Source organism: Hyperolius riggenbachi, chromosome 10 (assembly GCF_040937935.1).
Source record: "Hyperolius riggenbachi isolate aHypRig1 chromosome 10, aHypRig1.pri, whole genome shotgun sequence".
In the NCBI taxonomy this organism is placed as follows: domain Eukaryota; kingdom Metazoa; phylum Chordata; class Amphibia; order Anura; family Hyperoliidae; genus Hyperolius; species Hyperolius riggenbachi.
The window spans coordinates 211,580,529-211,651,286 of record NC_090655.1 but is presented as its reverse complement, the minus strand read 5'-3'; the positions used below and the strand labels follow the sequence as shown (position 1 = coordinate 211,651,286).

The following is a 70,758-nucleotide window of genomic DNA, read 5'->3' as shown; positions in this document are numbered from 1 at the left end:
GCGATCCACATGGTAACATGAAAGTCCATAGACTTTCATGTTACTATTCACCATACAGCTGTGCGTTCCCGGGTGTTGCGATTTAACGCGTCTGGGAACATCTTATCACACAACGAAGGCGTTTTCCCAATGGGTTCTATTGTGTTGCTGCTGCCAATGTCTGTGCTTTAAGACGCATGGAGACGCATGCACAAATCGCATTCGTGCATGCGTTCTGTAGTGTGAATGAGCCCTTAGCAATGATGCTGGGGATATCATGTTTAACAGAGGCTCCTGACCTGAATCTTGGGCCTGTCATCTGGCATACTGTGATCTTTTAGGCTGTCTATAACCTGAGGTCTGTCTATGGGGCGATGCTGAGCGATATTATGGTGCCGTTTGGGAAGGGGAGGTGGGGAGTTTAGCTGGCAGTGTGTAGGGCTGGATCATATTCCACTAGGTGGCTGCTATGGCTTCAATACGCTGAAGCTACGTATACACATGCGAGAATCCCTCAGGCAACAATTCGGGGAACGATGTTGTACAGACACGACCCTAGCCTTGAGGCTGGCAATGTGCTCTGTTGCTATGGAGGAAGGCAGAGGGACGACAATCGGCGAATGACGGAGGGGCTGTAATTGGTGGGCGGGGCTAGTAAAAAGCATTGCGAATGGTTGTGCTCAGGCATAGGGGGTCATTAAAAATCCTACAGGCCGGATCTTTAACGATGCCCAAGCAATAGTGGTCTGCTGCCTCTGTACACACATAAAGATCATCTGTTGAAACTGTCGTTATCCGCTGTTTCAGGTGCATGTGTGTATGTAGCTTTCGGGTGCAAACACACATCCAGTTTTGATTGGACAATAATTGACCAATTTTTCCACCTCTATGTAGTATGAGGGTCAATAAACTGAATACTATGAGCAGATTGTGTTGGTAAAACCACACATTGCATAGAAGTAGTAAAATAGGCCGATCAGAATTGAAGCAGGCAAGTACAGGGAGCAGTCCTTATGTCTACTGTCGTTCGCGCCCCCCCTCATAGTACGGCGCATGCGCGCTTTAATCGCGCATGCGCAGTACTTTTACGCCGGCTGCCGTGATGACGTGAGGCGGCCGGCGTGTGACGTCAGCCGCGTCATACGCGGAAGGAACAGCCCGGCACTCAGCAGAGTGTCGCCCGGGCTGCGGCCGGTCAGCCATTCCGGAGCGGGGACTAGGAGAGGAGCCAGGACGCCGTCGTGGGACCTCCCGACCAGCACTGGGCTGGAATAAGCACCGGGTGAGTACAACTTTCTTTTTTTACTTGAGCTCGGAGTCCCTTTAAAGCGGACCCAAACCAAACTTTTTTTTAATAAAAAATATTTAGTTGCACCACTCTGACACATACAAAGATAAATAAACACTCCTTCAAACCTATGATCATTTCAGTGCATGCTTTTCACCCTTCTCTTTTCATAGCTAGGGTTATACTGGGGGCAGCCATTAGCAATTCCTCCATTGCCGGACACCATCTACTCCACCAGTTTGCCGGAAAAATCCCTGCAATTTGAAAGGAAGGGAGGGGTTCCTCCAATAAATGTAAAATATTTTATATTTGTCATCATGCAGCTGAAAAAAGGCTGCTATTTATTATTATAAGTTAGAAAATAGATTTTATTTCTGAAATCTTGTATTTTTAGTTTGGGTCCACTTTAAAGGAATACTGTAGGGGAGTTGGGGGAAAATAAGTTAAACTTACCCGGGGCTTTGAATAGTCCCCCGCAGACGTCCTGTGCCCACTCAGCCACTCACCGATGCTCCGGCGCCGCCTCTGGTTCACTTCTGGAATTTCAGACTTTAAAGTCTGAAAACCACTGCGCCTGCGTTGCAGTGTCCTCGCTCCCGCTGATGTCACCAGGAGTGAAACGCATCTTAATTGATCAGTTGTTCTGCACTCTCTATTAGTCGCTGTGCATTTTCCTGCGCATTTGTATGTATTGGGCCACAATGCATACAAAGTACATGCAGCAGCGCATTGTGAAAAGCTTTTATTCAAAGGGTCGCTGAGCAGTCGTTAAAAATTAAATTGGTACTTACCTGGAGTTTCCTCCAGCCCACCATAGGCTGTGGGGTCCCTCGGCGTCCTACTGGCTCCTCTCCCGGTCCTGCAGGCGGCTCCGTTAACGGCAACTTTTGGGCTGAAAGTTGTCCATATACTTCCAGGAAGTCCATGCTCCGCGTCATCACGCCGCCCGCTACACATCATCACGCTGGCCGGAGTGACAATCCTGCGTCAGACTGTCACGCTGCCCCGCATGGTGACGCGGAGCATGGACTTCCTGGAAGTATACGGACAACTTTCAGCCCCAAAGTCGCCGTTAACGAAGCTGCCAGCAGGACCAGGACAGGAGCCAGGAGGATGCCGGGGGACCTCGCAGCCTACGCTGGACTGGAGGAAACCCCAGGGAAATACCAACTTAACTTTTAACGACTGTTCAGGGTCCCTTTAAAAACACACAGATGCAGGGCTGGTTTACACTGAATCAGCTGCTTTTAGCTATATCACAATGTACAACTGATGACCAGCGCAGGTGAAATAATTTTCCATGTCTCCCTAAAGCCCGGTACATTTTCAATCTTGATTGGCCAATCGCTGACCAATTTTATCACCTCCATGTAGTATGAGTTTCAACAGATGTTGAATACTATGAACAGATGTGTAGGTAATCTCTCATTACTACACTGATATGGTGAAATTGGTCAGTGATTGGCCAATCATAATTGAAAGTGTGTACCTGGCTTAAGGCTCAGCTTACATCTATGCATTATAACTGCTGCATGCAATGTATTTGTCCATACAAAAATGCACAGCATCTGGAAGAGAGAGCACAGAACAACTGATCAGTTAAAGTTTGTTAGTTGTGATCAGCTGCCAGTGTAAACCCAGCCATAAAGTGACCCCAAGGGCTGGGACCCGCTATGGCATTTTTGGCAGTGTTTTGGGATCACTGACAATCGCCATTGAGTCCCAAAAACTTTACCAATGTATTAAATGGGGCTGAACCCACTAGTGTGATTGTGGTTAGGGTTAATCGCAATCGCAGGGCATGCAGCATTTTAAGTGTGTTTGCGCTCAATGCTAAGTATAGAAACACTGCAAATTCGCTTTGAAAATCAATTTTGCAGCGATTTGTGGACGAGCATTTGTAAATTTAAATAAAAGGCTTTCGTCCGTAGCCCTGCCCCCTAATGAAAGAGGTAATAGGTGTTTCTCTAGGACCAATCAGAGAAGCTTTTGTGACCTCTTCTGGTAGGGGCGGGGCTATGGGCGGAAGCTGGATATCGAGACACCCGGTAAGCATAATCAACTTTATTTAAAATTCAAAACGCTCAGCCCCCAAATCGCTGCAAAATTGCTTTTAGAAAATGGTTTTGCTGGACTTCTATACATGGCATTGAGCGCCCAAAATGCTGCATGTCATGCGATTGTGATTAACTCTGATCGCAATCGCACTAGTGCAGGGGTGCCCACACTTTTTCGGGTCGCGAGCTACTTTTAAAATGACCAAGTCTAGGAGATCTACCAACATACGTGCACGCACGCGCACACACAGACACAGTTAGGCACATGGTTGGTCACAGAATCCTTCCCCCACAGTGTGTCATAATCCCATAATCCCCCCCTCCCCATCACAGCATAGTTGTCAAAAAATGGTCACAGAACCCTTCTCTTCTACACCCGCCCCCCCTTCACAATCCTTCTCCCCCCACAGCACATGGCTCCTATAATCAAATCTATAAACACATCTATAAACGCCCCCACTCCAACCACCACAATGAATTAGGCTCAATCAAGCAATCCCCCCATCTTTATCAAATCAGAAATTCCATATGCCCACTTTGCAAAGCAGTCTCTTTAGCCCCCTTTCTGTGTGCAGGAAATCCTCCATTCAGTTGCCTCTGCTCCTCTCACAAGAGCGGGGATGACCGTTAGCCAATAGCCACTGAAGACCCGCGGGACTTGGGGAGGCGTGGCCACACGGCTTGCATCACAGAGATTGAAGGGGAAGGAGAGGCTCCCCATTTACTCCTCTGAGCCTTCAGCCACGCCTCTCCCCATGAGCCGCGCCTCTCCCCTTCAGCTGTCGCTCCTGGTAGGAGAAAATGACAGCTGCAGCTACAGTTTCACAGCCGCAACCACGCGGCAGCTAAATTTGACAGGACGCGGCCGGACGGCCGCGATCTACTCAGAGGGCGGCCGCGATCTACCGGTAGATCGCGATCTACGTATTGGGCACCTCTGCACTAGTGGGTTTCCCACTATTCAAATACATTGGCAAAGAGGTTTTTTTTTAAATCACCGGCTATCCAAAAACGCTGCCAAAATCGCCCTAGTGGGTCCTAGCCGTAAACATGGCCCAATAGCCTTGTGCACACACCTAATTTTCAATGAATCATTCACCCTCTAATAGGATTAGCATTGTCCAAAGTTCTCATTGAGGGTTGGGAACCCACTAGACGATGCGTGAAAGGTTGCGTTTTGCTGCATATACGTTAATGCTTTTTATTAGCGTTTTGAGTGCGTTTTAATTGCATTAGCGTTTGCATTTTGCACATGAGCTTTTCTTGCATTTTACTTTGCTTACATGGAAAAGCGCGTAACTAACTGCTGGTGGTCCTGTGAAGTATTGTTACCGTGATACTTCACTTGTGGCCGCTACAATGTTCATTTACATAGTTGTTTGCATATGTGTATCAGTGCCAAGGAAACAAAGTGTCCGCTGCTGAGAGAAGAACAATGTCCAGAGTTCACAAACAGGTAAATTATATATGCTCAGCCCAGAGTCCAAAAACAAAAAATGAGTCTTCAACAAATATTAAGAGCAGGTAAATCTCCACCACAATAAGTATGGGGGTCACGGCACAGCTCTGCAATCATGGATACCCAAAAAAAGGAAAGAGGCTTACCAGCTGGTGACAACCCACATTATAAGGTTGTATCAACGCTTTGGTAGGACATCAGGAAGCAACAGTCTGTCCAGGATCCACCAATTCAGCAATGATTCATCTCACGAATGGATATCAGTAAACATCATAAAAAACAAACAAACGGCAACTCTAAGTGTAAACCGTTTAATATAGAGTTTTCATAGTAAAAACAGCTAAAAAATAGCATAAAACAAAACTTACATACGGGACCCATGCAATAGGAACCCCGAGAAAGTTGCACTCGTGTATGGGTCAGCAGTAAAGGACAGTATGAAGGTGCCGCCTGTCTCCTTCCTGCGCATGTGCTGAAGAGACCGACTGGCGTGACTGAGCCAGATTACCGGGACTGATAGCCAAAGAACGGAGGCATTCGGGAGGACGGTGAGGGACTTACAGTGCTTATGGAGCTGGAGGAAGCCCCAGGTAAGTATCAAATCTTTTCCTTTTACAGTCTCAGGTACACTTTAAGACCCCCTTTTACACTAGGGGATTTTGTGCCTGATTTCACATGCACTAATCTAGATCCAGATTCACAGCGTGTTGAAATAATAGGCCGTTTTCCAAATTGAGGATAGGAAAAGAAACTGAAGCACTACATCAGAATTCTGGACAACGCATCCAAATCCTAATAGCTGTGCATGGCATGGCTACAGGGATTCGAATGCTTAACGTCAGGGCCGGCCCGCCCATGAGGCGGGGTGAGGCGGGTTCCTCAGGCGGCAGGAAGTGGAGGGGCGGCACCAGGCATTAAGAGGAAGTGCCTGCGCCTACCGCCGCCGCCCGCCTGGCCGCCCAGGGCCGGCGCTTGCAGTAAGGCAAAGGGGGCAACTGCCCCCCCTAGGCCACTGGCAGCCAAATGTCCGCGCAGCCTACCGCCCTGGCCCTGTGTCCGACTCCCACCAGGGTGAGCTGGTCTGCCTGCCTGGGAAGAACGAAATAGCCCGTGATTTCATGTAAATTGATTCTAAAGCTCCATGTCTGATTCTCAGACACTACAGGGAGAAGCACCGGCTAGAGAGGATGTCTCAGAACTTGGAGAGCGTCTGAAGCAGGTAAATAGCTACAAATTCCGCCCCCTACACCAGAGTTCCCCAACCCTGTCCTCAGGCCCACCAACAGTGTGGCCTAGTGCACACCGGAGCGTTTCCGCTGCGGTTTGCGATCTGCTTGCGGGTGCGGATCTGCTAGGGTAATGTATTTCAATGGGCTGGTGCACACCAGAGCGGGTGGCGTTTTGCAGAAACGCATACTCCCGGGCTGCTGCAGATTTTGGATTGCGGATGCGTTTCTGCCTCAATGTTAAGTATAGGAAAACCGCAAACCGCTCTGAAAAACGGCACTTCAGAGCGGTTTGCCAGGCGTTTTTTGTTACAGTAGCTGTTCAGTAACAGCTTTACTGTAACAATACATGAAATCTACTACACCAAAAACGCTACACAAAACCGCAAAACGCTAGCTGAAACGCTGCAGAAAAATAAGAAAAAGCGTTTCAAAATCTGCTAGCATTTTGCGGATCTGCTAGCGGTTTTTGGTGTGCACCAGGCCTAAATGTTTAGCAGAAAACCACAAACATGCACAGGTGAGGTAATTAGTGTCTCGGCAGAGCTGATTAAAGAGGAGCTGTCAGCCATACTATCTCAGAAAAAAAACCACATATATAAGTAGATAAATACTTGCTCTACTTACATAACATATGTATTGCACTGTCCATGGTTTGATTTTCGTGATTTTTCTACAGTAAAAAAAGAGAAAAATCCTTCTTATCATTTCCCATTTGAGCTATGGCTATTTTGAAGCCAATCCTGATGTCATTTCCTGCCCTACTCTCCTTTGCCTGATTTGCCTGCCTTTCACTATAGAAAGTGCATTGTCTCAGCATGAGAAATATTGGCCAATCAGAGAGGAACAGAGGTGTGGGAGGGGAAAACAGGAGGGAAAGAGGCTTCAGCCAATCAGGCTGCATTAGTTAAGTCTGAGGGAAAACAGAGAAGCAAAAAAGGACATCCCAGCATGCCCTGCAACTTCCTTTTTGTGTACCAAATTTTGTGTGTACCAAATAAGAGTCAGATAAACTGGGGAATGATCATTTATACACAAGAAAAGTAATAGTGATTTTAACTTTTGGATTGCCTGGTTAGCATCCTTATTACTTGTTTACCAGATAAAAATAAAGAATTGATTTTTGATTTTATGCCCGACAGTTACACTTTAACTACCTCTGTGGACTTCCGCAAAACATGCTCTGTTGGTGGGCCTTGAGGACAGGGTTGGGGAACACTGCCCTACCCTACTCTCTGCCGTGCCTTTATTGCCCATCATAGAGTGTGCTTCATTCTTGTCCTCTCTGGGTATGTTGTTTTCTAACATTTCTTCTTAGTGGTTAGGAAGGGATTTTTGACCTATATTCCACAAAGTGTAAAATATTCTGTTAACCCAGCCCCCCGCAGGACCCCATTAAACATTAATCTATCTCTGGAGGTATGGGAACAGCAGAGGGGGAAACACAAGTGATCAGGAGCACAATGGCCAGTATTGTCACCCTTACCCGACAGGCTATTGGGGCCTTACACTCGTGTGACGACACTATTGTCTCTCCAGCGTTATGTTTCAGTCCAGGCACATGTTCAGAAAATGCCAGGTGGTGACATTGTTGCAAAGCATAGTTTGGCATATTAAACTCTACAAGGATTACCAGCTAATTTTGCACAGGAGGTGAGTAGAATGCTGTAAATTATTTAGGATATCCACCTTTACTATAATGTTCCTGGTTTCAGCATCAGAAACTCTTGGGGACACACACAAGGGCAATAAGCATGTGGCTGATACAGCTTCCAGCATGCCCCTGATAGAGGCTCCACAGCTCCTAGCATACCTCCATAGAGGAATGGAGCCTCTGTGGGGACATTCTGGGAGCTGTAGTGCCTCTATGGAGGCATGCTGGGAGCTGTGGTGCCTCTATGGGGGCATACTGGGAACTCTGGAGGCTCTATGGGGGGTGGGCATGCTGGGTGCTGTATCAGGGCCAGTGCACACCAAAAACCTCTAGCAGATCTGCAAAGCGCTAGAGCAGTGTTTCCCAACCGCTGTTCCGCGGCAACTAGTGTGCCGCGGGATGTTGCCTGGTGTGCCGTGCGGGGATCCCCAACCTGTGGTCCGTGGGACTGTCCTCTTCCTCCCCCATCCCCGCGGCCGCTTTTATTACCTTAGCAGCGGCCGCTCTCCCCTCTCCGGCGCATGTATTTATTCAAGCAGCGTATCTCCCGGCTGCTTTGTGTGTGATGCGCAGGAAGCAGGGCTCTGTTACCATAGCAACGGCGATACATATCGCCGTTACAGGAAACCGCTGCTCTGCTTCCTGCCGCATCACACAGAGCAGCCGGGAGATACGCGGCTTGAATAAATACACGTGCCGGAGAGGGGAGAGCGGCCGCTGTTAAGGTAATAACAGCGGCGGGGACGGGCGGGGGGCACCACCTACCCATACTGGCTATCCTGGGGCACTATACTGGCTATACTGGGGCACTATACTAGCTATACTGGGGCACTATACTAAGGCAACTAAACGCCCTATACTGGGGCAACTATGCTAGCTATGCAGCCGCACCCCCCCCCCCCCCCCCCCCCATAGCCTGTCACTGTCCACTAGGTCGCGCAACCCCCCTCCCCCCCGGAAAAGGTTAGGAACCACTGCGCTAGAGGTTTTTGAAGCAGATTTCAGAGCGATTCTAGGCATGTTTAGAGACGTTTTCTAAACATGCCTAGCGTTTTTTGGAGTGTTTTTGTGTAGCAGATTTAAATATTGTTACAGTACAGCTTTTACTGAACAGCTTCTGTAAAAACAAACACCTGGAAAACCACTCTGATCTAGCGTTTTTCAGAGCTGCTTTCCTATACTCTAACATTGAGGTAGAAACGCCTCAGAAATGTAAAAAATGCTGCAGCCCCCAAGTTTGCATTTGTGGAAAAAACGAACCGCTCTGGTGTGCACCATCCCATTCACTTTCATTAGCCAAGCGGTTTTCCCCCTGCAAGCGTTTTAAAAACCGCTCCAGAACCGCTCCGGTGTGCATCAGCCCTCAGCCACGTTCACTGCTGTTGTTTGTGTCCTCTATATCCCTTTTACTGCCTATTTATGTTATATGCTGCATAATTTTTTTTCAGGTATTTTTTTGCATTAATGGAGAGGGGGCTTCATCCAACAATTTGCTTGGCAGGCCTACTTACACCGCTGTTAAGTTCATGTACATGTGGCTCCACCCATGATCACGCCCACATTCTGCTGTGTGACCACGCCCATGTTTCGGCACAGCGCCGCAGGAGTGCCTGGATCATTTGAATTCTAGCAATGCCCCTGCTGACTACAGCTTGCCTGTATAAAAAATCTCATATTCTATTCATGGCCCATCGTTGGGCAACAACGACAAAGAAAAAATAGGAAATCGTGCATATTCCAAACTTTATTTATACAGAAATAATTTTCTATGAAAACAAAACAAAATGCATCAGGATATCCAAAAATAAAATAAATCATCTTTATTACATGCATGTTCTTTGACTTGAACACAGTTTGTGGATGGAAACAGATGGCTGATTTTTTTGTAGATTTCAGTATGTTTTGTTTAACCACTTTGGGACCAAGGACGTAACAGTTATGTCCTCTATGGCTGTATACTGCTGACTGGATGTAACTGTAACGTCCTTTTATTTCCGCCGTGATCACACGCACCCAAATGGGGAGATTCAGCTGTCATTTGACAGCTGGCATCTCCTGTCACTAATCAGGAGCCATGGCGATTGGCTCCTGATCACATGATCACTACGAAGCAGCAGAAGAAAAGAAGAGGACCGACACACTCCCTCTGCTCTGCGTGGCATCCAGCCTCGCTCTGCCTCTAGTGTCGGGTCCCAGCTTGATGACGTGGCATAGCTTCTGATAGGAGGAAGCTAGCAGAGGTGGGGGAGCCATGTAATGGAGAAAGCTGGAAAGGCAATGCGGAGGACAGGGCCGGGCCGAGGCGAGAGAGGCTCCAGCCTCAGGGCGCAGTGTAGGAGGGGGCGCACAGATCACTCAGCTAAGGGGATACATGGCAGTGGCTGCAAGCCAGATAACTAGAAATTAAGGTGTTGGGGGCCCTGGGGCTCCTATTACTCAAATAGCAATCAGTATGTGACGGCTGGGGTGTGAGGGATGGAGGGGCGCACTTTGGTGTCTCAGCCTTGGGTGCTGGAGGACCTTGTCCCGGCTCTGGCGGAGGAGCAGTGATTGACAAGCTGCCAGGCAAACAGAAGGCTATCTGACAATCAGATTGCAGCTAACCTGTTGGTATTTTTCAGGGGGGGGACAGACAGCAGAGCCCAGGGTGGACTGGCAGCGGCACCAGAAGGACACAGAGGCATGTCATTGTGCAGAGAGCATGCCTTTGTGTCCTATTAAGATATTAGAATCCGCCTCGGGTTCTCTTTAAGGGGGGTTTATGTGCCTGGCCTCAAGGAGTAACACAAGATAGTTTATGATATCCTGATGCAAATCATAATATGTGGAGACTGAGGCCATAACTTTACTCCCAGTGTCCACAAAAGAAGTGACTTTTGTATAGGAATGTTTGTGGAGTGTTTCCACTACAAACAGCTGAATAGATGCAACATTCACAAATAAAGAAAGGCTGCCAATGCTATTATTAAAGTGTACCAGAGGGGACATGTCATATGGGGCTTGATTCATTAAGAGCAAGCAATTGCGATTTTTTTCAAAAATCTTGTTATGCATTTGCGATTTTGCATTTAACATTGAGGCACAATCACTTCAAAAATGGCCCCAAAAAGCGATTGTGCTCTAGCGAAAAATCGAATTGCGATAGTGGAAAATACTTTGCGATTCCTATGTTAAATTAACTACCCTAGCTAATTAAAAATCATTAGAGTTGGGGGATTTTAAGTAAATCGCTCTGAGGAAAAGGGCCCTGAAGGTCAGTAAATGTATCGCGTACACATATCACAAGTTAAAGAGAGAAGCTACATTTTAAAAAAAAACAGATACTTACCTAAGGAGAGGGAAGGCTCTGGATCCTATAGAGCCTTCCTGTTCCTCTCCTGCTCCCTGCACTCCACCGCTGGCTCCACTATTAGCAGTCTCTGACCGATGGGTTGGAGACTGCTCTGTTCCACTGCCTGAGGCGTTGGAAGTTGTCAGGAGCCTGAGTGCTCCAGGAGACGATCCGCTCCGTACTGCGGATGCGTGAGCACGCTCCCTCCCGAAGTTTTCTGAAGCCTCCTGTGGCGGAAGATTTGAAGGGAGGAGCCAGCACTAGAATGTGAACTGTGAGAGGAGCGGGAAGGCTCTGCAGCGTTCCCCAACCCTGTCCTCAAGGCCCACCAACAGTGCATGTTTTGTGGAAATCCACAGAAGTAGATAATCAGCTCTGCTGAGACACTAATTATCTCACCTGTGCATGTTTGTGGTTTCCTGCAAAACATGCACTGTTGGTGGGCCTTGAGGACAGGGTTGGGGAACTCTGCTCTATAGGACCCAGAGCCTTCCCCTCTCCGTAGCTATTTGGTTTTTTTAATTTACCTTCAGATTCTCTTTAATATTAGTGCACGCTAAAAGCAATCCTCTCAACGTAGGGTGCGCTCCTAACTTTACCCCAATGCTCCGAATTGCCGCGCGATATGCAACTGCGCTACGGTACGGCAGTTAGGAGTAGTGCACGCTATGCTGAGAGAACCACGCTTAGCGTGTACGCGCTAATATTAACTCGTGTTGTGTGTGCACAGTGAATTAACCGACCTTTCATGAATCAAGCTGATGATGAGATGAGCCTGTGTATGTACAGTGCCAAACCGATTCAGGGCTCTTTTACACTACATGCCATTTCTAATTTTGATGCAATTTTAAAAAGTCCTGCATGTTGCATTTTTTTTCTGCCTTTTTCTTCCTGTGCTGCTAGTATCCAGTGAAAATTGGAATCCAAAAATCGATATTTGCAGTGTAAAAGAAGCCTCAAGCTTCTTTTCAATGTGTGATTCTGATTTGCTATTTTCTGCTGGATGGCAAGCAACACAAGAAAAATATGCAGCATGCCAGACTTTTTAAAATCGCATGTCACTTGACAGGCAGCTTATTGGGCCAATCAAAGTACAGGGATCTCGTACTATGAAGCCACTAGACCCGAAGGGGCTCAGGGCTGGACAAGCAGAGCACCCAGTATGAAGATGTAAGTTACTAGCGCTCCTCTGAGCAAACTTAACCTAATGCGGACCGACGCAGTTTAAATCTACGGCGGGCGGGTGGCGCTGCGGTTCTAACCGGACGTAAGCTCTACGTCCCATTCACAGCGCGTCCCCCGCCCGTTCCCAGCCCGCCGCAATGTGCTGCCCCTGCCGCCTCTATGACGGCAGAGCACTGTGAGCCGGGCAGGAGCCGTTTTCATTGGCTCCTGGCCCTGTCATTTCTGTAAGCCAATCCCATTGGCTTACATTGAGTGACAGGGTCAGGAGCCAATGAAAGCGGCTCCTGACCGCCGCACAGCGCTCTGCCGTCATAGAGACGGCAGAGAGAGCAGCCTGAGGTGGGGACAGAGCGGCGTGACTGGTGGGAGCGACGGATTATTGCGGTGATTCGTCGGGATGCAGCATTTTAGTGTACCAGCAGCCTCTGGTCCTTAAGGGGGCAGAGGCTGCTGGTACCGAAGTGGTTAATAAGCACACTATGCTGCCAATAGCACGCGTAGGGCTTGATTCACAAAGCGGTGCTAACCTACTTAGCACGTCTAAAGTCTTTAGACGTGGCTAACCAGGGTGCTAAGTAGGTTAGCACCGGATTTCTCAATCAGTTCGTGCGCTAAGTCCCATAGGCTTTAATGGGCACTTCGCACGGAGCGCCCTACGCTCTGTATAGTGCGCGAGTTTTACGCGCATAAACTTTTACGCGCATAAACTTTTACGCGCATAAAGTTCTATGCGCAAAAAGCTTGTTTAGACGTGCTAAGGGGGGTTTTCATAGGCGTGCTAACAGTTAGCAACGCTTTGTGAATCAAGCCCGTAGTGTGCATTAAGGCGCGCAGGATTAAATAGCGCAATTAACAGGACGTTAATCACGCTATTATTATTAATGAATCAACCCCAATGCGTTTTAATGCATTGAGTTGCGCCGCGTTGCAGCATGCTTTTTTGCAGATGCCAAAATGTGACATGACGCAACACAACGCATTCAAATTCATTAAGTATAAAAGGGCCCTGAGTCATCTCATCGGTTTATTTCCACCTCGGGTTCACTTTAAATCCACATCTCTGTGGAATATTTTTGCGAAGGCACACGTGTGTTTTACGACTCTGAGGTTCCATTAGCAAGCACTGCACGTAACTACACGTTTTATGACAGAGCCCAATAAGATAATGAAAACAATACTAATCGTTTGTCAGTGATTAACAGGAAAGAGTGGCAGAAGGAGTCCTGCCAGGAGATTTAGAGTCAGCCAGCAACAGTGTGCATAGATGAAAATGGGACTTTGGCTCTAGATCTCCTGGTAATACTCCAACACCACAAGATTTCCCATTCGTTTAGAATATTCAGACACACTGGTGACATGGTGAGCAACCTATTGTGAATATGATCGGGGTTTGTAGACTCTGCCTCTGTGGTGAGCTTTATACTCTAGGCAAGAATGCCTTATTTCCACTTGAACTCTCTAATAACCATTGATGATTGATGGTCACTTGCATGAACTCTCTTATGTCTATGAACCCTTTAATGGTAGATGAAGCCTCTACCACACTGGCCATCACTTAAAGCGGAGTTCCCCAACCCTGTCCTCAAGGCCCACCAACAGTACATGTTTTGCAAAACACCACAAACATGAACAGGTGAGGTAATTAGTGTCTCAGCAGAGCTGATGAACTACCTCTGTGGATTTCCACAAAACGTGCACTGTTGGTGGGCCTTGAGGACAGGGTTGGGAAACACTGACTTAAAGGACAGATGTGAGGGGAAAAAAAAGATCTACTTACCTGGGGATTCCTCCAGCCCCTGGCAGCCTATCTGTCCCTCGCAGCAGCTCCAGTGTCCCCTTCGTTGCAGATGCTGACCTCTTCTGCACATGTGCGATCACGTGGCCTGGAGCGGTTTGCGCAGGTGCAGAACTACTGCGCCTGTGCAAAATGTTTCTGGCCACGTGAGCGAGCAGGCAGCATGCTCATGCAGGCACAGGAGATGCCGATCTGGTACTCTTTCTCAGCAGGCACAGAAGATGCCAACCTGGCGAGGTTGGCATTTGCAACGGATGGGATCCTGGGACACCCGTCTGCGGTGAGGGACATGCCAAGGGCTGGAGGAAGCAACGGGTAAGTAGATTTTTTTTTTCTTGGACCTGTCCTTTAAAGAGGCAATGAACTACTAAAACCAAAATAAAGTACCTAGTCTTAGGAGCATGAACTTTTAAAAGCACTTCCTGTGTGTAAAACATGTTTACTTTCAATGCAGAGAGCAATAAACGTTTATACTGCTCTACTAATTGACAAATGTAATAATTGTCGGTTAGAAGCTCTCTACCCGCTCTCCTCCTCTCCTGACTTGTCACAGCAATGTGTCTTTTAAGCAGAAGAAGAAGATGCTGAGTAAAGAGATTAGGCAGCGAGACAGAGCTTATCCTGGCAGGCAATGATTACATTTGCCGATTAGCAGAGCATTACAAACTTTTACTGTTCTCTGCATTGAAAGTAAACGTTTTTACATACAGGGATTTTGTTTTTCAAATGTTCCTTTACGTACATAAGAGTAGGTACTTACCTTTTAGTTTAGGGAGTTTAATCCCACTTTACATTCATACAACCTGCAGTAACAGCCTTTTTAGTAATGACACTTTCCACATATGAAGCATAGAGTTTATCAGCACCATGTCTATGCCAATATGCCCAAACTCTAAACAGAATGACATTTTCAAGCAGTGAGCTTTCTTTCATGATTAAGAAGCCTCTCCTTGGTTTAGCTTTTCTTCTTCCATGAATGAGATCTTTTATGGGCCGCAAGAGATGATTTCTGAATAAAGCTTATGCCACATTCAGAACAAGTAAAGGGCGAGCCTCCAGTATGAGTCCTCAGATGTTCATCAAGAGTGGCCTTCTTTGCAAAGACCTTGCCACATTCTTTACAATTAAACGACGGCTCGCCAGTGTGTGACCTTTGATGACGAGCAAGATCTACTCTGTATGTGAAGCACTTGGCACATTCTGAACATGAATGTAGCCTGTTTTCCCTGTGATTCCTCTGGTGGAGCTCAAATGACACCTCATGAGAAAAGCTTCTCCCGCACTCTAAACAGGTGTATGGCATATCTGAAATGTGGGATGTACGATGTTTATAGAGATCTGATCTTAGCCTAAAGCTTTTCCCACATTCTAGACAGACGTATGGCTTAAGCCCAGTATGAATTCTTTGATGTTCTACGAGAGAGGACTTCTGTATAAAACATTTCCCACACTCTGTACATGAAAAAGGCTTTTCTCCGGTGTGAATCCTCTGGTGTAAGTCAAGTGTAAATTTCTTGGCAAAGCATTTCCCACATTGTGGGCAAGTGAACGGTCGCTCGCCTGTGTGCACTCTCTCATGTAGCAGGAGACGTGATCTGTATGCATAGGATTTCCCACACTCAGAACACGAATAGAGCTTTTTCTCTGTATGTTTTATCTGCTTGTGTCGGAAAAGGCTTGATTTCAATACAAAACGTTTCTCACATTGGGAACAAGGGAAAATTTCTCCTTCGGAAGGTACATGATAGATGACAGAATATGAGTGGTCTAAAGGCCACCCTTCCTCAGTAGTGGGATCAGATGGCAGATCTGTACTGGGAGATGCTTGATTGATATTTGAGGTAACAGGCTTCTCTTCTAAAGAATCAGACGTGCTGTCACCATCCTCCACTTCCTCATCTTTTGACTTCACAGGATGTTGGTTATCATTGTATGTTATACGTTGCGCATCTTGGAAAAAATAAAGGGCAATAAACACGTTAAGTTAGGAAACTTATTATTATTATGCATCTATGTAGCATTGAGGTTCGGTTCACACAAGGTCGATACGCTTGAAGAAAAAAGAAAAAAAGAAGCAGTCAATGATGGAAACTCGATGCAGAACACTGAAGGAGAACATAATGAAGCTGAGAACGGAGGGGTATTTTCATGGGACCACAAATGCATGCCCAGAACCAGGGGAGAGGTGAGTTACTTACCCTGCATCACTTTCTGTGCTTATCTCTGCATACAAGAGAGGGAGGGAGGACCACTAGGACAAGAGAAAGCTATATGTGGGTGGGAGGGGGTAACCAGTAGACTACCAGAGAAGGCTAGAGGGGGAGGAGGATAACCACTAGACTACCAGGGACAGCTATATAGGGGTGGGAGGGGAGAGCACCTCATGGCATTTCATCCATTTTAGGCAAAACTAAAAAGAAACAAAAAGAAATACCTTAAGGGCCCGTTCAGACTACAAAATGCGGACCGCAACGCGTACGAACGCACGCATGTCCGCGTTCGTATGCGTTGCGTGGCTGATCCCATCACTGAAAAGTGAATGGGACAGCCGCGCGTTTTTGTAAAATCTGCGTGCAGCATGCGTTCCCGGACCGCACAGGTCCGGAACGCATGCTGTGTGAACATCAGACATTGCACTCTATGCAATGTCTGATGTCGTGCGTTTTGGCCACCTGCACGCGTTTCCAAAACGCGGCTGGAAACGCGTGCAGTGTGAACGGGCCCTTAAGGATACCAGAGCCGAAAGAAGGAAGAAAAACGTTCTCCTCTGTCCCTCTCCTTTCTTATCTAAAGAAGCAGCCTCTTCGGGAGTCTGGATTACTGTGCCTACGCTGGCTTGGCTGCGCGTGTCCTACAGCATTCGTCCGTGGCCGCGGCAGAGGGCGCCCAACCGCAGTCGTGTGCTGTAGGATTCACGTGGCCAGGCCAGCACAGGCGCAGTGATCCCGACAACCCAGAAAAGGCTGCGGGGGGTCTTTAGTTAAGAAAGGAGGGGATGAGAGGAGAACAGGGGGAGCATTGGGCATCAGCACAGCTCCCCTTACATGCCCGCTCCCCCCTTTTTTCCTCCTTCTTTCAGCTCCCAAGCCCTCACTCTGTGAAAATGCTATCTTACCTGTCTCTTTCATAGCCCACAGACAGTCTAACTAATTTTTTTTGGTTCAATGTCCCTCTCTCAGTGTCCATCTGTGTGAAGGGCAAGTGAAGCTGTTTTATGACCTCACTCCCACCCCATGTTTTGCCTCACGGGAAGGGTTTTTAAACCCTCTAACTTCACTCGCCACCATAGTGGGTAAAATGAATTGCAGCAAAACATGAGAAAAGATTCAATAATAATATTTATTGAGTTATTGAGCTACAATCCTGTTATAATAATTATCTAGGCTTGCAGAATCATAGTTTAAGGGTAAGTAATTATTAGTAAGCATGCATCAACACTTCTTTACCAAGTGTAGCAATATCACCCAAGGAAGAGGGGACTCCGTCAATCCTCCGTAGGGGAAAACACCTGGTGACACAATCCATCACGTCTGTCGGTCTCAGCAAAGTCCCGGAGTCGAGGCGTTTTCCCAACCCAATTATGCTCCCTAAGCCATAACACACGCAAGCGCATGGGCGCGTGATCCCAGTACAAATCTATGCTATCCATTTTTGCGCAATACAACACAACCAAGCGTAAACTCCTCATGTCCAGGTAATGGCTTTGGCCTTCATGAACCAGATAAAACCAGTTAGGACAAGATAAAGGTGGAACTGCAATGTAACAAAACATGTTATGCTGGCCTGCAGTTAACTCCAGCTCGAGGGTAACTCTAGGGGCTCAAATGTAACTTTATAGATCAGATGGGATGTGAACAGCAATCTAATCCATACATACAATATGAAATAATAGACCTCAGAAAAGAGATAAAAAGAAAACAAAGGGCCGTAATAGTGTAGTATCCTCTTAGCTTTATGCACCTCCACCTTAGCTTCTGCAACGACTATCAGCAGAGTGAACACCAACGCATACAATTCATATATGCAAAGCACTCACCAGATAGAGATGCTGCTCAGAAATCTGGTGAGCGCTTTGCATGTATGAATTGTATGCATTGGTGTTCACTCTGCTGATAGTCGTTGCAGAAGCTAAGGTGGAGGTGCATAAAGCTAAGAGGATACTACACTATTACGGCCCTTTGTTTTCTTTTTATCTCTTTTCTGAGGTCTATTATTTCAGATCACCGTGAACGACCAGATTGGTGCATATAGAGCTGGACTTTTGCTATATACCTCAGGGTACTGTATGGAGCGCAAACACCCTTGCATACAAACTTTATAATAATATCTGGTGGTGGGAAGCGGTACTAGAGACTATTATCTGATAAAGAGGAGCGCAACATCTTTTTGGATTAATTACCATACATACAATATATATAGTCCATACAGTACATATATGTCACATGCGTATCACACCCCCTTGTGTTGCCAGCCACTTTTTTTTTCCTCATGCATCTCTATTAAAGGAACCTGAGGTGAGAGGGATATAGAGGTTGAAATATTTATTTCCTTTTATACAATGCAGATTGCCTGGCTCTCCTGCTGATCCTCTGCCTCTAATACTATTAACCATAGACCCCGTGCAAGCATGCAGATCAGTTATTTCTGACTGAAGTCTGACTGGATAAGCACATGCTTGTTTCAGGTGTGTGATTCAGACACTACTGCAGCCAAAGAGATCAGTAGGACTGTCGGGCAACTAGTATTGTTTAAAATGAAATAAATATGGCAGCCTTCATATCCCTTTCAGTTCACATTCCCTTTAAACGATTCAGCTGTTTTCGGCGTGCGGCTCTGAGAGCCGAGCGCCGAAACTGGGCGCCCCATAGCAGCAATGCTATGCTGGGCAGGGTGCGTAGCGGTAATTTGGAGCTCTGGCGACTGCCAGACCCCGAATCACATCTCCCTCCGAGCTGCGACAAATCGGAGGGGGAATAGTATGTAACGCCTCCTCGGAGTTTAGCTGCTGTGGTGAGAGCCGCTATTCAGCTCTCACCGCGCCAAACTGAGTGGCGCTGAATTAATATGCACCCCCTTTAAAGGCTTCCATAGAACTACAAATCCCACAGTGCAGTTGGCGGCTTCACTTCTGGTTCACCAGCAACAGCAGTGCTCTGCGATGTACAGGATCAGGGATCCCATATGGAAAGAGAGGTATTTGTGTGTGTGAGGAGGGGGGGTAAAGAAGATAGGTAGTTTGCGTTTATTAAGTATTTTACTTATATGTAATTTACCAAACTTTAAATCACTTTAATGTTTCTTACTTACCTGTGCTGATCTCTACAGGAAGTTCTTCCTTTTTTATTTTCACGAGTTCCTCTTTGACTTTCACAGCTACATTTCCCTGAGTCTCACTGGGTGTGTTGGGATCTGTGAATAAAGATAAGAGTGAACCCCACAAACTAAAATGTATGAGAAACACCAGACAGTGTTGGGTAAAATGTTTGTAGTATTGTCTCACACACACTAAAGGATCAAACCCTTTGTCTTTAAAGAGAATCCGAGGCGGAATATTGAAATCTTAATGGGACCCAGAGGCATGTCATGTGCACAATGACATGCCTCTGTGTCTCTCTATTGCTGCCGCTAGTCCCCCCCTGTGCCCTGCTGTCTCCCTTGAAATATCGCCAGGCTAGCGACAATCTGCTTTGTGTTTGCCTTGCAACCTTTCAATAATTTTTCCAGCATCGCCTCCCCCATAGTGTAGCTCCCTCCGCTGCTCTCCGCCTCGCTAGCCTCCTCCAATCAGAAGCTAAGCCACGACCCAGGAAGTACTCTTGAGTCGCGACTTAGATTCTGGTTGGAGGAAGCTAGCTTCCTCCACTCAGAAGCTAAGACCCAGGAAGTACTTCCTGGGTCGTGTCTTAGCTTCTGATTAGAGAAATCAGAAGCTAAGCTCCCATCAGAAGCTAAGCCGCAACCCAGGAAGCACTTCCTGGGTCGCCGCTTAGCTTCTGATTGGAGGATGCTAGCAAGGCGGAGAGCAGCGGGAGGAGCTACGCTATGGGGGAGGCGATGCTGGAAAAATTATTGACAGGCTGAAAGGTAAACATCAGGCTAGCGACAAGCAGATTTTCGCTAGCCCGGCGATATTTTCAGCGGGGACAGCAGAATGCAGGGGGGACTAGCGGCGGCAAAAGAGAGTCACAGAGGCATGTCATTGTGCACATGTCATGCTTCTGGGTCCCATTAAGATTTCAATATCCTGCCTCGGGTTCTCTTTAAGGGGAATGCAACAGCTGGAAAAGAGGGATGACGCCCCCTCTATGCAGTATTCAATAGAAGAGCTTTTGCACATCCAAAGTAAATCTTTATTGGTTTAATGTAAAAGCATAACAGAGCCCTACGTGGCTCCGAAACATTGGCCCTCTGCTTTTACATGGAACCAGTAAAGATTTACTTTGGATGTTCGGCACTCTCTTTTATTGAGTGTTGCGTATAAGTCTCTCTAAGAAATCTCTCTCACAATCTGATGGGGAAGATGCACAACATCAAGGTAATACTGCCATGCACAGACAGCGCATGACACTATCACCCTTATTTCTGGCAGCAAGTATCGGGAGTTACATTATTACTGCAACCCGCGGTACTCAAGAAGCGTGACCGTTGCTATGGTAACCAACATTACTAACGTTAATGCTGGTTAGAAACACACATTACCGTAGCAACAGTTGCACTACTTGAGTGCTGCAGTTTGTGCTAATAGCTCAACTCTTGATATTTGCTGCCAGAAATAGGGGTAATACTGCTGTGCCCAATCCACTATGTTTTGCATAAACCCTAATTTTCCTAGCACAGTTTACAGCCAGTTTTAGGGATGAGGGTGAAATCTCATACAAATATCGGAGAACTAACTAACCCTCTCCTATATTTATGTTAGGGGTTGATAGTTCATGAGTCCCTACTGTGATCATAAATGGTCTCCTTGTTTTAGTATTATTATCTATATTGCACCAAAATCTTCCACAGCGCTGTACAGAGTATATTGTCTGGCCACTTAACTGTCCCTCAGAGAGGCTCACAATCTAATCCATACCATAGTCATATGTCTATGTATGTATCGTGTAGTGTATTTATCATAGTCTAGGGCCAGTTTTAGGGGGAAGCCTGTATGTCTTGGTTATGTGGGAGGAAACCGGAGTGCCCGGAGGAAACTCACACAGACACGGGGAGAACATATAAACTCTGTGCAGATAGTGACCTGGCTGGATTTCAAACCAGGGACCTACCACTGCAAGACGAGAGCGCTAACCACTGCGCTGTCCAACACTTGTTAATCCCTGTAGGGTGTGATTCACGTACTGATGGTAATATTGCTGTGCCCAGGCAGATTACCGGTACCAACGGTATGTTGCGCAATAAGTGCGACCCACAGTATATGGGTAGTGCAAGCGTTTCTACGGTAATGTGTTTTAGTAACAGTCCTATAGAAACTGACGGCTTCTGACTCCATATATATACTGTCTCCATCACGACATACAAACTGACCCCACATTACTTGTAATAGTGGCTGATATCTCCCGACTCCCCCGCTGGCCATACACTGTATTAAAATTAGTTTGTACTAACAGAGGAGCGGGAGAGAAAAGAAAAGAAGGTGGTAGTGACAGAATAAGGAGAATGTGTGTGTCTATGTCCTGCATTTATTCCTCACCTGTGCTGATCTCTGTGGGAATTTCCTCCTCTTTACATGGCTTGTAATCCCCCACATACACTTCTTCTGGTTCTTCTTTCACTTCAACTTTAATACTGCACAGATTCTCATCCTGAATAACACAATAATGCATGATTCTCTTGCATAATGCTCAAACCAGTCGCATCACACATCAATCGAAATCAGCCACAAATCGATCGGCTGATTCGATAGAATCGATTTCTGATCGATCAATTCCATAGAATCGATCGATCACTGAAATAGAGCAATGTATGGGCCCCTTAAAGAGAACCCGAGGTGGGGATCGTACAAAGAAATCTATACACAGAGGCTGGGTCTGGCTATAGTGCTTAGCCTCTATTGCTAGGTGAATCCCCGCTAAGTCCCCCCTGCGCTCCGCTCTCCCCCATAAATTACAGGCGCGCTGGCGACACGCAGCGTGTCGCAGTGGGCTGTATTTATCTCACTAGTGTCACTCACTGCGCTCCCCCGCCTCCTGCAGAGCGCCGGTCCCCGCCCACGTCCCTTCCCTCGCCGCTGATTGGAGGGAAGGGACACGGGCGGGGACCGGCGCTCTGCAGGAGGCAGGGGGAGCGGCGTGAGTGGCATTAGGGAGGTAAACAGCACGGCCGTAATTTATGGGGGAGAGCGAAGCGCAGGGGGCACTTCAGGGGGATTCAACTAGCAACAGAGGCTGGGCACTATAGCCAGACCCAGCCTCTGTGTATAGATTTCTTTGTACGATCCCCACCTCGGGTTCTCTTTAAGTGCCGCGCCATGTGCTGGTAGCACAACCACGGTACGCCACTACTGTGGCCGCTACTAGGGTAATTACCGTTGTAGCAGCACAAGTGAAGTACTGCGGTTGTGCTATGAGTGCATCACACTACAAGAGCACACGCAGCGCAGACAGGACCGTGCGGTTGTGCACGCGCTAATATTAAACCGCACTGTGTGTGTGCAGTAGTTTTACCCCTACATACTGCATCAAGCTCATAGTGAGGCTGCTTTAATCCAAGGTCTTAAGCTTCTTGTACCTGATAGCCTTGTGAGATCTCGTATTCTTCGTTCAAAGTATCCCAGGAATAAAGAGTACCTGTACAGCTCTCTGGTGGATTTCGAATACTGCATCCATCTGTAGTAAACACACACTGACTGAATACATAATTCCTATGTCTTTGTATCAGAGAATGTGTGTATGTAGGTGTACCCTCCACAATGCTCTCTCCTTTACAAGATCACTCTTACCTGGCGGTGTGAGAGGCGGCTGATCGTCTATCACGGCATCCTTGTACAGATCCTTGTGCCTGTCTACATACTGCCACTCCTCCTTAGAGAAATAAACAGTGACGTTGTCATACCTTACAAGAACCTGTCATATACAATAATACATCACAGGCCAGACACATCTCTCGCTGTTATTGGATAATGGGCCTGATGCATTAAGCTAGTAATGCACTTTACCATAGCAACGGGTGCATTACTACGATAACACACGTGGCGCTAAGGACTAATGGCTGGTGCTCCCCCTACGCTAGTAATGGTAAAATTGCTGTGCGCTTCCTGCGCATGGCAACTTTACCTGAGCTTACTGCATTGGGCTCTATATTACATAATTTCCAGCACTGCTCACCTCTCTGGAAAGCAGCTCAATCATCTCGTTGATGACTTCTAGGATCTTCTCATTGTTTCTCTTGGGTAGCTGAGTTGATGGCTCAGTTGTAAGGTTCTGGGTCCTCGTCCAATCTCCTGACACACAAGGAGAGCTTCTACCGCTAAATGTCTTCTTCACCACTGTGTATTCCTGCGAGTAGAAAAAAAAAAACCTGCTGTACAACTGGGATCTATTTAGCTTCCACAAAATATGGAACTTTGTTTTAATAAATTAAGTGTGATATCATGGTGTCATCCTTTACTTTCTCATCTCTCCAACACATGCATTTTATATTGAAATCAATGGCTAGTGTAAAAAAAAATTACTCAAGTGAAAATGCTTTGCAAAACACACTATTGTGTGCCAGAATGCTTGCGGGTATCGTCTGTGATTCCCGCAGTAGCAGGTGTGATCACTCCCTCAAGTCATTATTGTACACAACAAATAAACATTCAAGTCATGCCCAGGGTCGGACTGGGACACTAAAAGGGTCCACCAGGAAAGCTGTAGTCTGGGCCCCCCGCCCGATCCCCTCATCCCCCCCCCCCCCCCACATTTTGGGCTCACATATGCATGTACTCTAGACATTTTGCTCTCTCTCTCTCTCTCTCTCTCTCTCTCTCTCTCTCTCTCTCTCTCTCTCTCTCTCTCTATATATATATATATATATACAGGATCTTCTAAAAAAATTAGCATATTGTGATAAAGTTCATTATTTTCTGCTATGTACTGATAAACATTAGTATTGAGTGCATAACTGAACATAATTATTTGAAGGTTGACTTTTTTTGTTTTAAAAACACTTTTCTCTTATTGGTCGGATGAAATATGCTAATTTTTTGAGATAGGAAATTTGGGTTTTCATGAGCTGTATGCCAAAATCATCAATATTAAAACAATAAAAGGCTTGAACTACTTCAGTTGTGTGTATTTGAATCTAAAATATATGAAAGTCTAATGTTTATCAGTACATTACAGAAAATAATGAACTTTATCACAATATGCTAATTTTTTTAGAAGATCCTGTATATATATATATATATAAATATACTGTATATACAGGGAGTGCAGAATTATTAGGCAAGTTGTATTTTTGAGGAATAATTTTATTATTGAACAACAACCATGTTCTCAATGAACCCAAAAAACTCATTAATATCAAAGCTGAATATTTTTTAAAGTAGTTTTTAGTTTGCTTTTAGTTTTAGCTATTTTAGGGGGATATCTGTGTGTGCAGGTGACTATTACTGTGCATAATTATTAGGCAACTTAACAAAAAACAAATATATACCCATTTCAATTATTTATGTTTACCAGTGAAACCAATATAACATCTCAACATTCACAAATATACATTTCTGACATTCAAAAACAAAACAAAAACAAATCAGTGACCAATATAGCCACCTTTCTTTGCAAGGACACTCAAAAGCCTGCCATCCATGGATTCTGTCAGTGTTGTGATCTGTTCACCATCAACATTGCGTGCAGCAGCAACCACAGCCTCCCAGACACTGTTCAGAGAGGTGTACTGTTTTCTCTCCTTGTAAATCTCACATTTTATGATGGACCACAGGCTCTCAATGGGATTCAGATCAGGTGAACAAGGAGGCCATGTCATTAGTTTTTCTTCTTTTATACCCTTTCTTGCCAGCCACGCTGTGGAGTACTTGGACGTGTGTGATGGAGCATTGTCCTGCATGAAAATCATGTTTTTCTTAACCTCCTTGGCGGTATGAAAAATACCGCCAGGAGGGAGCGCAGCAGTTTTTTTTTTAAATTTTTTTTTTTTAATCATGTAGCGAGCCGAGGGCTCGCTACATGATAGCCGCTGCTGAGCGGCATCCCCCCGCCCGCTTCGATCGCCTTCGGCGATCTCCGATCAGGAAATCCCGTTCATAGAACGGGATTTCCTGGAGGGCTTCCCCCGTCGCCATGGCGACGGGGCGGGATGACGTCACCGACGTCACTGACGTCGGGACGTCATTGGGAGTCCCGGGCCACCCCTCGGCGCTGCCTGGCACTGATTGGCCAGGCAGCGCTGGGGTCTGGGGGGGGGGGGGGGGGCGCGCGCCGCAGCAAATAGCGGCGATCGGGCGGGGGCCGGCGGCGATCAGAGTGCTGGCGCAGCTAGCAAAGTGCTAGCTGCGTCCAGCAAAAAAAAAATTATGAAAATCGGCCCAGCAGGGCCTGAGCGGCACCCTCCGGCGGCTTACCCCGTGTCACACACGGGGTTACCGCCAGGGAGGTTAAGGGATGCAGACTTCTTCCTGTACCACTGCTTGAAGAAGGTGTCTTCCAGAAACTGGCAGTAGGACTGGGAGTTGAGCTTGACTCCATCCTCAACCCGAAAAGGCCACACAAGCTCATCTTTGATGATACCAGCCCAAACCAGTACTCAACCTCCACCTTGCTGGCATCTGAGTCGGACTGGAGCTCTCTGCCCTTTACCAATCCAGCCACGGGCCCATCCATCTGGCCCATCAAGACTCACTCTCATTTCATCAGTCCATAAAACCTTACAAAAATCAGTCTAGAGATATTTCTTGGCCCAGTCTTGACGTTTCAGCTTGTGTGTCTTGTTCAGTGGTGGTCGTCTTTCAGCCTTTCTTACCTTGGCCATGTCTCTGAGTATTGCACACCTTGTGCTTTTGGGCACTCCAGTGATGTTGCAGCTCTGAAATATGGCCAAACTGGTGGCAAGTGGCATCTTGGCAGCTGCACGCTTGACTTTTCTCAGTTCATGGGCAGTTATTTTGCGCCTTGGTTTTTCCACACGCTTCTTGCGACCCTGTTGACTATTTTGAAAGAAACACTTGATTGTTCGATGATCACGCTTCAGAAGCTTTGCAATTTTAGGAGTGCTGCATCCCTCTGCAAGATATATCACTATTTTTACTTTTCTGAGCCTGTCAAGTCCTTCTTTTGACCCATTTTGCCAAAGGAAAGGAAGTTGCCTAATAATTATGCACACCTGATATAGGGTGTTGATGTCATTAGACCACACCCCTTCTCATTACAGAGATGCACATCACCTAATATGCTTAATTGGTAGTAGGCTTTCAAGCCTATACAGCTTGGAGTAAGACAACATGCATAAAGAGGATGATGTGGTCAAAATACTCATTTGCCTAATAATTCTGCACTCCCTGTATAATTTGGTAGGACATTAGATTATGGTAGGGAATAGATTGTGAGCACTTCTGAGGACAGTCCCCAAAAGGGAGATGTCAAAAATAAATGGGTGTCACCACGCACTGGAACATGGGTGTTGTCATGATGGGTCCTAGGCAGACTTAAAAATACACAAAATAACAAAAAATTACACAAAATAAGCAGCAGTGTTATTCACAGAGATTGGGTCCGACCAGATACATTTTAGATAAAATAATCAAGTAGTTACATGCCTCATGATAATAGTAGTAGTCAAATGCTGCAAAATAAAAATATTAAGTAGTCCAGTGCTGTCTAACTTCGCGGGCATGGAGGGTCATTTTATTTCCAGACCACATGGTGGAGGGCCGACCCCCCAAAGAAAAAAAAAATCTAGCAGCAGTTTCCCCGCAAAATGCAATCAGATTGTCATCAGATTCCCCCACAAAATGCAATCAGATTGTCAGCAGATTCCCCACAGAATGCAATCAGATTGTCAGCAGATTCCCCACAAAATGCAATCAGATTGTCAGCAGATTTCCCCACAAAATGCAATCAGATTGTCTGCAGATTTCCCCACAAAATGCAATCAGATTGTCAGCAGATTTCTCACAAAATGCAATCAGATTGTCGGCAGATTTCCCCACAAAATGCAATCAGATTGGCGGCAGATTTCCCTACAAAATGCAATCAGATTGGCAGCAGATTCCCCACAAAATGTAATCATATTGGCAGCAGATTCCCCAAAAAAGAGAGGGCATGGCGGGCAGGTCTATAGGTGTCCCCAGTTTAGGTAGGCAGCTCTATAAGTGTCCCCAGTATAGGTAGCCAGGTCTATAGGTGTCCCCAGTTTAGGTAGGCATGGTTACAGGTGTCCCCGGTCTAGGTAGGCAGGTATATACTGTAGGTGTCCCCAGTTTAGGTATGCAGTTATATAGGTATACTGGGGACCAGTATGGTGCCCCCAGCCTGGAAGGGGGGGCAGTGAGCACAGAGCAGCGGGGAGCCCTCACTCACCCAGGGCCCCCCTTCCACACTCCCCCCTCAAAAATTGCAGCCAGCGTGGCAGTGAGCGGGAATCACTTACCGATAATAAGAAAGCTCTGCATGCCGCTGCTGGTCTGGTCTTCTGCACTGCACTGTCCAATCACGCTTTCACAGGAAGTACAGTAAGATTGGTTAGTGTCAGTGCAGAAGACCAGACCCGCAGCGGCACGCAAAGCTATCACTCTCTCTGTAAGCTGTTCCCCGCTGCTGCTGCTGGCTGGCTGCAATTCTGGAGGGGGGAGTGCGGAAGAGGGGCCCTAGGCTTCCCCCCCTCCCCGCTGCTCTGTGCCCACTGTCCCGCTCTGTCAGACGAGGAGGCTGGGCCCACCGAGGGAAAACACTGTACTAAGGTGGCCCAGTCCGAGCCTGGTCATGCCCCTAAAGGAGGCAGATGAACAAACACACACTCCCATTGTTTTAATATTTTTAGAGTCCACCCCCCTTCCCCCGCTGAAAACAATGTGTTGTCCCTGGTCTATTCTGTGTGATATGTCTAATGCTGCCAGTCTGGTCTGTACTTCATTAAGAAAGATATCATGTGACCCTCCCAGAATCCTCCTCACCTCTAGTCTGGTCTGTGTTTTATTTAACAGATAGAAGAGGGATGTCATGTGACACTCCCAAAATCCTCCTCACCTCTCCAGTAAGCAGGAAGATGATCTCTAGAGTGAGCTGTAAAATCCTTTCAGTCATGTGACTCCCATCCGTCTCCATGTTTTAGTGATTTCTTTAGCTATATACCATGTAAACTCCTTGTGTTATGTTTAGGTACCAGGTGATAATAATCTGAAATAAGAAGGACAAATATGTAGTGGGTGAGAAATAGTTGAAAACTGAAGGGGTGTGGGTGTTGTAGAGAAAAAGAAAGCATGCTGCATACAACAGTACTGGCAGAGACATTAGACAGAACCTTCTACTGGGTTGAGGCTTAGGGCCCTTTTACACTTTAAGGAATACTTAAGTGAAAAGTAAAAATGATTTTAACTTACCTGGGGCTTTTCCAGCCTCCTGGACTCATCCTTTTCGCACGACGTCCTCCTGGTCCCCTCCGACCAGCAGCGGTAACCCTCGCAATGCTGGCTGGTCACTGAGAGTCAGCGGCTACTGCACATGCGCGGCCCGAGTCACATGCTTAGAATGCTCCAGGCCACAGGAACACAATCAGGGTGCATGTGGTTCGGGGTCACGCATGCAGTAGCCGCCAACTCTTGGCAACCGGCCTGCATTGCGGGTGTCGCCACTGCTGGTCGGAGGGATTCAGGAGGACGTTGTAGGCACAGGACGAGTCCAGGGGGCTGGAAGAAGCCCCAGGTAAGTTAAAATAATTTTTCATTTTTGCTTAAGTATTCCTTTAATGCGTTGCATTTTAATGTTTGGGTTTTTTTTTTATCCATAGCATGCATTGTGAAAAAGATGTAGTTTTTCAGCAAACAGTGTAAAAGTGGCCACACAGAAACATGGACACAGGTCATTTCAGTTACAACTGACAGCAACTGATAGTGTGAAAGGACCCTTTTACACTATATCAGTTGCTCCCAGTTATAACTGAAAGGACAGCTGATGCTCACTGTAATGTCCATGTTTACTTTTGGCTCAATTACTACTATACGCATTTTAAAGGACAACTGTAATGAGAGTGATATGGAGGCTGCCATATTTTTTTCCTTTTAAACAATACCAGTTGCCTGGCTATCCTGCTGATGCTCTACCTCTAATACGTCTAGCTACAGCCCATGAACAAGTATGCAGCAGATCAGGTGTTTCTGACATTATTGTCAGATCTGACATGATTTGCTGCATGCTTGTTTCTGGTGTGATTCAGACACTACTTTAGCCAACCAGATCAGCAGGGCTGCCAGGCAACTGGTATTGCTTATAAAGAAATAAATATGGCAGCCTCCATATCCCTTTCATTACAGTTGTCCTTTAACTTAAAGTTTACTGCCGAAAAAACTCTGAGTATTCCCAGCATTACTTCCCTTACCCCCAGATTGTAAGCCTATTTGGCACTTGGCAGGGCTCTCTCAGCATATGCTCTTTTCTACCACCATATGGACAGTGACTGTCTGCTATACTTGTTTACTGTATACATCGTTTACATTACTATTTGTGGACCACTGTTGAATGTATAACATTGTTTGATGCGGTAATGTCTCTCCATTGTACAGTGCTGCGTAATATGTTAGCGCTTTATACATAACATTTTATATGTTTCAAAAAAGCTGCAACTCCAATCTCTATGAATTTGAAGGGTCCTTTTCCTGGTTTCTATATTTACAAATCAACACCACCAACAAAAAAAATTTCTAGACTCAGTGTTGTGCAGATCCTCCCTCATAATCTGTCCATATTTCATTATTTCTGTGCCAAGTATATCATGGTAGCAGAGTCTATACAAATCCACTCTGTTTAGAAGTCCTGTGATCCGTTCTCTCTTAACCCACATCTGCTTGAGTATGTGCATGGTATATAATGTATATAATTAGTATTCTATTATTAGTGGTATATACTGTAGTATTGTAGACACACAAGGAAACCATTATTACCTCCAGTCCTTCCGACCAGACATACTCATCATCACCAAGATTTTATCAATATATGGAAACTCCACCCCTTCTTTCACTTGAGCTCCAACAAAATGGCCACAGCTCCTCTTGCTTAGAGCTTGTTTTACATGTTTATGTAAATGTTTTCTTATAAACTTTATCTACCAGCGAGTGTTCCAGCCAAGACATTTATGAGACAGTTTCTGGTTGCAGAATTATGCTATTGCTTATACACTACAAGGAAATGGCCGCCGCAGCTCTTATATTGAAGACAGATTTATCCCAGGAGGAAGTTCTTGCTCTCAAAAGTTCATAACATTTAAAGGGGAGGAACATTATTTCGCCGTCCAATTATATTGCAGCGCGTCCCACAGTTGCCTGGGTAGTTCCAGCTACTGTAATAAGCAGGGAAGGGAAGCTTGTCCTTATCAATCATGGGCGGAGCAGGCGCTTATCACGTGATGCCCTCCGGTCACAGTATGGCAGCAGGAAGAGAAGATGCTGGGAGCCCACGTGAAGGTAGCAATGTGTATTTCCAATGTACATTGACGTACTGTATTTATGGTAATTAGTAATAAACATATAGCGTGCATTTCAGCTGATCTCCTTGCACGGCCTTGTTTGGTGTGACCTTGCTGCTTCTAGTCCTCTTATTGTATGTGACTGCTAAAGATAAGTATCAGTATTACCTAATATCTGCTATTCCCTGTCCTTGCTTTATTATACCTGACTTCTGAAGGACCTCAAGTCCCAGCTGTAAGACATTCTGTTTTCCATAGCATTTTAGTAAGAGGGCTTTTTGGTGCTTTGTAGCCCCTTACACGGTCCTAGGAGTTCTGGTTCACCATGAGCTTGCTGGATACTCTGTGCCAGCTGTAACAAAGAAATGTTTTTCTTTAAAGGTTATGTTGTTGCTTATCTTTTAGAGCAGAGAGGAAGTTCTGAGTTCAGGTACGCTTTAAAGGAATATTTAGAGTGCACCTAGACTGAGAGGGATATGGATGTTTCCTTTTAACCTGCCTAGCGTTCTGGACGAGCTGAGGTCGTCCAAAGAAAACTTGCTAGAAATGTTCTGGACGAGCTCAGCTCGTCCTGCACTTTCCCCTCATGCTGTGATCTGCAGCACTGCAGCAGCCTCTGCAGGCTGCTGCATGCTTCTCTCTAGGGAATCCCCAGGGAGAGAATGTGCTAGGGCGGGCAGGTGGGGGTATCCCCCTTCTGTGCTGCTGTATTTTGGGCTGGGGGATCCCCCTCTGCCAGCGGGGGGATCCCCCTTCTGTGCGGAGGTATTTCTGGCTGGGGGATCCCCCTCTGTGAGGGGGGGATCCCCCTTCTGTGCAGCGTGCGGGTGGCCTCTACCCCTCCCCCCCATCCTCGCTTCCCCCCCATCCCCCCCTTCCCTGTCTAAGCCCTTGAGCAAATCGAACTACTCACCCAGGGGCCCTCTCCAGCGCAGCACTTCTTCCTCCATCGCAAAGTCCCGTCTCTTTACAGTTACATTACGAGACTTGACTTGGTGACGTCACCAAGTCTCGTAATGTAACTGTAAAGAGACGGGACTTTGCGATGGAGGAAGAAGGGCTGCGCTGGAGAGGGCCCCTGGGTGAGTAGTTCGATTTGCTCAAGGGCTTAGACAGGGAGAGGGGGGGGGGCTGGGATGGGGGGAAGCGAGGATGGGGGGAGGGGTACAGACCACCCACACGCCGCACAGAAGGGGGATCCCCCGCTCACAGAGGGGGATCCCCCAGCCAGAAATACCTCCGCACAGAAGGGGGATCCCCCCGCTGGCAGAGGGGGATCCCCCACCCCGAAATACCTCCGCACAGAAGGGGGATACCCCCACCCGCAGAGGGGGATCCCCCAGCCCAAAAGTGAGGGGGGGGGGAATCGGGAGGGAGGGGACACCTGGCACCCTATACTCCTGGCTACACCTGGCACCCTATATATCTGGCTACACTCCTGGCTACTCTGACATCTGGCTACACTCCTGGCTACTCTGACATCTGGCTACACTCCTGGCTACCCTGACTCCTGGCTACCCTGACATCTGGCTACACTCCTGGCTACCCTGACATCTGGCTACACTCCTGGCTACCCTGACATCTGGCTACACTCCTGGCTACCCTGACATCTGGCTACACTCCTGGCTACCCTGACATCTGGCTACACTCCTGGCTACGCTGACATCTGGCTACATGTGGCTCCCTATACACCTGGCTTCACATCTGGGTCTTATACTTACCATTGGCGTGCTGATCCCTCGTCGCGTACCTCTGATTGCTTCCCCAGTGCCGTCTTCCATGTCCATGTACGGATTTTGCTTCTCCCTCAGCGATGACATGTCCCCCGCCGATCGACGTTGATGACACCAGGGTCACACAGTGTTATCAACATCTCACTGCAAACATTTTTTTTTTTTCAGTTGAATTCAGTACAATAACCTGTATTGAATTCAATATTTAAAAAAAATGTATTGCAAAAAAAAAAAAAAGGTTGCAAATTATTGGAAATTAATTGAACCACTTTTTGCACGGAAATCCTGGGGAATCAGAACGCCAGGTACACAATACCAGTTGCCTGGCAGTCCTGCTGATCTCTTTGGCTGCAGTAGTGGCTGAATCACACACCTGAAACAAGCATGCAGCTAATCCAGTCTGACTTCAGTCAGAGCACCTGATCTGCATGCTTGTTCAGGGACTGTAAAAGTATTATGCTGGGCATACACGGGTCGTTTTTTTATTATCAATCGAGCCGCTGATGGCTCGATTGATAAAATCCAACGTGTCCGATCAGCACCTGTATCGATTCTGCTCTCGATACCCGTGGGCGGAATAATGGGAGAAAAAACAAGCGGAAGATAAGCGCCTGCGGGGACGAGCGGGAATCGATCCAGGTGCCCGTGGGGACGCGCCGGTAACGAGCCGTGTATGCCCAGCAAAAGAGACACAGAATCAGCAGGAGAGTCAGGCAACTGGTATTTATTTTAAGAGGAAAAATCCATATCCTTCTCGCAGTGATCTCTTAACTTGGCCCTCCAGCTGTTAAGGAACTACAAGTCCCACAATGCATTGCAGGAGTCTGACAGCCACAGTCATGATTCAAAGGCAAATGCATTGTGGGACATGTAGTTCCTTAACAGCTGGAGAGCCAAGTTTGCAGATCACTGCTTCTCAGTTTATGTTAACTTTAAGTTAAAAAAAAACAAAAAAAAATCAGGACGACGTGGTGGGCACATGACTCCAGGGGGCTGCAAGAAGCCCTTAAGAAAGTTAAAATTATTTTTCTTAACTTAAATAATCATTTAAGGACAACTGAAGTGAGAAGAATATGGAGGGTGCCATATTTATTTCATAAAAAAAAAAAAAATACCAGTTGCCTGGCAGCCTTGCTGATCTGTTTGGCTGCAGTAGTGTCTGAATAACACCAGAAACAAGCATACAGCTAATCTTTGACTATTGTCAGATATGACGATAATACTTGTACAGTGCCTATGGCTAAAAGTATTACAGGCAGATGATTAGCGGGATAACCAGGCAACTGGTATTGCTTAAAGGGAAATAAATATAGCAGCCTCCATATCCCTCTCACTTTCCTATCTGTATTTTCTTTCTAAACAATACCAGTTGCCTGGCTATCCTGCTGATGCTCAGCCCTTTAATACTTTTAGCCATAGACTCTGAACAAGCATACAGCAGATCAGGCGTATCTGACCTGATTAGCTGCATTTCTGGTGTAATTCTGGTTTCTGGTGTAATTCAGACATTACTGCAGCCAAATAGACAAACGAAGCTGCCAGGCAACTGGTATTGTTTAAAAGGAAATAAATATGGCAGCCTCCATATCATTTTTGCTTCAGCCCTGTCACTTGGCTGTGGCTTACAGTTGGGTCACTCTCATAAGCTGATGCCTATGAGAGGTGATCCTAGTGCTGGATCTCGGAGGGAGGGAGTAAGTGGGGAGGGAAATTTTAAAAAAAAATATTTAACTAAAAAAACACAGCAGCAATCAGGCGCCACCAACAGAAAGCTCTGTTGGTGGCAAGAAAATGAGGCAAGATTAGTTTGTGTGCTAAGTTGTATGGCCGTGCAGGGAACTGTTAAAGCTGCAGTGTGCTGAATTGTAAAAAATGGCCTGGTCCCTAGGGGGGAGGGGGGGCAGGGGGTGTAAGCTTGTGGTCCTCAAGAGGTTAAAAATGAAGAATTTTTTGTGATAGTGGTCCTTTAAGGTGCCCATTCACAGTGCATTTTTTTTATCATCAGATACAATCTTTTGATGCACTGTTTACGATCCAAATTAATTGGAAGGTAATTCTCAATTGTTCCCACAAACTGGTGGATTAGGGCATTTTCTCTCATCCAATACGATTGTAAAAATCCAACTTTTAGATCAACAGAATTTTCAGTACCAATCGGCCAAAGCATTGTTGCACATCGATTTTCACCAAACACTGCACTGTTTTCTGTACAATTTGATTGTAAATATTGCATCAAAAGATTGCTTAGTGCTGACTAGTCTAGCACTGTCCTGCATTGCTCAACACCGATTGTTCCCATTCTCTGTAGTTTAATGTTAGAGTAGGTTCACACTTGCATAAAAACATAATCGTGGCTCAGTTTTTTGGCCCAGATCAAAAATGGAGCCATGGATACCAATGCTAAAAAAAAAAAAAAAAAAAAAAAAAAAAAAAAAAAAAAAAAGCAGCCTTCTACACTAAGTTTCAAAACGGATCTGTCTGCGGTCAGGGGGATCCGTTTTGAAAAACTGAACTGAAGGTCCATATTTGCTGCATTTTCCCAGACCGCACATGGATTCGGATACACAGAGAAGTAGTGTCAGGCAATAGAAAAACGGATCCCCCTCTACACAGGAAGTTTTGGACACAGAAACTGATCTGTTTCTGTGTAACAGCCTGTGGGTGAGGAGGGGGGCTGCCATGCTAGAGGGAAAGCAGCCAGGACGGGGATGGAAATTATTACAACAGAGAGCGGGAAGCGCTTACCTTCTCTCTACTTCCGCCGCTCGCCGTGTCACTTCCTGCAATGCCGCCTTCCGAAGTATAGAGGGCAACATTGCAGGAAGTCGAGCGGTGGAACGCAAAGAGAGAAGGTAGGGGTCCCCACTTGCTGCGAGCATTACATTTTAACAAGTTTTTGCGCAAGTAGCTGGAGGGGAGCGGGGACAGGGGACCCAGGTGAGTGAGGGGGGGTGAATGACCCCGCTGCCACCCCTGTCCTGGCTGCTTTCACAATCATGTTTGGCTTAGTTTATTAGGGTTTTAATTTTGTTTTCCGGTGGAATTGTGTGTGTATATATTACTGTATTTTAATAAAACAACCTAAAACTGTATAACAAATAGAATTTGGTTTGTGTTGCAGAGGAGGTTGAAGGATGTGGCCATCATATTAGGAGGTGGAGGTCTACTGTTTTCCTCTTATCTCACCATAAAAGGGGATGAGCGTTTCTATGCTGAACATTTGATGCCATTGTTACAGAAGCTCATCTCCCCTGAGCTGGCACATGTCTTCTCAGTAAGGTTTGCAGCACTGGGCCTTCTCCCACGATGCACCCAGCCAGATTCCCCATCTCTGGTGAGTATTAATGTGTCAGCATTCTGTGTAGTTTTGACAGCGAGGGGATCAGTCTGTCCGAAGGTCAGAGTTAAGAGAGATGGAACGACACCTGGGCAATCCTCTGTGGGTGTGCGGGAACCAACCCCTTGTACCAACAGGGTGAAGATCCGTCTTGTTCGAAGATAATGGTCCGCACCACATCCAAGTATAAATCAGCTTTATTGAAGATCCATAAACCGCTGCTATGCTGCATTTTGTGGATGCAGCATTTTATGGATCTTCAATAAAGCTGGTTTATACTTGGTTGTGGTGCGGACCATTTATACTTGGATGTGGTGTGGATCGTTATCTTCGAACAAGAAGGTCAGAGTTAAGTGAGAAAGGCTGGTAGGGAAGTCTCTCAACATGGAGCAGTTCTAATAGGACGGAAAAACGCTGGTGATTGCAATGGGGATCAGCCTGCAGGAAGGAAGGTGTCATAGACAGACTATTGGGAAGGTCTCACAGTAAAGTGAAGGAGGTAGGCAAAGATAAGAACACAGTTGGTGCCAGGCATGCCTTATATCCTGGAGAAGGGGAGGGGGTCAGGGTGGAAGGAAGTTAGAACTGGACAGGTAAAGCTGAGTACACACGTACGATAACGATCGTTCAAAAACGAACGATAACGACAATTGGACCGATAATCGTGCGCTCCAAATTTTCCAACGATCGTTTTTTGGGACGATAACGACCGTTATCGTTCAATCCGACCGATCCAACCCGGCGGATTTTTTCGAAAGATAATCGTTCAATCGTTGCAGTGTGTACAAAGATCGTCCGATAACGCATGTTCTTATTGCCTGTCATAACGTCACTTCCGTTTGCGCACGCATTTTTTAATCGTTCGTCGTTCAGTACTTTATACTTATATCGTTCACGTGTGTACACAATCGTTCATTACGAACGATCTTTTCCGTCTAATTTGAATATCGTGTAAACGTCACGAATCGTTCGTAACGAACGATCTTTATCGGACGTGTATACGAACCTTAACTCTAGCTGGAAGTAGCTTCGTGGTGGTGAAGTCTGTCTGGAGGAGAGGCTGTAACCAGGCTAGAAAGCAGTTAAGGTTGAGCAGATATGTCCTGGAGAATAGGAGTTGTCAACGAGTGAAAAAGGATGGAGTTTGGCAGATGCCACATCCTGAAGGAAGATAGATAAAAATCACTGGAAAAAAGCTTGTTATTGGGGAGGTGACGCAGGCTGGAGGAAGGTTGGAGTTGGGGAGGTGACGCAGGCTGGAGGAAGGTTGGAGTCGGGGAGGTGACGCAGGCTGGAGGAAGGTTGGAGTCGGGGAGGTGACGCAGGCTGGAGGAAGGTTGGAGTCGGGGAGGTGACGCAGGCTGGAGGAAGGTTGGAGTCGGGGAGGTGACGCAGGCTGGAGGAAGGTTGGAGTCGGGGAGGTGACGCAGGCTGGAGGAAGGTTGGAGTCGGGGAGGTGACGCAGGCTGGAGGAAGGTTGGAGTCGGGGAGGTGACGCAGGCTGGAGGAAGGTTGGAGTCGGGGAGGTGACGCAGGCTGGAGGAAGGTTGGAGTCGGGGAGGTGACGCAGGCTGGAGGAAGGTTGGAGTCGGGGAGGTGACGCAGGCTGGAGGAAGGTTGGAGTCGGGGAGGTGACGCAGGCTGGAGGAAGGTTGGAGTCGGGGAGGTGACGCAGGCTGGAGGAAGGTTGGAGTCGGGGAGGTGACGCAGGCTGGAGGAAGGTTGGAGTCGGGGAGGTGACGCAGGCTGGAGGAAGGTTGGAGTCGGGGAGGTGACGCAGGCTGGAGGAAGGTTGGAGTCGGGGAGGTGACGCAGGCTGGAGGAAGGTTGGAGTCGGGGAGGTGACGCAGGCTGGAGGAAGGTTGGAGTCGGGGAGGTGACGCAGGCTGGAGGAAGGTTGGAGTCGGGGAGGTGACGCAGGCTGGAGGAAGGTTGGAGTCGGGGAGGTGACGCAGGCTGGAGGAAGGTTGGAGTCGGGGAGGTGACGCAGGCTGGAGGAAGGTTGGAGTCGGGGAGGTGACGCAGGCTGGAGGAAGGTTGGAGTCGGGGAGGTGACGCAGGCTGGAGGAAGGTTGGAGTCGGGGAGGTGACGCAGGCTGGAGGAAGGTTGGAGTCGGGGAGGTGACGCAGGCTGGAGGAAGGTTGGAGTCGGGGAGGTGACGCAGGCTGGAGGAAGGTTGGAGTCGGGGAGGTGACGCAGGCTGGAGGAAGGTTGGAGTCGGGGAGGTGACGCAGGCTGGAGGAAGGTTGGAGTCGGGGAGGTGACGCAGGCTGGAGGAAGGTTGGAGTCGGGGAGGTGACGCAGGCTGGAGGAAGGTTGGAGTCGGGGAGGTGACGCAGGCTGGAGGAAGGTTGGAGTCGGGGAGGTGACGCAGGCTGGAGGAAGGTTGGAGTCGGGGAGGTGACGCAGGCTGGAGGAAGGTTGGAGTCGGGGAGGTGACGCAGGCTGGAGGAAGGTTGGAGTCGGGGAGGTGACGCAGGCTGGAGGAAGGTTGGAGTCGGGGAGGCGACGCAAGCTGGAGGAAGGTTGGAGTCGGTGAGGGGACGCAATGCTGGAAGAAGGTTGGAGTCGGGGAGGTGACGCAGGCTGGAGGAAGGTTGGAGTCGGTGAGGGGACGCAATGCTGGAAGAAGGTTGGAGTCAGGGAGGTGACGCAGGCTGGAGGAAGGTTTGAGTCGGGCTGGAGGAAGGCAGGCTGGAGGAAGGTTGGAGTCGGGCTGGAGGAAGGCAGGCTGGAGGAAGGTTGGAGTCGGGCTGGAGGAAGGCAGGCTGGAGGAAGGTTGGAGTCGGGCTGGAGGAAGGCAGGCTGGAGGAAGGTTGGAGTCGGGCTGGAGGAAGGCAGGCTGGAGGAAGGTTGGAGTCGGGGAGGTGACGCAGGCTGTAGTACCAGTTTCAATTTTCACAGTTCGTATGTATGAATGTGAAGCCTGCACGTTAGGGTAAATAGTAATGCATCTATTTGACATGGCTTTGCTGGTACATATGCTTGCAGAGTGGCAGAAGTTATCATATCATAAGAAATATAAACAACTGAGAGTCATAGCTGCACATTTCATGATTTGACTGTAGTTACACTTCATCAACTTGCTTTTTGTTTTGATTTATCCCCAGGAGATGAAGGTTTTTGGTCACAGGTTCCGGAACCCGGTGGGCTTGGCTGCGGGGTTTGATAAACATGCGGAGGCGGTAGACGGTCTGTTCAAAATTGGCTTTGGTTTTGTAGAAGTTGGAAGCGTTACCCCAAATCCTCAGGAAGGGAACCCCAAACCAAGAGTGTTTCGTCTGCCACAAGACCAAGCGGTGATCAACAGGTAATGCCTTAGATTGCCAGGCCGGGTAATGGAAGTATGTACCCATCTCACTGCAGGGCTGCTGTACAGTGCTGAGCATGTTATTTGCCAGTAGAAGGGAATAAGTACAGAGGGTTCCATACACTTATTACACTACAATGAGAGGTATATTTTCTCCTCCAAGCCACAGTGGGGAGGTGCAGCTACAACAGCTGAATTGGCTATTTTGAATTAATTTACTTTATACATAAATGATACGGCGCTGCTTTATGATGTTTCACTGTGTTTTCCCACATCTAGATATGGGTTTAACAGTCATGGTATACAGGCTGTCCTCCAGAGACTCGCAGAGAGGAAAGAGAAGCAGAGGACTCTGACATCAGGTAACAGCCGAGCATTACATCCTTTCCTCACATGAGAATGTCACCACATCCCTTCCCTTTTGTGGGAAGATGAGGTGCCGCATTCCTTCCTCCCGTGGCAAGAATGGCGCCACATCCCTTCCTCCCGTGGGAGATCCCTACATTCTGTCCTGCATTGAGAAGAGTCACTGTATTATTTCCATTAGAGACACCTTAGTGACACTTTTTAGGATAATCTCTTAAAAGGCTATTATGCAAGATTTTCTAAAAGTGATGAGTCTTTCAACATTTTCCTCGTAATTCACAGACCTGCCAGTTAATGATGTGATTGGCTCTGTGTATGCTGTACAGAGCTGTATAATAAATAAATTATAGACTGACGCTAGGGCATTGGATATGACCTGGAGGCAGTTAGTGGTGTGACTAGCTCTATATACTCTGTACAGAGCCGGGTAATATATAATATAGATTATAGCCTGTGCTAGGATATTAGATGCCACCCACTGAGGGACAGCGAGTGGTGTGACTGGCTCGCCTCTATGTACTCTGTATAGAGTTGCAAAAATGTTTTAACATTATATTAATGGTTACTACTAATAGAGAGCACAGGACGGGCATGTGTGCATGGGTCGTGAATGTGGGTTTGGGGGAGGGGGGTGTCGCATCCAAGGCCTAGGACCTGTTTTTCGTTGGGTGAGCATTTATCTAGTTAATAATCATGTGGTCTTGTAGCACATGCTCTGCTGCCTGTGTTGAATCCCATTCACTGTCTTGTAGAGGGCATGCCTCTTGGGATAAACCTCGGGAAGAACAAGACCTCAGACGATGCAGCTGCGGATTACATAAAAGGAGTACAAGAACTAGGGCCTTTCGCTGACTATCTCGTTATTAACGTATCCAGCCCCAACACACCTGGCCTGAGGGCCCTCCAAGGCAGAGAGCAATTGCACCACCTGCTGGCCAAGGTGTGATATTGTTACTGATTGCCCATGGTAATGCAAGCAGAGCTGTCTGATTCAGCACTATTATATTTATGTATTCTATTTATTTAGGTAATGAGTGCTAGGAACTCTCTGCCGCCTAATCAGAGGCCTGCGTTACTGGTGAAAATTGCACCTGACCTATCTATGCAGGATAAACAGGACATCGCCAGTGTAGTCACAGAGGTATGTGAAGTTGTAACTTATGGCTCAGACATGGGGGAGTGCCTGGAATTGGCTAGGCTCGAATTCTATAGCTTGTTATTGTATGTAAATGTGTTCATTAGGTCATGCAATTGTCTTAAGGTGCGTACACACGCACTACTATAGAGAACGACGGGTCCGTCAGACCCTCCCGTTCTCCTGACAGTAGTGCGTGTGTACAGTCTGTCAGACAGACTGATAAGGCTGTTTCTGAACGATCCGCTCTCCCACGGCTCCTTTTGTGCCTTGGCACTGTAGCAAGGGCTTATGGGAGCTCAGTCTGGGCAGGAGGAGGAGGAGGTTACTAGCCACTGATTTCAGAGGCAGAGGGGAGGAGGAGAGGGGACTGAATTTACACACAGGCAAGCTGATAGCATCTCCAGCCCTCAGCCTGTGACAATGTGACAAACAGAACATGGCTTCCCTCACTGTATCACTGGAATAAGTAATCATAAACTTTTGAAGCTGTTTGCAGATAAATTTGCTGTGTAAACTATCTAAACCTTAGATAAGATATATAGACAAGTTACTTTAAGGGGATTAATTGGGACAAAAGAAACTACAATTCAGAAATCGGCTATTAGAGGAGACATACAATAACAGCCTTGCTGCTCCTGTGTGGTTACAGAACCTTTTGGTCTCTCAGTGACAGGCGCAGATCCCAGGCATAACACAGTGGTATGTGATATCTCCGGGTCTAATATTTATTGTCTTAACTTTATTGCTGAGAGAATCACTTTAGTCTTGAAAGCTGATGTAAAGATTTGCTATTGAGGTCCCACTTTCCACTGGTTACATAGGAATTCCTTTTGTCTCTATAAATGTAACATTTGAGTAACTGGTTTAATTTTTGTAGTTAGTTGTATGTAAGTAGTTTGGATGGAACCTATGCATGTGTCGGGAATGCGTGGATGTAAGCTTACTCAGCATGGTTTGCCTTGTCCCTGTCTTGGCACTAGCCTATCTAGCCTAGCACTAGCCTATAGACTCGTACACACGTCTGATCAAAGGCGACGGGTCCGTCGTCACCTTCCGCTGGTCGGGTTTTCAGCAGACAGTACGGCGTGTGTACAGTCTGTCGGTGGACTGATAAGGCTGTTTCTGAGCGATCCGCCGGCCTTATCAGTCCACCGACAGACTGTACACACGCTGTACTGTCTGCTGAAAACCCGCCCAGCGGGAGGTGACGATGGACCCGTCGTTGCCTTTGATCAGACGTGTGTACGAGCCTTATGTCTTTTCATATATGACCGTTTCCGTGCAAGGTTCCTAGGCATTTTCTCCAGACTAAGGCATCTTTCGCACTACATGCGATTCTGTAAATCGGAATTAAATACCAGATCTAATATATTAAAACAAAAAAGTACTGCATGCTGCTACTTTTTTATCAGAATCAAAAATCGGATCGTATAAAAAAATCGGAATCACATGTAATGTGCAAGAGGCCTAAAACCTACCTGATAATCTGGTTCTACCAAATTTCACCTGCTAGTAATCCAGCTTGATGATGTCTCCCAGCTAGGTGTCGATGGCTTGATTGTTACCAACACAACCATCAGTCGCCCAGAAACCCTCAAGGACCCTCAGAGCTGTGAGATAGGTGGTTTAAGTGGAGCTCCGCTTCGACAAATGGCGACAGAGACTGTGAGGGAGATGTATGCATTGACATCAGGTGAGATTAGCATATTGCCAGCCAAAACAGTTAACACCTTCCGAAAAGATAGGGTGTCTTGCGTCATTCACTTTTTGCTTTTGAAGTAAAGGCAAACAGTGGGCACCAGATACAAGTTTTCAATCTTTACCCGGGGCAGAAAGCATTTTTCCCACGTAGAACACCTGCAAGTCTGAGGATGTGCTGAGATGGCGCAAATATATTGTAGACTGCAGGTTGTCATTGCAACACCTTTGCCTTCATGTGATGAGATGTAACATCTTTCATTTTGCTCAGTAAAGATTGAAAGTTTGTATCTGGTGCCCGCTGTTTGCCTTTACTTCAAATGTTTAATGCTGGATGAGTGAGGTGGAGGTCATAACTTCATCTGTGAGAAGATCTCCTGGTTGGCCTAAGAGTCGTTGTGCAGAGGTACACTACTGTTTTTTAAAATGCCATTCAATTATGCTGCCACAGCCTGATGTAAACTTCACTGGAAGTGGCATTTCAGAAAAGGAGACTGCAGGGCTGTTGCATCAGAATAAAGAGATATACAGCTGCAGGCAGGCCTAGCTTTAAATTTCCAAAGGCAATACTAAAAGTGTACCTGAGATAAAGTATACACAAGGATTTATACTTGCCTTGGGATTCTTCCAGCCCTCTGTAGTCTGTCCGCTAGATTGCCATCCGCCTGATCTCCACTGTTCTTTTGCAGTTTAGCCCAGTAAATTCCCTGACTTGCCCAACCACGGGCTACTGCATATGCGTGGTCCCAGGATCAGCATGCCCCAAACGCAGGCAGTTTGCTAAGACTGTAACTGCACTCTCGCAGCACTCATGGGAGCGTGATTGGGGGCACACGCGGCCAGGGCCGTACATATGCAGTGGCCCACAACCTGTCTGGATCACAGACTCCACTGCGGGAGAATGGGGTGAATTGGTAGGATGGTGATAGAGTAGATGGACTTCAGGGGGCTGGAGGAAGTCCCAGGTAAGTATAAATCCTTGTGTTTTCTTTGTCTCAGGTTTACTTGATGCCAAACATGTACTGTAAGAATTCAAAGGGTACCTAACTGACTTGATAAGATAAACATAGGTACATATTGTATTATTCCTGCTAACAAATTGTCTGAAGTCCCTTTTCTGTTTTCCTGTACAGCAAGCTTTAAACATTTAAAGAGATCTATGGATATGAGGCAGTCAACCAGGAAGTTGAATTTACCTGGCTGTCCATAAAGGACAACTGAAGTGTGAAGACTATGGAGGCTGCCATGTGTATTTCCTTTTAAACCATTCCATTTGCCTGGCAGCTCTGCTAGTCTGTTTGGCTGCAGAAGTGTCTGAATAACACCAGAAACAAGCATGCAGCTAATCTGTCAGTGTCCCATATCCCCTGGTGGTCGGACCGCACAATACCTTCCAATCTGTTTCAGCACACAGACCATCCAATCTCGTGGACTCAATCAATGAGATGAAACCGTCGGAATTTTGGTATCAGACAGACTAGAAGGAGGCGTGCAAACTATAAAACCAAAATACTAGGCTGCCACCATCTCTGTTTTATTGAGACAGAGAAGCCCACTCTGGCTGACTCTAAAGGCTCATACACACATCAGACTATAGTCTTTGGAAAATGAAAGATCACAGACCAATCTTATCACCCTTCAGGTAATATGAGAGCCATACTCTACACAGTCTTTTCTATGGAACTGAACTCCACATCAGAAAAAAATCTTTGCAAGATGCTGCACACACAGATGCTGTACAGACACAAAAGATCTGTTCCTGCTAAAAATCCATTCCTGCAAATTGCAATGATAGTCTATGAGATCTGCAGATCATCATACACACATGATTTAACTGACATTCATCTGCAGATCTAGCAATCATCCGCAGATCTGAAAATCCATCCTGGTGGCTCTGATCTGCAGATGAATGTCAGTTAAATCATGTGTGTATGATGATCTAGACTATCATTGCAATTGCAGGAATGGATTTTTGGCAGGAACAGATCTTTTGCAGCTACAGATCTTTTGAGTGTGTGCAGCATGTTTGTGTGCAGCATCTTGCAGAGATTTTTTTTTCTGATGGGGAGTTTAGCTCCATAGAAAAGACTGTGTAGAGTATGGCTCTCATACTACATGAAGGGTGGTAAGATTGGTCTGTGATCTTTCATTTTTCCAAAGACTATAGTCTGATGTGTGTATGCACCTTAACCTCCTGAGCGGTATGGACGAGCTCAGCTCGTCCATCACCGCCGGAGGCTGCCGCTCAGGCCCTGCTGGGCCGATTTTTATCAAATAAAGTGCAGCACACGCAGCCGGCACTTTGCCAGCCGCGTGTGCTGCCTGATCGCCGCCGCTCTGCGGCGATTCGCCGCGAGCAGCGGCGAAAGAGGGCCCCCCTAGCCGCCTGAGCCCTGCGCAGCCGGAACAAAAAGTTTCGGCCAGCGCTAAGGGCTGGATCGGAGGCGGCTGACGTCAGGACGTCGGCTGACGTCCATGACGTCACTTCGCTCGTCGCCATGGCGACGATCTAAGCAAAACAAGGAAGGCCGCTCATTGCGGCCTTCCTTGTTTATTATGGGCGCCGGAGGCGATCGGAAGAACGCCTCCGGAGCGCCCTCTAGTGGGCTTTCATGCAGCCAACTTTCAGTTGGCTGCATGAAATAGTTTTTTTTTAATTAAAAAAAAACCCTCCCGCAGCCTCCCTGGCGATCTCAATAGAACGCCGAGGAGGTTAAGACCTGCGGATAAAACGGTTAAAACACACTCTCTATTTTATCTGGCTATGAACAGTAGTAGCGACTCTTCGGAAAGCTAGGATTTGTTCTGTGTGGCTGAATGTAGCCCAAAAAAAAAACCTTTAGAAGTTTATTTATAAAGGCAATATAAATAATTAATATATACAGAACATCATTAAAATCAACAATTAAAAAGACCGGTAAACCAATATAAAATAAAAGGGAAGAAAATACGAATACTTAAGTTTCAGGTGAAATATGTCCGCTTTGGAAAAGAAATTGAGTAAGTCCTTGATTTCAGAGTCAGGGGACTCAGCATCAAAGTCCAAACAAGGTGGATGCCAGCATGTCCTCAAGCTGGCAATTATGTAATCCAGATGATGTTTTAAAGTGGAGGACATAGATTTTGGGTTCTCTGCCCTGGTTATACTGCTGACACAGTGAGGAGTGAGGGTAGGGACCACACACTCCTTGGAACCTGAGATGAGCCATCCCCCTTCTCAAGGAGGCAGATAACCATATCTAAACTACGTATGGGCTCTATCTCCCAGAACCGTACAGGTCAGGGCAGATTTAATAACATTTTCAGGTCAGTCAGGATTTATCCCGCACAATGATACACAAGGGGCAGGACCCCTGTGGTATTAGCATGTTACTTTGGACCTGTCTCACTGACGGTCCATAAGTCAGGTTAGTCTGGAATCTTCTCAGTACCAGGGCCAGGCAAGGTCCAACACACTCAACACAGGAAATATGACAAATATAGCAGTTTATGAATTATCTTATAAATAACAGGTCACCAGGAGTTCATAGTTGCCAGCTGGAGAGATTGCTGGTTCTTTGAACTCCTCAGCTCAGAGCTTACGTGACAATTCCTGCTGAGAATGGTGCCATATCGGCTACACTAAGACCCGCTTTATGAGCTTCTTTCAGCCCAGAGGCATGGAAACCTGATTTATGGGAGTCTTTAACACAGCTAGGTACCTGGGATACTTCAGAGAAGGTGTCTTAATGTCGCTGGCCATTTGGTGTGAGAGCAACAAAGTTGTCTTTTTTTAAAAGAATGTAATTCGGATCGCTGCCATGAACTGCGCAATCTAACCAGGAAGCAATCAGAAAACCAACTGCGCGGCTCTTCCCGAATCACCTGCGCTTCTCAAGGCTGGCCGTGACAGTCAGATCTGACAGTAATGTCAGAAAAACATGATCTACTACATGCTTGTTCAGGGTCTATGGCTAAAAGTATTGGAGGCAGAAAGTCAGCAGGGCTGCCAGGCAACCGGTATTGCTTAAAAGGCAATAAACATGACAGCCTCCATATACCTCTCTCTTCAGTTGTCCTTTAAAGGTAAATACAAGGCAAAACACTTTTATCTGACTGAGGAAACAATGCTGATGTTTTTGTGCTAAAAAGTTCAAAGTGTTGTTACTTTTCTTTGTTTTTCAGCTTAGCAATGCAGATTTTACATCAGACTGTCATTACTGCAGTTAAGAATAGTGTCTTAAATATTCAGATATTAAACTGAAAATCAAAATCTGAAACCTTATTCTGTTACAAACCTTCTGTTTGACATTAGTATCACACGTACAAATAATTATCACATATGTTTATTTTCAGTTCAGGTTTGCTTTAACCTCAGTTTTGCCACTAGTTGTGCTTTAGAAGTGATTTGTTTGGCATCAGATACATAAGGATCTTTGGATGATGATGAGCTCTCCCCGAGTGCTATGCAGTACTAGGGAAATGTATGGGCTTGGAGCTGGACCTGAAGGTTGCCTTCACCAAGGCAGTATTTAATATGAAACAGTTGTCACTGATTTACCTGCTGTTGGAAGCTGAGCATTTATACATATATGCAAATAAAGTGCCCAGTGTAACAATCTCCTGCAATACTTTTTTATTTCCTAGGCATGGTGCCCATTATTGGTGTGGGGGGCATCAGCTGTGGCCGAGATGCTCTGGAGAAGATCTGTGCAGGTGCTTCTCTTGTGCAGCTCTACACAGCACTCATGTACCAAGGACCTCCTGTGGTGGCAAAAGTGACTCGGGAACTAGAGCAGCTACTGAGGTGAGTGGAGAAGACACATGGCCCCTTACGCAAGTAACTTTTTCACCTTCCTTTTTCTCCTAGGTGATCATTTTTTCAACTTCTTTTTAAAATAACTTTTCAGCATTTTGCAATTGAATAAGTAACAAAAACTAAGTGAAAAAGTACTATCAAAATTATTTTGAGTATTTTATTGCTTGCTGGTGGTTTAAAAGGGATTTTATGACCAGGAGTAAAAATCTCACCTAGTAGATAACTCAGGAGAAAAAGTGAATTGCATATGGGCCATGGAGTCTGACAGTGGAACACTAGAGCGTAAATGTAACCCTTCACTTAAACCAGCCTGTCACTGATGGCTTTTCCTTCTCTTCCCAGCGAGGAAGGGTTCTCCAGCGTCTCGGAAGCTGTGGGTGCCGATCATAGGATGAAGGACGACAAGTTATTGCTGCTAATGTTTGAATAGCTATTTTCTCTTACATGTAATCGGTGTATCATGGATTGATTTAAATAGGACAGAGAAGTACATACAATCTAATGTCTGTACAGTTGTACCACAATCTCATGGCAATCAATTGTGAAGGATCATTTAACGGTAAATGACAAACATGCACTATTGATTTCTATTTGTCTTCCTGGTGAGGGCGCCACTCTTCTTCTCTGTAGAGCACAACAGGTTTCTGCAGGATGTCTGTACTGCGACCATTCATTAATCTGACTACACATCATCTGTATGCATGCCTTATACTGTACCTCTGCTTGTGTTATCAATGACCAGCTGGTTCCTCCAGGCAGCACCTAGACATTCTGTTGTCATTAAAAATGACTCTACAATCTCTGGAGCTGTTAGCCAATCACAACCTTTTTCTTGACTTATCTATGACTCATTCTGTTAGCATTATTGAGATCGCTGCTACATAAGGTTTAGCAATTTTAAAACTTTTCTAGCTAATAACTTTTGAAATACTAACTCTTCCTGGAGTGATCTTGGAAATGACAATAATTATGCCTTGAGGCTGCTTTCCCACCAAGACGTTGCGTTTTAGGGGACATTATGGTCGCATAACGTGCCCCTAACGCAACGCATGGTGGAGTTGAAGTTGGACGTCAGATTGAGCTGCGTTATGCAGCTCTCAAAGCAGCTGCTCCAGGTTAGTGATAGGAAGTCCGGATCTTTTTAAGGATTCGGATCATTTGAATCGGATCATTTGAATCATTTTACTAGGGAAGCAGACTGGGTGAAATGATTAGCAGGACAGGACTTTCCTTGCACTGTACATTCTGTATGTTCCTGTTTCTTCCAGACAGACATCCACTGTGAACCGAATCTTTCACTGTGATGATCTGGATGATTCGAATCACAAAAAAGATCTGGATCAAATGAACGATTTGTTCATGATCCGGACAACACTACAGTCCCACCAGGAGTCTCCACAGTGCAATGAATATTAATTAGCCATGTGGCTGGCTGCGGAGGAGGAGGGGGAGACTTCCTCCTCCAACATTACTGAGCATGTGCAAACAGTCTAACACTGCTTAGCCCAGTATAACGTACAGCATGCAGCACTTTGTTTAAACGTGCTGCATTACTATGTAACGCAACGTGTGCACTGTGAACAGCCCATTGATTTTACAGTGCTGTGAGTTAGGCTGCGTTACTGGCTGCTGTAACTTGGGACTTTAACGTCCCACTGTGAAACCAGCCTTAAAGTGAACCAAGCAGCTTTTTTTTAGCACCCAGGGCATCACAATAGCACATAGTAAGGCATGTGGCTGTATTACTACTTTATTCAATACTAAATTAGTTCTGCTTAGACTTCCTGTATACGTGTTGGATCTTTACTAGGTTTTTATTACTGTATTGTCTATATCCCCTCTAAACAGAATGCCTTTTTTTTTTTTTTTCCTTCCATTTGAGAAGATACAAAAGAGAAAGATTCTGTTCATTAGAGACAATGACAGCAATACAAATTTGATGATGATTCTTTTCATTACCCGCTTTACTGAAGAAAATGTTTTTATAGCAGTCACAGTCCTCTCAGGAGGGATTACCTCACTTCCTGTTGCCGTAGTAATTTAGATGAAGTCCCAGAGCGGCCACAGAAATGAACACCAGGGAAATGTTGGACCTGTTACCTCTCCATGCTAAACATGGCTGCCATTGCACTGTGACTCCACCGACAATGTATATTTCAGTTTGTCTGTTACGTCAAGATACAAATGTTTACGTGTGCCTTAAATAAAACAGATAACAAATAAGGAGCAGTCATTGCTGACCTCCTGTTTAGGAAATATGATTGGAATCTGGTTATACTGTAATCCTGGAATAAGTAAGCGAATTAAGCTGAACTGCTTTATAAAACCTTTTTATCATCATTATTCAATAAAATGTTAAACATCTGGGTTCCGAATAGGAAGTCTGTCCTCATTATTCCCTCTAAACAATGCCAGTTCCCTGGCTGTGCTTATGGCCTTTTAATTTCAGTGGTTTCTGAGGGGTCTATTTTATAAATAAAAAAACTATTAGATCTGCTAATAGACAACTATTTCAAATATCATTGCTTATGTTTATCAGATTGCCATATTCGTAAAAGGACGAGTTTTTCATGGTGGTTAACAGTGCTTTAATTGTCTACCATAATTATGCTAAAGTGGCAAATGAGTTCTGCAGATCACATGTGGTGACCGGGACCATTCATGCCACTGTCAGTAGGATAAGAGTCTGTAAAAGATATTCACTATATACTAAAAGCTTAGGAAGTCCATTTTGATTGGCCAATTAAATGATTTCCATATTTAATATAAAGGCCAACAGATTTTGAATAGTATGAACAGATTGTATAGGTAAGCTCTCATACTACACGGAAGTGATAAAATTGGCCAATCATAATTGGCTGTGTATTGGTATCCAGACTTTAACGGCTAGAGTTGGCCAAGAAATGGTATTGACTTTATTCAACACATTGTTTTATAGTACAATAGCGCACAAAGTAGTGTGTTCCATTTCCTGGTCTATGAAGCTGTGCCTCTTTATAAATATCACAAAGGAGAAAAGAGGTGCCCAGGAGTATATAAAACTAGATTAAAAAAAAAAAAAGGGAGGTGGCTTACCTCAACGATGTCAAAATTATTTATTAAGCACAGGCAATGTGTTTTGTGGGTCTGAGCCCACTTCCTCAGGCCAAATACAGTGCCAATGGTGTGTGTACAGCCAGGGTATTGAGCTCCTCTGTGGGTGCCTTTAGAGGTGCTTAATACCTTGGCTATACAAACGTTTGGCACTGTATTTGGCCTGAGGAAGTGGGCTCAGACGACTTCAGGTTAAAGTGGGCAGAAGTAACTGAAGGTAGAGAATACATCTACCTCACTTGAACAATACTAAGAGAATAAACAGTATATCATTTTTATACATATATATAATTTTTAACTACTATATATATATATTTTTTTTTAATTTAATACATTTTTAAAGGGACCCATTTTGCTCATGTGTGAGTGGCTGACATTTATGCAAATTTATGTGTGAAATACTTTTTATAAAAAAAACCCCTATTTACTAGCATCTGTAACGGGTGGAAATATATATAAATCCAGCGCACGTATACTGCATATATGGGCGGGTATCTGGTACAGGAGGCCTACTTGCGCTCACGTAGTCGCGCTGACATCATCTGGACTGCACTGCGCAGGCTGGATGATGTCAGTGTGACTCCGTGAGACACATGGTGAAGCACAAGCAGATGCCGACCTGACAAGGTCGACATATGCACTGGAGGGGACCGGGAGCCACCGGAGCTGCGGCGGGGGCACAGGACATCTGCCATGGGTTGGAGGAAACCCAAAGTAGATTTTTATGCTCCTCGGTCCTTCCCTTTAAGCAGGGGACACACTGGACTTTTTGTGCACGTTTTCTGCACAGAACTCATGTCAATCAATTGGGCTTGTTCACACTTCATGCGTTTTTTGCATGCAGAAAAAAAACTGACATCCTGCAGGATAATTCTGCAGATTTGGTCAGTTTTCTCTATCAATTACATTAGTTGTTGTGAAAAAAAACAAATACAAACTGTATACAAACCCACATGGTGTACAAAAACCGCATGCAGATGACTGAAATACATGTGTCCCCTGACTTTTTTTTGGGGAGGTAACCAATTCATTTATTAGTATGTTTTTCAGATGTGAGTGAGGAACCTGAGTGACACAAGCACAGGAAGACCACACAATCTCCAGATAATGACCTGCCCGATTTTTCCATCCTGGTGGTGACAGACAAGTGTGCTATCCATTGAGAACCTGACTATAGTTATCCCTCCAGAGCATAAGTTAATATCCCTCTTATTTTCCTATAACTGATAATCCTGTGGGGTCTTTTGATCTTCCTATTCAAAATAAACAGGACTGGTAATTTTCTCTGGTGTATTTCTGTAACGGGATCCATTTGTAACACAACAGAGATATAAAATGCATTCTGTAAGAAAAGAAACTTTGAGGCCACGCTCACAGTGGGACATTATTCTCCTGCGTTATAAAGTCATTATAAAGCAGGTGTCTGCACTGCAATGTTAACCCTGTGTGACGTTCACATAGCTATGTTAATGTAGCGTTGTAAATGTTGCGTAATGGCAATACACTGGTGCAGTGCAAACCGCAGACGTTAGATACAGGGAAGCATACTTTTCATTGCCTGTATGCTCCGCTGTATCTACTGCATGCGACGGTAACACAGCCTTAAGCTGTGTTGCAACTTTTGTTGTGTTGCATCCCACTGTGAACCTAGCCTGAATCTGGGGGAAGCACAACTACACAGGATTGGTATAGCTCTGTGAAATGTATTAATTATATGCTCACCATACACCAGAGGATCTGCACATACAGCTGGATAGGTAAGACATTCAGTGCGCTACTTAGCATATGCAGGTCCAGACCCCAAGTCCAGTGCATGCACAGAGGTGTTCTCCTCTGAACTAGTCGGGAACATAAGTAGTTCTAATGAGCCGTTTGATCAAGCAGGTTGAACAGCTTTACCAACGGAGGATGCCGGGCAGAGGAATGGTTCTATACTAAGGTAACCTGAACCTTCCCTCTACTTGGGTATCAAACCTGAAGTGTTTTCTCACTTCAGGTTTCCTTTAATACAAAATTCCATACCACACCTCTGCTGCACTCTTTCAATCAGTGGCATAGCTAGAGACTATAGGATCCCATAGCAAAATTGTTATGGGGCCATCATATCTAGGCACTTTTAGCAATGCCACCTGTCCCTACTCTGTGGATATGAATTGGGTGGGCAATTAACATGTCCATGCAATGTACACTGTGTATATTCCATGGGTACTGAGACAAAGTTAGAGGGTGGAGAAACAAAGTGAACATTCTTAACAGTTCCATCTGGACTCCCCCTTCTTCAGGGCCCCATAGCAGTTGCTATTGCTACGCCCCTGCTCACAATTATGAGGTCCTTGAACTGGCTGGGATAGAACACTGAAGACTATGGCTGTGTAGTCATGTTCAGACACCCTGATGTATGCTATTCACAAATACCAGCACAGGATTCTCATGTCTACCTTCCTAAAAGAGAAATTGTGACAGTCTCATAACCTTTAAAGCGAACCAAGCACTACTTTTTTTCTGCAGTTTCTCCTGGTTCCTAATAGCTATAAGAGCTGTCATGTGCACCCCTTCCCTTCTCTATGCTCTTACTTATCCAGGGAACGGTGTGTAGATAGCATTGTGTGACTCCTCTAAACTCTTTGAAGCACAGTGTCCTAGCCTCCCTCCACCCCCCGCTGATGAAAGCCTTTCCTTGCTCTCTGCTAATGTGTGCAATATAATAATTACATAAGTCCTTTTCTGCCTGAAATTTCTGCGGTCGGACAAGCCCTGCCATCCTCAGAAGTAACGTAATATAAGCTTCTGCTAAACTTGTAAATGTAAAAAAAAGTGAAATGGAAGGTTTCTTGTTTTTTTTTTTTTTACCAATGAGCCAAATTGTCAGCATGCATTTTTAATGTGATATTGAGATGCCCTGGATGCTAAAAATGGCGCTTAGTATGCTTAGAGGCCCAGCACACACCAAAAATCTCTAGCAGATCTGCAAAATGCTAGAGGTTTTTGAAGCAGATTTCAGAGCGATTCTAGGCATGTTTTCTAAACATGCCTAGCGGTTTTTGGAGCGTTTTGTGTAGCAGATTACAAATATTGTTACAGTAAAGCTGTTACTGAACAGCTTCTGTAACAAAAACGCTTAGAAAACTGCTCTGATCTAGCGTTTTTCAGAGCTTTTTTCCACTTTCCTATACTTTAACATTGAGGCAGAAACTCCTCAGAAATCAAAAAAATGCTGCAGCCCCCGAGTTTGCGGTTTTGGAAAAAAAATGAACTGCTCTGGTGTGCACCATCCCATTCACTTTCAATCGCCAAGCGGTTTTCCCCCTGCAAGCATTAAAAAAAAAAAACTCCAAAACCGCTCTAGTGTGCACCAGCCCTAAATCAGACATCATGATAATCCCTAACACTTCTCTATTCTATCGTATTACCAGCTGCACTCTATTTGACAGGTTACAGGGGAGTTACAACATTTTCCACCTACCTGATTGTCCTGTGACGTTGTTTTTTATTTCTGTGTAGAAACCTAAGAATAATGAGAGCCCATACATTTCTGGTGGCTTTTTGTTACTGGATCCACCTGTAGGAAACATAAACAGCAACTGAATATGTTTATTAGATGATGGGGATCTAAGTGGACCCCCCATACTGCACTCCTCTATAAATAAATACAATCTTCTCTTACCTGGTGAAGCAACCAATTCTCCATCAATACTTCTAAGGCAAGAGATGGGCTGCAAACAGCAAATCACAAATAATTATAATAACAAACAAAATAGTTACAATTTGTACATTTCACTGCCATCTAGAGTAGACAGAACCTGGACCTGTGGCTTGCTTTGTATCCGCTGTTGTGCTACGTACACACATGCGACAACGATCGTTCGTTGAGAACGACGAACGAACTTTTAATTGATGAAAGAACGACCTAAGTAAAGTTAGTTTTAAAAGGTGTGTAACGATCAGATCGTTAGAACGAACGTTACATCACGTAAAGCAACTATTGCGCCTGCGCATAAAAATGAGAAGTTTCACGGAGAAATTGTGAAATGCGCATGTCAAGCCTAGTACGAACGACCGTTTCCAACGATGTACTACTTTTGCAAACGATCGTCGTTGGTTAAAATCCGCCGAGACAGAACTTTCTTTTGTAGCGATTTGGCTCCTTCGTCGTTTGCCTTAATAGTCGGTGGTTCGTTTTTTTGTAACGATCGTCGTTGGTAAAGATCGGGGAACGATCGTTACAAACGACTATAGTCGCATGTGTGTACGCACCTTTGGTCTAACTAGAGATAAAGTGAGTTCTGAACAAGGATTCTTCAACTTATTGTTAAACTAAAGCATGTGGATAGTCCCATTTGTCAACCTTTGTCCACCAAATAAGTTAAAGTGTGTGAAAATAATCTGAATACCTTTTCCTTTCACTCAAATAGGGGCACACTGAGGGAGACACTGGAATGCTGGGACACACTGAGGGAGGGGGGGGGGGGGGCACTGGAATCCTGGGACTGTGACACTGGAATGCTGGGACACACTGTAAGAGCGCTTCACACTGCGGCATTTGCTATTTTGTTCAATCGCAAATGTGTTGCATGCAGCGTCTTTGGGGCGATTGCGATGTGATTCTCGTTCTATTGACAGGAAACACAAGTGCAAATCGTGCTGAAATCACAAGATTTTGTCACCAAATTGCGATCACAGAACGAACGCAATCGCGGGGCAAGCGGCACCAAAGCGCTGACTGTGAACTAGCCCTAATGCTGGGGGACACAGGAAAGTTGGAAAAAACACTGGAATGCTGGGGCACAAGGGGGGAGGGGGGAAGCTGGGCAGGGGGTACTGTAATGCTGGGACACACCTGGGGGGGGTGAAGGCACTGGAATGCTGGGACACTGAGGGGGAGGGGGCACACTGGAGTGCTGGGACATACTGAGGGGGCGCACTGGAGTGCTGGGACACACTGAGGGGGCGCACTGGAGTGCTGGGACACACTGAGGGGGCGCACTGGAGTGCTGGGACACACTGAGGGGGGACAGTAGAATACTGGAACACACTGGGGGGGGGGGGCGCACTGGAGTGCTGGGACCCACTGGGGAGATCTACTGGAGGGCACTCAGCACTGGTATACTGGGTCCCACCTAGGGGGCGGGGGCACTGGAATGCTGGGACACACTGACTGAGGAGAGACTGTGGAATGCTGGGACACAATGCTGTTCTCTTTTCTTTGCAGATGATGCCAGTCCTGACCCACAACACACACAAATGTGCAGGGGGCGTGGCTAGCTAGCTGCTTCACTGAAGTGCGGAGACAGCTAGCTACTGTAGCACCGGGGCGGAAGCAAAGCGGGAGGGGCATGCAAATTTGGGACTCTTCTACCCAAATGTTTCCAAACACTTTGCAATTTCAAAACCTCAGCACAGCTACTGACCAGTGTTTGACAAATAACATCTTGCTGAAGGATATGGCACGCTATTTGGAGTGTCTGTTACCCTATTTCCTTTTATCTCCTGTACAGATTACAGAACATACCTAAACACTAGAGACCAAGCAATATAGAAGAGACTGTCCCCAATGCAGGCGAATAGCAGCCATTTTATTGTAGCCAACGTTCTTCACTACTTAGCTGTTTTTATTTAGATAAGAAGCATATAGATAGTAAGGAAGGCCGTTTCGGAGAAGTGCTCTCGTGCTGGCCGTTTCATTTACAGATTATGAAAGTTGGAGGGACTCTCAGAATAATGAAAGGCTGAAGTGAAGGCCATTTCCTGTAGCCAGAATAGGATAAAGACAGATAAACCTCTTTAGCTGATGGCAAACTGGTTCGTGGTTGAAGCCTAACGCCGGGTAAGGTAATGCTTACTATTTACTATTTTTTCTGAATATGATAGAATATCATTTTTATATAGGAGATTATATAGTGAACACATTTGTGTTTTCCAGGGACAAACAGCCATGCAATATATTGGTCTTAAGATATTTCTGTGCTTAGTTTTGTCCCTGGTCTTTAGGTCTAAAGGTGGCCATACACTTAGAGATTTGCAGCAGACTTGACCACTCGGATAAATTTCTGTCAGATGCCTGTAAAGTCGAATCTGACAGGAATCTATCTGATGTGTGCCACACACTAGGAACAGATTTCCAGTCAGGATGAAATCTATGGGAAATCTATCTGAATACATTATTGGACCATTAGATGCAATGCAACTCTATGGGCCATCGATCTGCTACCAGCAGCAGATCGACCTAGATCTTCCATCCTGTCAGATAGATCAAATCTATTGAAATCTGCCACAAATCGATCGATTGATAGAATTGAAAGAATTGATTCGATACAATCGATCAATCGAATGATGGCTGAAATCGACCAGTGTATGGGCCCCTTAACCCCCACTAATACATCATTAATTCTCTTTGTACTGCATTTCAGGCAATCTCAGAAATGTCCCTCTTCCTCTTTTAAATGTAAACTTGCTACTTCTTTCTCCCTACCCCACCATGGGCTTGGTGCACACTACAAGAGCTTTTCTAAGCGCTTTGTGAGGCCCAGTGCACACCGGGCGGATCCGCCTGCCGAATCCGCCTGAAAATTCGCGTGGCTAATGTATCTCTATGGACTGGTGCACACCGGCGGTTTGAAGTTTTTACCAAGCAGCAAACGTGCCTCTTGCTGCACGTTTGCGGTTTGCTTAAAACCTCAAACCGCCGGTGTGCACCAGTCCATAGAGATACATTAGCCACGCGGATGCTGATACTGGGACAAAACCCTGTCATCCGCACCCAAAACCGCGAGCGTTTTGGGGATCTCCTAGCGGTTTTGGTGTGCACTAGGCCTGATTTTCAAAAGCTTCTACTAATGTTGACCTATGTGTGTGTTCTCACTGGAGCGATGTAACAGTGGCGTGCCTAGTGCATTTGACACCCGGTGCTGGATATTACAAGACCCCCCCCCCCATCCCCCCCAAAAAAAGAAAGGAGTGAATACGGCATAGTAAGAGTGCCACGTCAGGTAATGTCAGATATAGGTGCCACCAGTACAGGTAATTTAGTTGCCCCAGTAAAGGTAGCATAGTTGCTCCCATTATAGGTAGCTAGTATAGTTGCCCCCAGTATAGGTAGTATAGTTACCCCCAGTATAGGTAGTATATTTACCCCCAGTGAAGGTAGTATAATTGCCCCCAGTATAGCTAGTATAGTTGCCCCAGTGGAGCTAGTGTAGTTGCCCCAGTATAGCTAGTTTAGTTGCCCTCATTATAGCTAGTTTAGTTGCCCCCATTATAGCTAGTTTAGTTGCCCCCATTATAGCTAGTTTAGTTGCCCCCAGTGTAGGTAGTATAGTTGCCCCCAGTATAGCTAGTATAGTTGCTCCCAGTGTAGGTAGTATAATTGCCCCCAGTATAGCTAGTTTAGTTGCCCCCAGTATAGCTAGTTTAGTTGCCCTCATTATAGCTAGTTTAGTTGCCCTCATTATAGCTAGTTTAGTTGCCCTCATTATAGCTAGTTTAGTTGCCCCCATTATAGCTAGTTTAGTTGCCCCCATTATAGCTAGTTTAGTTGCCCCCAGTATAGCTAGTATAGATGCCCCCAGTGTAGGTAATATAGTTGCCCCCAGTATAGCTAGTATAGTTGCCCCCAGTATAGCTAGTATAGTTGCCCCCACTGTAGGTAGTATAGTTGCCCCCAGTATAGCTAGTTTAGTTGCCCTCAGTATAGCTAGTTTAGTTGCCCCCAGTATAGCTAGTTTAGTTGCCCCCAGTATAGCTAGTTTAGTTGCCCCCAGTATAGCTAGTATAGTTGCCCCCAGTGTAGGTAGTTTAGTTGCCCCCAGTATAGCTAGTATAGTTGCCCTCAGTGTAGCTAGTATATTTGCCCCTAGTATAGCTATGGCTGCACTATGCTAGTGCAAGTACATCCCACCCCTGCACAGCAGCATGGAGCCACTCATGCACGTCTTTTTCTCTATTCACAAACAGCTTTGTGCTACTGTGCAAGCGCATACCCTCTGGCCCTACACAGTGTGGCCGTGTTTGAACATGTAGAAGAGCACGGCCACAAAGAGGAAGAGAGTCCCAACTGCCAGTGGAGAATTCGCAGAGGATCGAGGAAGCCTCTGGAGCATCCACAAATTTATAGATCCTTTCTGTTCAAAACACCTTATCAACCACTACATGCCTAACAATTGTGGTCAACATTTAAGGCCCCATTCACACTGAAAATTGCAATGCGCTGCGATTATGATTTACAGTTCCTGCTGAGTGTGCAGGTGTGATCGGCGGAGTGTACAGGTGTGATCAAAAAGCAGCAGAAATGTTTTGCTATGTGATTTGCATGTGCACCCATTGATTTAACCTAATCACAAACACAGGAAAACTGCAGCAGGCACTGCAGATGCAATTAGTTTAAAACCAAATCGCACCACTCTTTACAGGGCACCGCAATTACTATGTTAATCATGGTGTCCTTGTGATCGGCAACCAGCATGTGCTTTCAAAATAGATTTAGGCTGGTTTCACAGTGGGACGTTACAGGCGCACGTTAGAGCAGCCTGTAACGCAGCCCACCGCACAGTAATGAAAAATCAATGGGGCTGTTCACAGTGCCCACGTTGCGTTACATTGTAACGCTGCGTCACAAGACAACGTACTGCATGCAGTACTTTAGACGCGGCTGAGCCGCGTTAGACTGCTTGCACATGCTCAGTAATCTTGTGGAGGAGCGGAGAGCGGCCAGGCACATGGCTAATTAATATGCACTGCACGTTGTGACGTGCAGTGTTTACTTCCTGGAGCGGCCGCTCTGTGCGGCGATTGACCGGCGGGACCACGCATGCGCACAAGAGTGCGCATCACGGCATCACTGACGCCAGAGTGAGCTGCACAACGCGGCTCACTCTGACGTCCAGATCCAGCACCACCAGGCGTTCCGTTAGGGGGACGTTATGCGACCTTAACGCCCCCTCTAACGCAACGTCCTGGTGTGAAATTAGCCTTTAAAGGGATACTGTAGGGGGTTCGGGGGAAAATTAGTTGAAGTTACTCAGGGCTTCTAATGGTCCCCCACAGACATTCTGTGCCCACGCAGCTACTCCCGGATGCTCCGGCCCCGCCTCCGGTTCACTACTGGAATTTCAGACTTTAAAGTCTGAAAACAACTGCGCCTGCGTTGCCGTGTCCTCGCTTCCCCTGATGTCTCCAGGAGCGCACGGCGCAGGCACAGACCATACAGGGCCTGCGCAGTACGCTTCTGGTGACATCAGCGGCAACAAGGACACGGCAATGCAGGCGCAGTGGTTTTCAGACTTTTAAGTCTAAAATTCCAGAAGTGAACTGGAGGCGGGGCCGGAGCATCGGTGAGTGGCTGCGTGGGCACAGGATGTCTGTGGGGGACCATTAGAAGCCCCGAGTAACTTCAACTCATTTTCCCCGATCCCCCTACAGTATCCCTTTAAGCACGTTTTGTGTCAAAGGGCCCTAAGAGCATAAATACGGTTTAGTTCACAAGCAATTTTATTGTCCAATTCTGAAGTACAATTAGTTTAATTCTTAATCTAGGTTTAATTCATGCCTTTATGTGCAGTAGAGTATAAGATTTTACACTTGTTAAACTTCATTTTAAAGTTTGGTATGTTCCCAAACCTACCGGTAGATATAACATGGGGGCTATAGGGAGAGATTGGTCTAAAAAGAATAATTTTAGTAGCATATAATCTGCATATCCCAAGAAGTCTCCTTAAATTCTAAACGTATACCGTTATATATATAAAAAAAAAAAAAAAGAATTGTGCTCCAACGGTCACTTTAAAAATATAATGTTGCTTTCTTTCAAATGCAAAAGGCCCACTAAGTGACGAAACGCGTAGGAGGGAACCTGGTGGTACGCTGACGTTGTGCACAGAGGGAGTTGAACAAGCCGAGACTTGCTGTCCTGGATCCCGCATGCAGGACCGCGACCGCGTCAAGGAGGGTGTTTTAAATAAACTTTTATGAAGATAACGGTGGATGTTTCCTTGGTTAAAGACACTGCTATATGATGAAGTAAAAGTGGCTGGCTGGTGAGTGCAATCACGACGGGGGCTTGGTGGGGGGGGGGGGGGGGGGAGGGGGCCCTTGAGTCTGTCTTTCCCCATATGGTGACAGCACATCCCGCTGAAGTGCAGACACTGGGTGTCAGATTGTTGTTTGCTTAGCAGCACTTGGCACTATGTGCGTTTGTTCTTATATTACTTTCAGGAAAAACTTGTATTTGAAAGAAAGCAAGTAGGGTGTGGAAGTGCAGCTTTCTAGCGACAATAAATCTTATCCCGTTGATTTGGTTATCTTGCCAGACTGGTAACACAAGGGTTTCTAACTTCAGATTCAAAACTTTTTAATAAAAAGCAAGGGACAGGGGGCACCCCTCTCTAGTTCCATTGCACATTAGTATTGCAACCGGGCCATTACTTTTTCAAATAGTGTTGTCCAAAGCAAAATGTTGTCAGAGAAGTTCCCATAAAAGGTCATGCAACCCAATTGACAGCCTTTTTTGAGCCCTTTTCTTGCTATAATTGATCATATTAATGACTGTGGAGTCGGAGTCGAGGTCTCATCGAGCAATTTTGGGTACCTGGAGTCGCTGGTCTCATAAATGTTGGAGTCGGATGGTTTTGAACCAAATCAACAGCCCTGGTAAGTATATTAGACTGAGTTGGTGTCGAGGAGTCCGAGTCAGAGCCATTTTGGGTACCTGGAGTCGGTGGTTTCGTTAACTGAGGAGTCGGAGTTGGATAATTTTTGTACCGACTCCACAGCCCTGACACACAGGATAACTGTCTCTTGTAGGGATGGTCAATAAGATGCATTTAAAACTAATGCTGTACATGATGTGAAAATATGTTCTTTTTTTATTTCACTTGTTCCAGATATTTTTGTCATGGTATCATTCACATAACATCTTTGAAACTGGGAATAAAACTGGACAGAGAATGGAGAAGGACAGGAGTAAGCTGACTGTGACAATATTGGACCTCACTTTGGAGATCATCTACCTGCTTACTGGAGAGGTGAGTAGCGTGGGCGTAGCTAGAAATCATGGAGTACCATAATAAAATTTTGATTGGCCCCCTCCCCCCCCCCCCCCAAAAAAAAAGTATAAAGTACATTTGTTTCCCAGATAGCCCCCCCAGTACAGGTAGCTAGAGGTCCCCTTTCCAGTATTAAGTTGCCTCCCAGTATAAGTATTTTAAAGGTACCCTCAGTATAGGTACACAAATGTGCCTCCCAGTGTAGGTGGCCATAAGTAGCTCCCCAGCACAGGTAGCAAGAAGGTCTCCCCCCCCCCCCTGTATAGGTAGCCAGATGTGCCCCCAGTGAAGGTAGCCAGAAGTAACCCCCTAGTGTAGGTAGCCAGTTGTGCCCTCCAATGTAGGTGGCCTGCAAATAGCTTCCCCCCTGTGTAGGTTGCCAGAGGCAGGTAACAAGAAAGCCCCCAGCATAGGTAGCCATATTAGCCCCCTAGTATAAATAACCACCCAGTATTGGTAGCCATATTAGTTTCCTAGTATAGGGTGCCAGATTAGCCCCCAGTATAGGTAGCCCCCCCCTCCCAATATAGGTAGCCTGAATAGTGCCCACTATATGTAGGCTACTCCCTCTTCCTTATGTAGCCCTATTAGCCACCAGCTTTCGGTGCTACTCTGCGCTTTAGGGGGTCCTCCACAGGTCTCAATGGGGCCTCGGTGACGGTTAATGATCAATACCACCCTCTCCTTCTTGAAAATGGGTCACTATCCAGCTTGGATTACTACTTGATCTCAATGAGATTAATACTGAGTATTGACCGAACCACTGCACCCTATTTTGAACTAATGTATGCTATTAACACATTTACTACCACTGATTTCCCTGCTGTTCCTCTTCTGTCCACTTTTTGGACTTAAGGTTTTAATATTTTTTTGCCATGCAAAGGTCAATAAATATCAGAACTGATCACAGTAATTAAATCTGTAGAAAATAATGTCCTTTGTATAGCATACACTTATTATTTCTGTATTAATAAAACGCACTATGGAAGGAAGCGGCGAGGATTTGGGGAATGTTTCATGACACTACAGTTAAGAGGCAACATATTTGAATGAATAAGCGTGTATATATTTACCTGTTCCTATTTAGGATTACGCAGTAGTGAAGAAAACATCCAGTGATCATGGGATGCCTAACAGTGGCCCTTGCATGCCTGGAAGATGGAGTACAAGCCAAAGCCCCTTGATGGAGACTCCACCTCCCTCTCTAACACCTGAAAGGAACAACGACTTGAAGATTATAAAAGTCACCAACAGGATCATTGAGCTGCTGACAGCGGAGGTGAGGAACTATAGGACATTCTACAATAACAGGAATGGATGTGTCTGGCTCGTGACTGTATAATTGTTTGTATGTTTCAGGTTCCTGTAAGGTGTCAGGATGTTACTGTCCATTTCTCCATGGAAGAGTGGGATTATATGGAAGCACGCACAGATCTCTACAAGGACATCATGATGGAGAATTTGACACCTTCCAAATCATCAGGTAAGGAGACTTTCATTCCTTTGTACGGGATAGAGCAATACAAAAGATCCACCTAGATCCCGATCTGATAAACACATCCAGACAATATATTCAGTCAGTGTGGGTTTTTCTACAGATGGATCCAGTAACAGAAATCCACCAGAGAGATGTACAGGTCCTCTTTATTACCAAGAGGCTGCACAGGAAAATCACCCCATCCCCCACCGTTATCAGGCTAATAGATCCAGCAACAGAAACTCAGCAGAGAGAAGTACAGGTCCTCTTTATTGCCAGGATCCTACAAAAGAAGATCACAACATCTCACAGGATTATCAGGTAGAGGCAGCTGTGGGATATACCACTGCATTTACCATAGCCTTTCATAGCTAGTGGTAAATGACGGATTGTGTACACAGCAGATAGAATTGAATGTTTACATTCACTTACACTCATACTCTTGAAATATTGTCTTTCATACCCAGGAAGATGGTCTGATGGTTATCAAAGTTGAAGCTGTAGAGGAAGACGAATCCAGAGTGACTCAGAGAATTATCGCTGAGGAGGAAGTGTGGCATGTGGACATTAACGAGGAGGAAATTCATCCAGAGATCAGCACTGGTGAGGCATAAACACTAAACACAAAAAATAGTCACACAATCTACCTGTTACATCACTAAAAAAATCTGTCTCCCTCTCCATCCACTAAGGTAGTCAGGAGTCATTAGTCCCAATTAGAAGTAGCAAAAAGACAGTTATTTACCCTATGGAGTGGTCAGGAGCTGTCATTCCCTATTAGAAGTAATGTGATACAGTATGTGACCAGTGGGGGAGTCAGGAGACATCAGTCCCTATTAGAAGTAATGGGGAGACAGTATGTGGCCAGTGGGGGAGTCAGGAGGCATCAGCCCCTATTAGAAGTAATGGGGAGACAGTATGTGGCCAGTGGGAGAGTCAGGAGACATCAGCCCCTATTAGAGGTAATGGGGAGACAGTGTGTGGCCAGTGGGAGAGTCAGGAGACATCAGCCCCTATTAGAAGTAATGGGGAGACAGTATGTGGTCAGTGGGAGAGTCAGGAGACATCAGCCCCTATTAGAGGTAATGGGGAGACAGTATGTGGCCAGTGGGAGAGTCAGGAGACATCAGCCTCTATTAGAAGTAATGGGGAGACAGTATGTGGTCAGGGAGACATCAGCCCCTATTAGAGGTAATGGGGAGACAGTATGTGGCCAGTGGGAGAGTCAGGAGACATCAGCCTCTATTAGAAGTAATGGGGAGACAGTATGTGGTCAGGGAGACATCAGCCCCTATTAGAAGTAATGGGGAGACAGTATGTGGTCAGGGAGACATCAGCCCCTATTAGAAGTAATGGGGAGACAGTATGTGCCCAGTGGGGGAGTCAGGAGGCATCAGCCCCTATTCGAAGTAATGGGGAGACAGTATGTGGCCAGTGGGAGAGTCAGGAGACATCAGCCCCTATTAGAGGTAATGGGGAGACAGTGTGTGGCCAGTGGGAGAGTCAGGAGACATCAGCCCCTATTAGAAGTAATGGGGAGACAGTATGTGGTCAGGGAGACATCAGCACCTATTAGAGGTAATGGGGAGACAGCATGTGGCCAGTGGGGAAGTCAGGAGACATCAGCCCCTATTAGAAGTAATGGAGAAACAGTATGTGGCCAGTGGGGAAGTCAGGAGACATCAGCCTTAGTTGAAGTAATGGGGAGACAGTATGTGGCCAGTTGGGGAGTCAGGAGCCATCAGCCCCTATTAAAAGTAATGGGGAGACAGTATGTGGCCAGTGGGGGGAGTCAGGAGACATTAGCTCCTATTAGAAGTAATGGGGAGACAGTATGTGACCAGTGGGGGAGTCAGGAGACATCAACCCCTATTAGGAGTAATAAGGAGATCGTATGTGGCCCGTGGGGGAGTCAGGAGACATTAGCTCCTATTAGAATTAATGGGGAGACAGTATGTGCCCAGTGGGGGAGTCAGGAGACATCAGCCCCTATTAGAAGTAATGGGGAGACAGTATGTGGCCAGTGGGAGAGTCAGGAGACATCAGCCCCTATTAGAGGTAATGGGGAGACAGTGTGTGGCCAGTGGGAGAGTCAGGAGACATCAGCCCCTATTAGAAGTAATGGGGAGACAGTATGTGGTCAGGGAGACATCAGCACCTATTAGAGGTAATGGGGAGACAGCATGTGGCCAGTGGGGAAGTCAGGAGACATCAGCCCCTATTAGAAGTAATGGAGAAACAGTATGTGGCCAGTGGGGAAGTCAGGAGACATCAGCCTTAGTTGAAGTAATAGGGAGACAGTATGTGGCCAGTTGGGGAGTCAGGAGCCATCAGCCCCTATTAAAAGTAATGGGGAGACAGTATGTGGCCAGTGGGGGGAGTCAGGAGACATTAGCTCCTATTAGAAGTAATGGGGAGACAGTATGTGACCAGTGGGGGAGTCAGGAGACATCAACCCCTATTAGGAGTAATAAGGAGATCGTATGTGGCCCGTGGGGGAGTCAGGAGACATCAGCCACTATTGGAAGTAATGGGGAGACAGTATGTGGCCAGTAGGGGAGTCAGGAGACATCAGCCCCTATTAGAAGTAATGGGGAGACAGTATGTGCCTCGTGGGGAGTGAAAAGCCATCAGGCCTTACAAGAAGGAATGGGAGAGAGTTGTAGGCACTGTAGGATTCAATAGCTTTTAACTCCTGCTAAAATTAATGAGAAAGCAGCATGTGTCTGGTGGAGCAGTCATGGGCTATTAGCCCCTATTAGAAATAATGGGGAGACAGTATGTGCCCAGTGGGGGAGTCGGGAACGATCAATTCCTGTTAGAAGTAATGGGGAGACAGTATGTGCCCAGTGGGGGAGTCAGGAGACATCAGCCCCTATTAGAAGTAATCGGGAGACAGTATGTGCCCAGTGGAAATGTGAAGATTTGTCTGCTTCTATTACGCTATGGCCTCCACCTTATGTCATTTCAGTAACAGCTGCTGCACTGCTCACTTCCTAAAGCTTGTAACAGTTCAAGCCAACAGTATTGATAGGTGCAGACACCATGAGATACCTGCAGGTACTTGTTACACTTTCAATTCTGGCTGGGAGCCCAATCCCTCCCCTCTCAATCACTAATTTAGTCTGACTAGATACCTTCACTTTTGTGACTTGCTCTATTTCAACTGGTTGCCTACAAACCATTGTGTGGTTATTGTCACTTGAGGTCCTATTCCTGGGCTGTGGATAGTAGGAAGGGTTCTAGGTATATACTTTCATTTCTGAAATGCTCAGGCCTGTGACCATTAAGTTACCATTGTAGGAAGGTCCTTCCACATCCATCTCTGCAACATCGGCAAAATTTGCCCATATCTAACCCTTGACACCGCCAAACTCCTGTTCCATGCTCTGGTCATCTACCATCTGGACTGCTGCAATGCCATCCTTTCTGGACTTCCTGACACCAGACTCCAACCCCTGCAATCTGTTATGACTCCATTGACTCCTTCGTCACGCCCTTTCACCTGCCCCTCTTTGCAAGCCCCTTCACTGGCCCTCTCAGAATTAAATTTAAACTGCTCTGCCTGGCATACAATTCCATCCACCATACCCCCTATCATTCATACATCTCGGGTCTCATCCAAAGATACTCCCCAACAGCTCTCCTCCAACACTCTATGGTTGTCCATCACTTGCTCACTCATGAGGCTCCAGGTCTTTTCCAAAGCAGCCCTTACTCTATGGAATGATCTCCCCTATCAGGCTCACCCCCCACCTTCATCTCTCTCAGGCAGGCCTTAAAGATCCATCTGTTCACCATTGCTTTCCCACCATCTACATACTGTAGCTCCAACCCTTTCCCTTGGGCATACAACTCATCCCCCCTCATGTGTCCCACTCCCTCATCCCTTAGATTGTAAGCCTATTTGGCAGGGCCCTCCTCCCCGTGTGCTCTTCTATCACCTTATGGACTCAGTGTCTCACCTGCTATATTTATCCCTACATTGCAATAATCTGTGCACCATTGTCTGTTACATCACTAGTATTGTGTGTTCCGTTGTTTAATGCTGTAACATCCCTGTATAACAGGCTTTCTCAACCAGGGTTCCCTGGAACCCCATGGCTCCTTTAGTACTCTGCAGGGGTTCCTTGGCATTTTCCTTCATTGTAGGGGAAGTGTAATAGGGCACATTATAATAGGGGGTACTGTAAAAATAAGCTTTTAAATTGGGGGTCAGAATACTAATGAGCACATTAATAAAAAGCACTAGAATAAGAGACAGTACAATGAGGGGCAGTGTAATAGGGGGTGGTGAAATAAACAGCCTCACCTACGTTTAAAGGCTATTGCTTCCTGCAAAATAAATGCAGGGGTTCCTCAAGAGCAAAAAATAGTTTGTAGGGGTTTCTTGAGATCCAAAAGTTATTTGCAGGGTTCCTCTAGGTTAAAAAATAGGTTGAGAAATGTTGCTGTATAACATAGTTTAATGTAGTAATCTTTCCCCTATCTTGTGTACAGTGCTGTGTTTTTATGTTAGTGCTGTATGATAATAATAATTATTTTGGATTCTTCCAGGTGGACAATATAGATGGTGCAACCCAGAAAACATGCCTGTTCTCTCTGTACATGACGGGATCGAAGGTCATAGTATTCCCGGGGAATATTCAGGAGAATACTATATTGCACAAAATCTACATCCAGGATCTTACAGTTCACATCTGTCATCTGATGCCTCAGCATATGGGGGAGAGTTCTCTTTCTGTGCGCCCCCTGTCACTTCTGAAGTGCCTCCTGGGACCCTCTGCATGGTGGGGAAGCCGTACTCCTGTGCTGAGTGTGGGAAATGTTTTGAAAGGGAATCCTCTCTGGTTCTTCACCAGAAGGGTCACATCCATGACCTTAAGCCATACTCCTGCTCAGAATGTGAAAAAGACTTTGCACACAAATCATATCTGGACACTCATCTGAGAATTCACACAGGCGTGAGACCTCACTTGTGCTCTGAGTGCGGAAAGAGTTTTGTTTACAAGTCGGAACTCAACAAACACCAAAGAACTCATACTGGTGAGAAGCCATACACGTGTTCAGTGTGTGGGAAATCCTTTGGGTGGAAATCGGTCCTTATAAAACACATGAGAATTCACACTGGAGAGAAGCCATACTCCTGCTCAGAGTGCGGCAAGAGCTTTTCACAGAAGGTCATTCTGACAGAACATCAGAGAACTCATACAGGAGAGAAGCCCTTTTCCTGCTCAGAGTGTGGGAAGTGTTTTACGTGGAGGAAAGCCTTTGTCAGTCATCAGAAGATGCACATGCTAGAAAACTTTTGATTGCTCCATATTTGGAGGCCAGTGATGTTGGAAGACATCAGAGATGCAACTGGAGCCTTGGTCCTTTTAGCATGTCTCCTGTCGCTATAGAGCCAACATGACCCTTACATGTTTACAGACTAGATAGATCTACAGCCTTTATCCTGAGGACCTTTTAAATGCTATTCTCCACCCATCACCCAAAGTGTTATTTACATAATGGGTTTACTGATTTCAAGCGTTATGCATGCATTAAGCCTGAAATACTGCAGTTGAGGATTTATTTTATGATGTTTCAGAGCAAAGATAGCAGGTTGATTGTTGAACAGTTTAATGCAATCTAGATGTAATTGAGAAGGTTTGTTTGGTTTAATCAGTCCTTCGTATAAAGAAAGCACCTGAGGCATCTCCTGTGCCTATTTAGAGGGAACCTAACATTTGGGCAGTTTAACTCGGGGCATTTATCGGCTGTTCTCCTCCAAATGCTGTATGCACAGCCATCTGCCTCCTCGATTACGCTCCCCTACCTAGGAGCATTCAGCGCTTGTGCAGTAAGTAAAAATGCGCAGAATGCTCCAGGCTACGGGGTGGGGGGGGGGGGGCAATCAAGGAGAAGCAGACTTCACACGTGCAGTGGCCCACAACTGCCTGAGTCACCCAGGTTACAGAGGGGGACAGCTACTGAACAGAGCAGAGTGGAATGACGGCAAAGGACCAGGGGGACTTCAGGGGGCTGGTGGAAGTCCCGGGTAAGTTAAAATGCCAATATTTTTTTCACTTTAGGTACCCTTTGAGGAAAAAATGTTGTAACAAGGCATATTATGCCCTCCTCACTGACAGTACAAGGACGTTTGTAAGAAGCTGACAACAATACAGCTCCTGGAGCTAAGTGACATTTGAAGAGGAGGGTGGTGGGAGGAAAGAAGATGATGGAGGGATTCAGGGTTAGGGATGGTCAAAGATATGCAAAGTCTTCCAAGTTGAAGCAAATATATGCAAATTTTTATGCAAATGTATGCAGTTTAAAAATGGGCCAATCAATTTAACCCTGGGTTTAATTTTGGAAGAATTTGCATCTCATTGATCATCCCTATTCAGGATGATGGTGGTTTGGTACACCAGGGGCATCGCTCAAGACCAGTCTTATCACCCGAACGAGGGACTGTACACACGCCCGATTTGGCGTGCGGACGACTGAACGACGGGATGTTCAAACGACCCGTCGTTCGGAAAAATCCGACGTGTGTATGGGCCTTAAGGTAGGTATATTTTTTACTGGCTTTGAAACTCTCAGTAAACAAACAGTCCACAGAAATCATCTGACAGGACTAAAGATGTTGCCACCTGTGATGAATTTCAGAATGTAACCCCGGTAAAGATTTTACAATGGGCAAATTCTGACTAAATAATTTATTAATGAATATTGTAAAATAAATAAGCAGTTTTATTCATTACATTATTTTCACTACAGTTCTTTATTAACAAAAGATAAAATGAGCAGAAACTGGGGTCAGTTTTTGAGACTGAACTATAAGAAAGCAGCTGACAGAAATGGGATTAAGCTACTGAAAAGCTAAATATAAACCATAAACAGGAGAAAATAAGGTAACAGAGGGCTAAAGAGAATCAGCCATGGACTGTGGATGAAAGCAGTATTCAGTGATGCTGCAACATTTGTTTGGTGCCATCTCAATAAAGCAATAGAAATATGAAAAAACAAGACACAACAAATTTCCACAGTGATTAATAACATGGGGTTACATGTAAGGTAAAGAAGCAGGGCAGGTGGCAGTCATCACCTCTACAGTAAATGATTTAATCTCAGACACTTTTTTTTCATTCCATCAGTGGAAAGTTGGTTTGGTGATGCTGAGGGCATATCCGTTCAATGGCATGGGTAGCAAGCATGGTTCATAACAAGAGTCAGTCTTGCACAGCTGGCCTGCCAAGTGCTATATAAGAAGGTTGGAGCTGATTGATGAAGAATATTCTTTTTTCCTCAGTGAAGTTCAGGCCTCAAATAATGCAAGCTGTTATAAAAGCCAGAGAAGATGCAACAAAAACTCATTTATTATTATTTTTCTTTTTGTTCTTACTTCCATAATTTCTTCCTCAACGTAGAAGGACTCTTAATTTTTCCTACACTTGATCTGAAAAAAAAGGACCCTCTTCTATGGCAATCTGTCAATAGCTGCAGGACGGTTGTGATATACTCCATTGACCTTGGTTGTGCTTAATCTCTTCTGTACCAGCAGTCTCTGCCCCAGAGGACCAGAGACTGCTGGTAGCGTAAAATGCTGCCTCCTGACGAATTGCCGTACATACCCTCCGCTCTCGCCAGTCACGACTCTGCCCTATCGCCGCAGGCTCCTCTATGACGGCAGAGTGTTGTCAGCCGGTCAGGAGCCATGTTCATTGGCTCCTGATACAGTCTATGAATGTGAGGCAATGTGATTGACTCTCCATGATCAGGCGTTCAGGAGCCAATGAAAGCGGCTTCTTACCTGCTTACAGAGCTCTGCCATCGGCAGAGCGAGCAAATTGCGGCGGGTGCAGAGCGGCGAGATCGATAGTAGCGGGGAATACCAAAGCAGTAGAAGCTACATCCAGTCAGAGCCGCAGCACTACCTGCTGAGCGTAGATTCATACTGCTTCAGTCCGGAAGTAATTAAAGAGAACCTGAGGCCTAGATACCAAATTTTTTTTAATATAAGACACACTTTTTGTCCCCCAAAAATGGAGAGAACAATTCCCTGCTTCTTATATTCCAAAGACAGGGAGTCCCTGACTTACGAAACGCCCACCGCTACAAACCGCCGACCTGCGATGTTGTGGACTCCCTGCCTTGTCCCCCCTTGTGTCTTCCTGCACTGCCCATGTATAGCAAATTGC

General features: G+C 46.0%; 3 protein-coding genes across 8 annotated transcripts; 2 read left to right on the top strand and 1 right to left on the bottom strand.

The window, feature by feature from the left end:
• Positions 1-12,518: 12,518 nt before the first annotated feature.
• Positions 12,519-30,164, bottom strand: LOC137534346 (gastrula zinc finger protein XlCGF26.1-like). Of its 2 annotated transcripts, none has more exons than XM_068255801.1 (8): positions 30,068-30,164; positions 28,158-28,307; positions 23,301-23,471; positions 22,916-22,997; positions 22,705-22,802; positions 21,668-21,779; positions 19,282-19,383; positions 12,519-15,924 (listed from the first exon to the last, which is right to left on the bottom strand). In XM_068255801.1, the coding sequence occupies exons 2-8, from the start codon at positions 28,233-28,235 to the stop codon at positions 14,930-14,932; spliced, it is 1,638 nt and encodes a 545-aa protein (XP_068111902.1). In that variant the 5' UTR covers positions 28,236-28,307; positions 30,068-30,164; the 3' UTR covers positions 12,519-14,929. The 2 variants fall into 2 exon arrangements, with proteins under 2 accessions (XP_068111902.1, XP_068111903.1); XM_068255802.1 differs by having other exon boundaries at positions 22,916-22,994.
• A 323-nt stretch (positions 30,165-30,487) lies between these two features.
• DHODH (dihydroorotate dehydrogenase (quinone)) lies at positions 30,488-51,305 on the top strand. Of its 2 annotated transcripts, none has more exons than XM_068255850.1 (9): positions 30,488-30,586; positions 35,443-35,655; positions 38,770-38,969; positions 39,249-39,331; positions 40,088-40,275; positions 40,363-40,476; positions 42,013-42,166; positions 46,798-46,957; positions 51,113-51,305. In XM_068255850.1, exons 1-9 carry the CDS (start codon positions 30,566-30,568, stop codon positions 51,120-51,122), a joined length of 1,143 nt encoding a protein of 380 aa, XP_068111951.1. In that variant the 5' UTR covers positions 30,488-30,565; the 3' UTR covers positions 51,123-51,305. The 2 variants fall into 2 exon arrangements, with proteins under 2 accessions (XP_068111951.1, XP_068111950.1); XM_068255849.1 differs by lacking the exon at positions 51,113-51,305 and adding an exon at positions 47,312-49,344 and having other exon boundaries at positions 30,489-30,586.
• A 4,174-nt stretch (positions 51,306-55,479) lies between these two features.
• Positions 55,480-68,428, top strand: LOC137534358 (zinc finger protein 514-like). 4 transcript variants are annotated; one of them, XM_068255829.1, is made up of 8 exons: positions 55,481-55,886; positions 59,874-60,090; positions 60,937-61,077; positions 62,186-62,377; positions 62,458-62,581; positions 62,697-62,896; positions 63,043-63,178; positions 67,133-68,428. In XM_068255829.1, exons 3-8 carry the CDS (start codon positions 61,000-61,002, stop codon positions 67,885-67,887), a joined length of 1,485 nt encoding a protein of 494 aa, XP_068111930.1. In that variant the 5' UTR covers positions 55,481-55,886; positions 59,874-60,090; positions 60,937-60,999; the 3' UTR covers positions 67,888-68,428. The 4 variants fall into 4 exon arrangements, with proteins under 4 accessions (XP_068111932.1, XP_068111930.1, XP_068111929.1 ...); XM_068255828.1 differs by having other exon boundaries at positions 55,481-55,891; XM_068255831.1 differs by lacking the exon at positions 59,874-60,090 and having other exon boundaries at positions 55,480-55,886.
• Positions 68,429-70,758: the final 2,330 nt, after the last annotated feature.

Coding starts and splice junctions, on each gene's coding strand:
- LOC137534346 (XM_068255801.1), bottom strand. CDS start 28,235: ATGGAGACGGATGGGAGTCACATGACTGAAAGGATTTTACAGCTCACT. Junction 23,472..28,157: donor TCTTCCTGCTTACTGGAGAG/GTGAGGAGGATT, acceptor TTCTACTCGCAG/GAATACACAGTGGTGAAGAA. Junction 22,998..23,300: donor TTGAGCTGCTTTCCAGAGAG/GTGAGCAGTGCT, acceptor TATTTCTCTAAG/GAGGAGTGGCAGTATGTAGA.
- DHODH (XM_068255849.1), top strand. CDS start 30,566: ATGCTGGGAGCCCACGTGAAG. Junction 40,276..40,362: donor TGCACCACCTGCTGGCCAAG/GTGTGATATTGT, acceptor CTATTTATTTAG/GTAATGAGTGCTAGGAACTC. Junction 42,167..46,797: donor GATGTATGCATTGACATCAG/GTGAGATTAGCA, acceptor TTTATTTCCTAG/GCATGGTGCCCATTATTGGT.
- LOC137534358 (XM_068255831.1), top strand. CDS start 61,000: ATGGAGAAGGACAGGAGTAAGCTGACTGTGACAATATTGGACCTCACT. Junction 62,378..62,457: donor TTGAGCTGCTGACAGCGGAG/GTGAGGAACTAT, acceptor TGTATGTTTCAG/GTTCCTGTAAGGTGTCAGGA. Junction 63,179..67,132: donor TCATCCAGAGATCAGCACTG/GTGAGGCATAAA, acceptor GGATTCTTCCAG/GTGGACAATATAGATGGTGC.